This window comes from Lactuca saligna, chromosome 2 (assembly GCF_052625555.1).
Source record: "Lactuca saligna cultivar CGN05327 chromosome 2, ASM5262555v1, whole genome shotgun sequence".
NCBI lineage: Eukaryota > Viridiplantae > Streptophyta > Magnoliopsida > Asterales > Asteraceae > Lactuca > Lactuca saligna.
Window position 1 is genome coordinate 156,907,093 of NC_136418.1, and position 71,738 is coordinate 156,978,830.

At 37.5% G+C, this 71,738-nt stretch overlaps 6 protein-coding genes across 8 annotated transcripts; 3 read left to right on the forward strand and 3 right to left on the reverse strand.

The window, feature by feature from the left end:
- The first annotated feature begins 4,694 nt into the window (after positions 1-4,694).
- Positions 4,695-6,060, forward strand: LOC145032311 (transcription factor TCP20-like). Its single transcript, XM_078981077.1, has one exon. It carries the CDS (start codon positions 4,826-4,828, stop codon positions 5,771-5,773), a length of 948 nt encoding a protein of 315 aa, XP_078837203.1. The 5' UTR covers positions 4,695-4,825; the 3' UTR covers positions 5,774-6,060.
- Positions 6,061-28,918: 22,858 nt separating this feature from the next.
- LOC145032312 (uncharacterized) lies at positions 28,919-31,617 on the forward strand. Its single transcript, XM_078981078.1, has 4 exons — positions 28,919-30,190; positions 30,271-30,520; positions 30,614-31,161; positions 31,249-31,617. The coding sequence occupies exons 1-4, from the start codon at positions 28,934-28,936 to the stop codon at positions 31,417-31,419; spliced, it is 2,226 nt and encodes a 741-aa protein (XP_078837204.1). The 5' UTR covers positions 28,919-28,933; the 3' UTR covers positions 31,420-31,617.
- Positions 31,618-32,669: 1,052 nt separating this feature from the next.
- ARP2 (actin related protein 2) lies at positions 32,670-37,026 on the forward strand. Its single transcript, XM_078981079.1, has 15 exons — positions 32,670-32,961; positions 33,276-33,386; positions 33,575-33,709; positions 33,816-33,887; positions 33,968-34,046; positions 34,187-34,236; positions 34,343-34,446; positions 35,673-35,741; positions 35,824-35,887; positions 35,963-36,031; positions 36,110-36,193; positions 36,308-36,366; positions 36,472-36,538; positions 36,635-36,718; positions 36,823-37,026. The coding sequence occupies exons 1-15, from the start codon at positions 32,920-32,922 to the stop codon at positions 36,895-36,897; spliced, it is 1,164 nt and encodes a 387-aa protein (XP_078837205.1). The 5' UTR covers positions 32,670-32,919; the 3' UTR covers positions 36,898-37,026.
- Positions 37,027-37,094: 68 nt separating this feature from the next.
- On the reverse strand, positions 37,095-38,802 carry MUB4 (membrane-anchored ubiquitin-fold protein 4 precursor). Its single transcript, XM_078981080.1, has 4 exons — positions 38,593-38,802; positions 38,280-38,494; positions 37,527-37,697; positions 37,095-37,430 (listed from the first exon to the last, which is right to left on the reverse strand). The coding sequence occupies exons 2-4, from the start codon at positions 38,407-38,409 to the stop codon at positions 37,375-37,377; spliced, it is 357 nt and encodes a 118-aa protein (XP_078837206.1). The 5' UTR covers positions 38,410-38,494; positions 38,593-38,802; the 3' UTR covers positions 37,095-37,374.
- Positions 38,803-41,055: 2,253 nt separating this feature from the next.
- LOC145032315 (uncharacterized) lies at positions 41,056-44,304 on the reverse strand. 3 transcript variants are annotated; one of them, XM_078981082.1, is made up of 9 exons: positions 43,985-44,304; positions 43,585-43,617; positions 43,035-43,163; positions 42,704-42,951; positions 42,505-42,624; positions 42,259-42,415; positions 42,040-42,173; positions 41,918-41,953; positions 41,056-41,804 (listed from the first exon to the last, which is right to left on the reverse strand). In XM_078981082.1, exons 3-9 carry the CDS (start codon positions 43,108-43,110, stop codon positions 41,178-41,180), a joined length of 1,398 nt encoding a protein of 465 aa, XP_078837208.1. In that variant the 5' UTR covers positions 43,111-43,163; positions 43,585-43,617; positions 43,985-44,304; the 3' UTR covers positions 41,056-41,177. The 3 variants fall into 3 exon arrangements, with proteins under 3 accessions (XP_078837208.1, XP_078837209.1, XP_078837207.1); XM_078981083.1 differs by lacking the exon at positions 43,585-43,617 and having other exon boundaries at positions 42,259-42,409; XM_078981081.1 differs by lacking the exon at positions 43,585-43,617 and having other exon boundaries at positions 43,985-44,303.
- Positions 44,305-48,371: 4,067 nt separating this feature from the next.
- On the reverse strand, positions 48,372-50,314 carry LOC145032317 (uncharacterized). Its single transcript, XM_078981084.1, has 4 exons — positions 50,162-50,314; positions 49,248-49,543; positions 49,008-49,151; positions 48,372-48,917 (listed from the first exon to the last, which is right to left on the reverse strand). Exons 2-4 carry the CDS (start codon positions 49,487-49,489, stop codon positions 48,554-48,556), a joined length of 750 nt encoding a protein of 249 aa, XP_078837210.1. The 5' UTR covers positions 49,490-49,543; positions 50,162-50,314; the 3' UTR covers positions 48,372-48,553.
- Between the last annotated feature and the right edge of the window lie 21,424 nt (positions 50,315-71,738).

The window sequence follows — 71,738 nt, forward strand, 5'->3', positions numbered from 1 at the left end:
TCGGGGCGGTGCAATCCTTGCTGAAGTGCCCCGTCTTGTCGCACTTATAGTAGCCCGATGACCCTAGTCTACATGACCCTTCATGTGGCTTGCCGCACTTTCCACAGTGGCTCCGGCCCTGCACGCCCTTCGACTTAGCATCAAATCCCTTGGGGTTCTTCCCCGAAACCCCGGTCACCTGTCCCTCCTCCACCTTCCTCTTCTGGAGGTGCTCCAAATCAATCTCTCTCTCCTTCGCCCTGGAAATCATAAAATCTAGGGTCGGACACGCCGAGAAACTGACATGCTCCCGGATATCAACTCTCAACATGTCGTGATAGCGGGTCCTCCCCATATCCTCATCTCCTGCATACTAGGGTACCAATAAGGCCCTCTCTCGAAACGTGATGGTAATTTCCACCACCGACTCCATAGTCTGCCTCATATCAATAAACTCTCTAGCCAGCTGTTGAAGCTCCACAGCTGGCACAAAATCCATCCTGAACCTGGTCACAAAGTGCGTTCAGGTCATATCCTCAATAGTCGAGGCCCCCAAAGAGTCACCAACTGATTCCCACCAATCCCTATCCTTATCCCTCAAACATCCAGCATCAAATCGAACCTTCAAACCCTCAGGGCAGAAGCTACAACTGTGCATACTCGATGTCTACCATCCATCTCCGGGCCACGATGAGGTCCTTCGCCCCATGGAAATCCGGCGCACCACTCCCCCTGAAGTCCTTGAAGGACAGTGTGCACGACCCTGATTGGCTAGATGCCATGTCGCTTCGAAATGCCCTAAGGCGATCCTCCATTAGCTCTATGATCCCTTCCTTGATTGACCCAAAAATAATCGGGGTCGCCTCAAGGATGCCTCTATTGATCTCGGAAGCAATGAAATCAGGTAGTCTCTTGTTAACTGGCTCGACACCTGATCCCAAACCGGATCTTGATCCTGATCCTCCTCCGTGGTGCGTAATCATTGCCATTTTGAAACAAAACACATAGTGTCAGGGTCATACAATACATCAAGGATCCTACACATTCTACAAGTTCCCTAGTTCTGCCTTATCCCTCCTTGAATCGAGTACGGATCCTATGCTTTTAGTAGTACGGGCCCATACTACCTTCCACATCTATCCGTACTTTCATCAAGGATTGCTTCGACTTCACCAAGTCCCTTCTTTTACTGTTGTATCTTTAGCTAATCGCATCCTAGGCTTACCCTAGGGTAACTCTCCAAACTACTCTCTTCCATCATCCACGTAAGAAGTCCTTGCTACCTTCACCTAACTAACTCGCGAATACCATTACATATTACTAAAACCAGATAATTCTTCGAATGAGGGGTCCTACCCTACAACAGTTAGACTCAAACGAGAGCCGCAAAATAGGGCTAGACCTAACCTTCTAAAATTATTTAGTCCTCACAATATGCAATGCAATGTATTTTTTTTACTAGTTAACCGAAGAAAGCTAGAACTCCTATTAGCACAAAGCATGCAACATTCGGGCATAGAGTAGTCCGTCCCAAATGCAACCTATTCGGGCTATCAAGCAACTCAATAAGCATATACAAAAGGCATAGCAGGCATCTCCCTAGATCCTTAGCTCTATTCTAGCATACAGTTCTCATAACCATATCATAATATAACATAAAAATGTATGGGTATCTTGGGGAAACTTACTTGAGCTCGGCCGGTCACACACATCAAACACCTTGTTCTTTCTCAAAACTTTCCTTACTTTAAATTTTAGAAAACAATTTCTAGTGAAAATCTTTCAAACCCTCGATTTGAGTCCATACATCCCCGAAGGTGTGTTTGAATCCCTCAAACCAAGACTCTGATACCAACTTGTAACATCCCAAATTTCGAGTCAAAAATTTTTGTTTTAGTTAAGTAATTATAAGACTGGTTATTGAAAACATTGCCTATAACATATCAAAACCATAAATCATCAAAACATGTATCCAAGTTAAAACATCGAATAGTAATAAAAGTTAAAGTACAATCCCATGAATCACATAATGCGGAAATCTGATGTGTGTGTGATGTGCAGCTACCGCACCAGCTCCTTCCCCTTCGATGAAGAGGTACTTGAAACAAACTAAAAGTTGTAAGCACAAAGCTTAGTAAGTTCCCCTATCATACCACATAATCACATGCTGTCTGGCATATCTGGGTGCCCGACCTACCCTGCCTGGCATATTTGGGTGCCCGACCTACCCTCCGGTATATTTCAAATGGTTACGTGGACTATTTCACCACTACTACTACCACATAAAGCATAACATAAACACATAAATCAAATATATCATAATCTATCTAGCATAGTTGGGTACTAATCTACCCCTTCAGTCCTATCGACCAATAACCGGGGACTATTTCACCCCTTACTACCATTGTCGCATAACATCATATTATACTATCATATAACAGGTAACAACAACCTAGATGAATATCACAAAGACGATCATCTAACATACAACTCCTACTGGTGGGCCAACATTTTGGCCGTAGACCCACCGTTACTGGAAGGTAACTCACCTCGTGGTACTGCGTGTCTAAACTCGTGGAAAGTGGTCTCTAACAGCTGCTCCGATGAGTTCCGGCTATCATGGTCATATTAACACTAAATCAGAATCTATAACATTACTTAGGGTAAAATGACCATTTTACCCCTAGGTCCAATTTAAGAACATCCATAAAACCCCACCATAAGGCATTAAATCCAAAGCACCCAGTGTCCATCAAGACTCCCTAAGGGTCCACCAATGGCCCAATTTTCCAAATTGGGCCCAACCTTTCAAATGGGTTTTCTTACAATTCTTAATAAGTCTTTAGCCCAAAACAAAATAATCCCAATCGGCCCAATATGGCCCAATGCGTCAGATTTCAGATTCCCAGGTCCAATTTATGTTTTACAGTGGGCTATGAGGCCTAAGAGTCAGGCCCAACATGCATACGTGTGGCGTACCTGGCACATACGCCTGGCGTACGCTGGCCTTAACTATATAAGTGGAGTTGACCCAGTACGCGCAATGCACCAGGGAGTACGCCCAATGTACTGGCCAGCTTCCTTGGGACCTCATCCATGACTTAATCCATTAAGCCTTTACGTCTAAAATGTAGATCCAAGTCCTTTAAGACCCTCTACAACATAAAGTCATGAAATTTATGTGTTTGCATGCATGGTTGAGGGTCAAACATGGTTTTGGGTCCTTTAATCAGCTTAAATACCCACTAATACTTGCATGGTTATGGCTTAACCACCAAGATCCGATTTTTATGACTCTTAGTGCCTCTAAGAGTCCAAAAGGACAACTATTATGGTCTGAAATCATTAAGATGCAAGAAGCCTAAACAATGGAGTCCAAAAGTAACCTTAGACATCCTAAAATCAAATCTAAGCATGTAATGATCAAGTTTGAAGCTTGATACCTCAAATGAGTCAGAAATGGTGCTAGTCTCAGGATCTACAAGTTCCCCTTTGAATCCTTGCTCCTTCTTCAACCTCTTATTCTTCTAAAACAACCAAAATCACACAAAGAAGCTCTCAATTGGTAAAGATACACAAAAGTGGGCTAGGGTTTCCGAGATGGCTGCTTAAGGGTGTTAAGGAGACTGGTCTATGGCCATAGTGTCCTTTATATAGGGATAAAACCCTAAGAGTTAGGGTTTTTGGACCCTGCGTGCGTACGCAGTGCGTACCCCTTTGGTACGTTGGGCGTATGCGCTTGACTTCCGTGTCCTATATCCTTGAGTACGCTGGGCATACATGGGATCAGGATCCAGTTTGGGCTTCCGTGTCCTATATCCTTGAGTACGCTGCGCGGGGTAGCTTCCCCTCACTCTTTCTCATTCTCTGATTGGACAATGATATATATTTTTTTCTTTTCTAGTTTTTATAATATTTAATTAATTATATATATACCAAAATTATAAAAATATATATTAAAATTTAAGGTTTTTAATTCTCTAAAAAAATACAATATTGGAATAAAATATATTTAAAAAGTAAAAATAAAAAATAAAGATAAGTAAAAAATAACCATTTCTTGAGTTTTGAAAAATAAAAGGAGAGAAGAAAAGTGAAAGGTGATAGGTTACACTTTTAAGATAAAAACTTAATAGTCAATTAAATCAATTTTTTTAAATAATTTGAAACAAAATAAATAAGTTATATCTACTATAATAAATGAAGGTTTTTTTGCCACATATCATTTTCTCCTTCATTTGGACACTTGGTATTTTATAGAATTTTTAAATTTTCTATTTTTCATTTATCATTTTATTGTATTTTTCATTTTATTAAATTAAAATTTCATATTTAATGTGTAATTTAATATATATGTAAAGTTTTTATTAGAAAGTGTTTATATATGTAATGTATTCAATACATTAAAGTTTCAATAATTTTAATAATTCAATTTTTTTTTTATTTTTCTTAAAAATTCAAACTTTTCAAATTGTTAAAATTTCATATATTTTTTTAATTAAACCCATGTAATACATGGGTTTCATACCTAATATATATAAATATAAATTTAAAAAATCAATACAAAATTAAAAATTAACTTATATATAATATGAATAAATATTAAATAGAATTACTCTAAATTTGATATCAGTACTAGCATTGATTTATCCTACATGAAATTACAATACTGCCCTTCAGTTTAAGAACATTTACACTTCTGTCTTTGTTTTATTTGGCCAAAAACAGCGAAACCCACACACATCAAGAGCATTCAGGTCTCATTCTTCAATCAAACCTTCTCAAAGTGTTGGCCATCATTTATTAATAATATCTATCTATTAAACAACACCCAACACAGTTTTTGATGGATCCCAAGGGCTCACAGCATCATCATCATCCTCATCATCATCCTCAGCAGCCACACCAAGTTTCCAGTTTTTTGACTCTCCCACAACCCACCACCACCACCACCATGGCTGATCAAAACAACAAGTCTTGTTCAGAAATCAAAGATTTACAAATCGTAGTCGCGGAAAAAGAAAAAGAAGACGGTGGAGCCAAAAAACAACCACAATTATCAGTCAAACGAAGCTCCAACAAAGACCGGCACACCAAAGTTGAAGGTCGTGGTCGTCGGATAAGGATGCCTGCACTTTGTGCGGCGAGGATTTTTCAACTCACAAGAGAATTAGGTCACAAATCTGATGGAGAAACCATTCAGTGGTTGTTACAGCAGGCGGAGCCGTCGATCATCGCCGCCACCGGTACCGGAACCATCCCTGCTTCCGCGATGGGAGCAGCAGGTGCAGCTTCACTCGGAGCTTCCATTTCAGTCGGATTGCAACACAAAATTGATGAAAATAGTAGGACCAATTGGCCATTAGTTGGTGGGAATTTGGGGGTAGGTAGACCCACAAACCACATGGCTACATCTCCGGCTCTATGGCCCGCCATACCCACATCCGGATTTGGGTTTCATTCTTCTTCATCGTCATCTGGTCCATCTGCTAACAATCTCGGCAACGAAAGCTCCAATTATTTACAAAAAATTGCATTTTCAGGGTTTGACTTGCCCACTTCCAATTTGGGTCCGATGAGTTTTTCTTCGATTTTAGGCAATCATCATCATCAACCGCAGCTTCCGGGGTTAGAACTCGGCCTCTCGCAAGATGCTCATATTGGGGTTCTAAATCAACAAGCTTTGAACCAGATTTACCATATGAGTCAAGCTAGAATGCACCAGCAGCAGCACCACCACCAACAACAACAGTCTTCAAAGGACGATAATTCTCAAGGTTCAGAGGGTCAGTAGAACTTTCAGATCAAGCTATTATAATGAAAAATGAAACCCAAATCTTTTAGCTCTGTTGGATCATGGAGTTTCTGTGTTGTATTGTATAATTTGCCTAAAAAAGAAAAGAGAGTAAAAGAGACTGATAAAGATGTTTCAGAGCTTCATCAGTATCAAAAAAAAAAAACAGTTGTATATTAGCAGGTGCTTTTGGGGTTTCCCCTCTCTGACACCATCTTTTTTCTTTCTGTAAATCATATAGCTTTGTTTTTCCATTTAAATACATTTTTCTTGATATCGTATATACATATATTGGTGTGGACGATACGCCATGTTGGTTTTGCAGGGCGAATCAATCAAGGCCTTTCTTGTTTAGTTTCAGATGTGTGTTTTACTCTAGTAGCAGCATGCAATACTGCCCCTTATTAATATATATATGTGTGTTTTGAGGAAACTTCTTAAAGGAGTATGTTGCTTTCTTTCTACTCTTTGATGTTCAACTCATTAACTAAAATGATTAGTTGGAGTTACAAATTAGTTGTTTGCGTGTCGGTGTGAATAGCTATGTTGTATTTCGGAAGTCGGATGTGTTTCCGTGTCATGTCTTTAGAAACTCGTTTTCTGAAAACTGTTATTCTTTCAGCAACCCATAAGTTAATTAGTAAAACTTCCACTTATACGAGAGTACACTATGGGCCCACATGATTGCCAACATGAAAGTCCGGTTCAACAAGTCGCCTAATCTATATTCTTTTCTTTCATTATGTTTATTTATCCTTTTGATGATAAAAAAGTCGACAGAAGGCTATATTGAAACGAAAAGTTTTTTAGAGTACAAATGACTATTTCCGTAAACATATCATCCGAAACAAACTTGTTGGTTTGTTGTAAGATCTTAAGAGTATGGGTTCTGGTAACCAGATTTGAATCATGACTAGGGGCTGAAACGATTAAGTCTTCGGTTTAGTCTAGGCATGTGAGTCATCAAGAGCTTTTCAGGTTCGAGTTATTACGTTTGAAGTTTGAAGTTGATGTATTTAATTTTTCTACGATCATAAATAAATTCAACGGACACTCAATTTATTTGGCAATAATAATGGTCTATAGTATGGAAATAAAGAGAGTCACGGGTGGTCCCTTATTCTATCTAGACTACATAATACATCGCACATTTAACCCAATAATCCTAACGTCATGTCATTGAGAGTCTCTTTCCATCAATTCTCAATTTCATATTGGTTTATGTACGAAGGCATAAATTTTTGTGACTATCGTATTTAATAGTTTGACGAAATCAAAGTAAAACATAATTTTGGAAATCTAGCGTTTTCAGGCATGTATTTCAAAGATATCTAGTTTGCCCCGTTGGGAGATAGTGATTGGCTTTTAGGTCTTACTATATTAACTTGTTTATTTAATTGATGTAGCGGGCGAATATTTCAAAAGAATAATCAATTGTTCTTAAGTGCCGTTAGTCTAGCGGTACCAAGGAGTTAAAAACCTGTGTCTTTCTCTAAAGGTTTTGAGGGTTCAAATACCATTATGGATAACAAAGTAGTCCAGGAGTAAGATTTAGTAAGTATCTATCAACCGTTCCAAAAAAAATGATAAATTGTATGTTTTCTTTCTATAGAACATTATTTTAAAAAAATGGTTGGGTTACAAATATTTCATAGCTCACAAAATATCACCACGATTCATTAAATTGTTGGTAATGCCTATGAAAAGAGTTGCCAACATTGTTGTTTTGAAGCGTTTTTTATAGTTATGTGACCCGCACGTTGATCTCATTTCGCTTCGATTTCGCATGGAGATTACCAAACTATTCGTTGGCTTGAGGACATGCCAACTCATTCACATGGAGGAAGCGATATTATTCTTTTTGAGGTTCGTTCTTTAAGGACATCCAATTTTGACTTACTCTATTACCCTTTAGGTTTGGTGGTCTGGAGCTATACACATCGGTAGAGGTTTTCTCATATGTTTTTGTGGCCTCACAGGTAAGTCTGACAATCGCGTTGTGTTCGGGTTGGCAAGTCAAAATACACAAATCCAAACATGACCCATTTAACTATACATGTTAGGGATGAGCATTTTGATCAGACCGGACCAGTTCCAGAGAATATTGAGGGCCATTGACCGAACCAGACAAGGCTTATCGGGTCTAGTTTTTCCAGTTCTTGGACCGGTACAAGTTTACATGCGTACGGTACAACTCGTTAAAAAACTTTTTTATGTTTGATACAACTCGTTAAAACGGTTATGTTGTTGGGTTTGACACATTACAACTCGCTAAAATGAATATATTTTTGGGTTTGATACGATACAACGCATAAAAATAAATATGTTTTTGTTTCTTGTACCCGTTTGATCGGTCAAACTTTGATTATTTATATCATTTGTTTGAACTTTGAATCAAACAAGTTAATGACCCATTTCGAGAAACATTGGTTTGTTGACCAATTTCTTGGATGTATGTCAACGTCTAAGACTTCATTGATAAAAAGATTTACTAAAGGTTTTGATGTAGCCAAAACAATCCTTATTTTTGTCTTGAATTTTTCAAACAATGTCACCATATTCATTACCAATGTTTTAAAACCCGGGTCGGCCCGTCCGGTTCAACCGGTTGGACCGTGACCCGGGGTAGAAGGCGTGTCAATTGAGAACGATTTTTTGTAAAAAATACGGACCAGATCGAACCGATCAGGTTTCCCCTAAACCGCGATCGAACCGGTTAAAACCGGATTGACCCGTTTTAATAGGGCTTTGATACAAGTAGCGAACCCCAAAACTATGTTTTTGTTTTGTTTTGTGTACTCTATGTAGTTGTTTATTGTGTTTAGATTGATTTATACCACGTTTTCATATGTTTTTCAATGTTTAAACATTATAGACATCAAATTATTGGTTTTATATGTCTATACATTATGCTCGAAAGTAAAAATATATGAAAATAGAAAAAGTCCATAAACTGGGTTGACCCGGCGGTTTAACCGGTTGACCTATGAACCGGTCATCACACCGGGTCAATTAAAAACCCGGTTTTTAAAACATTGTTCGTTACTATTTTGAAGTCATAATTTTTCGGTACTCTACCGAGATCCCTTTCATATAATTTATCTATTAAAGATACATAAAATTCAGAATTGTAGTCTAAAAAATAGCAAAAATATTTCAGCTTTGATATTTTAACTTTAAAAAATAGCAATTTAGTGAAAATAACAACAAAAATGATAAAATTATAATCTAAACTCATCTACAAACTTTAAATTACATGTTGGAAAAAGCCGCATGCCAATCCAACTTAAAACGAATGTGGTATGCTTGTTTAAAGATTTTCATAGAATATAAAAGTTTAAAATAATAGTTGAAAAACTTAAATATTCTGGCTTTGATATCCTAACTTTGAAATATTTTAATTCATTGAATATAACACAAAAAACTACAAATTATAGTTTAAATTAATCTAAAAACTCCTAAATTACACGTTGGAAAAACCTCATGTCAATCCAACTTAAAACGAATGATATATGCTTGTTTAAAGATTTTTACAGAATACAAAAGTTTAAAATAATAACTGAAAAAGTTGAAATATTTCAGATTTGATATCTCAACTTTGAATGATTGTAATTCATTAAATTTAACACCAAAAATGACAAATTATAGTCTAAACTCATCTACAAACTTTAAATTAGACGTTGGAAAAAACTACACACCAGTCTGACTTAAAACGAATGAGATATTTTTGTTTAAAGATTTGATAAAATTTCTTTTTTAAATTAGGTCCAAAACTGGTTTTTACCCAAAATCGGTCGGGCCGAACTAGTAACAAAACCGGACCGGTATTGATCAATTCTTAGAACTGGGAACCAGCTCGGGGCTCCAAAAAAAGGTCCAGGTTTAGGTTCGATCCGGTCCATGGGTCCTAATGCTCATCCCTAATACGGGTCACATGTTGGCGGGTTTGGAACATAACCCTTATGAAACATCCCAAGAATACGGTCCAAAATTTCGTTTTTAAAATCATTTAAGAAAACCATAATTCATTAAACATCATAATAAATATCATAAATCATGTATCCCAAATCATCATAACAAAATACTGTATAACCATAATCTACCAGTTCATAAACATACTCAGATAATACTAAGAAATGGGCCCTACCCATAATTAGATACTAATCAATAATCATAAACAAGTCTAAGATACGGGCCCAGCCCACACTTAGCTACTAAACATAAATAATTCTAAGAGACGAGCCTAACCCACACTTAGCTACTCTACACGGGCCGGTATTGGTGCCTTTGACCCGAACCTACTGAAGGAAACTCACCTCTCAAGCTGACTGCTGAAATCTCGTGTCAGGAATCTATAATGGCTCCTCCAATGACTCCCCGGCTATCATTATCACAATAATCACTTATTCAAAATCTGATAATCCTTATAAGGGTAAAATGACTATTTTACCCCTCGTCAGAGCCAACATTCTAGTCAAAGTCAACATTCCGGGTTGACCCAACTCGCCGAGTTGACCTATAAACTCGCTGAGTTCTATAACTCAAAAATCCTGAAATCACGATCCAACTCGCCGAGTCATCCCCCCTGACTCATCGAGTTCTATCTGGTACAAAATCAAGACAACATGACTCAAGTCATCGAGTTCCTCTATGGATTCAACGAGTTCTTTAGTCTGTATGGGCCTTCTTAAAGGTTTAAGCCCTTACTCTTCAGTTCTAAGCTTCTTATTCCTCATGCACCCTGTAATTGTCCTTTTAAGGGTAAAGTTTCCAACTTTACCTATTAATATCCCTTCTTCATGGGTTTAGCTCAAACCCTAGCTCTCTTGGACATAGATCTTGGTCCAAAAGCCATAATACTCCAAACTAAAACATACTAACATAGATCTAGGCCTTAGACATCATTTTAACACGTAAAGCTCCTAACTTTCCTTCCATGCATGAACTTTTGGGCTTAAAAGGCTAAAATAACACCTTAGAGCTTGCATGGGGGCTCCAATGGCATAAAGTTTACACCTTTATGCCTTAACAACCCTTAATGATTCCAGATCTGAAGGGATCCTTGCTTGGGACATCCATATCCCAAGGGTCAAGCTTCTTGGACCCAAAACCCAATAAAGTGAAAATAAGAAGATCTAAGAAACTACTAGACAAGTTAGAGGCTTGATTACTAGAAAATGATGAGGATGGAAAGAAGTCTCTGGATCTACTATCTTCTCCATGAATCCTCTAGATCCTTCTTCTCCCACAAGCTTCAAGAACACAAAAAGATCACTAAAAAAATGGCTCACAAGCTCACACAAAGATCTAGGGTTTCGTGGATTAGGGTTTGGGACTTGGAGGCTGGAAATGAGGGCATAAAGTGGGGATTAAGATGCTTAAATAGGGTGCAAAGTCCTGAAATTAGGGTTTCACTATGGCATGCCTACTCACCAAGTTGAGGGCTCTCAACTCGCCGAGTAGGTGACTTAAAATCCCGCGGCCAGTCTCGTTTCTACTCGATGAGTCTGGGGCTCCCAACTCGTCAAGTAGCTCTTCAAAAATGTATAAATTATAATTAAATGTGTACTGGGAATCAGGCGTTACAATTCTCCCCCACTTGACTTAGACTTTGTCCTCGAAGTTTGCCGCGTTTGGAAACAACTTCGGGTAGTGCTCCCTTATCTCCTCATCGGGCTCCCAAGTCCATTCTGAACCCTTACGGTGTTGCCACTGCACCTTCACCAGCTCAACCCACTTTTTCCCCAGTTCCTTCGTCTTCTTTTCGAGAATAGCACTGGTCTCTCGATGTAATTCAGGCTGTCATCAACCTAAATATCCTCTAGAGGCACAACCGTTGAGTCATCCACTAAGCACTTCCATAACTGAGAAACATGGAAAGTGTTGTCGATTTGGTTGAGCTCTGCTGGAAGATCCAAATAGTAAGCAACCTGGCCCACCCGGGCCAAAACCCTCAATGGATTGATGTATCTGGGGCCCAACTTTCCCCGCTTCCTGAACTGGATGACACCTTTCCAAGGTGACACCTTCAGGTGGATCATGTCGCCCACCTGAAACTCCAAGTCTAAACGCCGCTGGTCGGCATAGCTCTTTTGCCGACTCTGAGCAGTCTGGATCCTACTCCGGACCTGTTGGATCCTCTCTATAGTCTTGAGTACTACCTCAATACTCCCCATGACTCTCTGACCGACCTCTCCCCAAAAAATTGGGGTCCTACAATTCCTATCATAGAGCATCTCGAAAGGGAGGTTGGTCTATGATGGCGTGGTAACTGTTGTTATACAATAATTCTGCTAATGGAAGATACATATCCCAACTGCCACTGAAATACAAGACACTTGCGCATAGCATATCCTCGAGAGTCTATCTCATTCTCTCACTCTATCCGTCCATCTGAGGGTGGAAAGCGCTACTGAAGTGGAGATGAGTACCCATCTTGTCGTGAAACCGCTTCCAAAAACATGAAGTGAAACGGACATCTCGGTCTGACACCACCGAGAAAGGCAGCCCATGTCGTGCCACTATCTCATTCATGTAATTCTCGGCTAGCTTCTCAGCCGATATACTCTCCAGGATCGAGATAAAATGAGCACTCTTGGTCAACCGATCCATGATGACCCATATCGAATCTATTCTACGTACAATCCTGGGAAGCTTGGTGATGAAATCCATGGTGATATCCTCCATTTCCATACGGGAATATCTAATGGCTTCATTTTTCCGTGGAGTCATTGGTACTCAGCCTTGACCTTCCTACAGGTCAAGCACTTCTCCACATACCATGCTACGTCCCACTTCATGCAGGGCCACCAATAATCAGGGCGACGATCCCTATACATCTTCGTCGCACCGGGATGGATGAAAAACCTCGACTTATGGGCCTCATCCATCAGAACCTGTTGTACTCTACCCAAGTACGGAACCCAGACCCTCCTATGCAGGGTCATCAACCCACAACTGTCATAATCAAATGAGGCCATTTGGCCTATGATCCACTTGCTCTTCCGGCGCACCTCCTTCAGGTCCTCAACCTGTGCCTCTCTGATCTGCTCCAGTAATGGAGTAATCATTGTTATCCTCAGACAGATGTCTTGAATCGGAGCCGCTACCACCTTGCGGCTCAGGGAATCGACCACCACATTGGCCTTGCCCGGGTGGTAAAGGATCTCACAGTCGTAGTCTTTAACCACATCTAACCATCGACACTGCCTCATGTTCAGATTTGGATGATCCATGAGGTACCTCAAACTCTTGTGGTCCATGTAAATGGTACAAAGGACCCCATATTGGTAATGCCGCCAAATATTGAGGGCGAAAACCACAACCCCCAGCTCTAAATCATGTGTCAGATAGTTCGCCTCGTAAGGCTTCACCTGCCTCGATGTGTAAGTTATCACGTGACCTCGTTGCATCAAAACCGCACCCATACCCGTGATCGAAGTGTCACAGTAAACCACGAAATCGTCGACTCCCTATGGCAAGGTCATAATTGGTGCCTCGCATAACCGTTGTCTGAGATTCTTGAAGGCTGCCTGCTGCTCAGGCCCCCAATGGAATGTCACCGACTTCTTGGTCAGTTGGGTCAAAGGAACAATGATCTTGGAGAAGTCCTGAATGAATCTTTGGTAATATCCCGCTAGACCAACGAAACTCCAAATCTTGTTTTGAGACCTCGGAATCTCCCACTGCATCACGACCTTAATCTTGGTCGGATCGACCATAATACCCTTATGGTCGACAAGGTGCCCTAGAAATTTCACTTCACACAACCAGAACTCACACTTGGAGAGCTTTGCGAAGAGTCTCTCCCTCCTCATTGTCTTTGTCACCTCCCTCAGGTGCTTTCCATGCTGCTCCTGAGTCTTGGAATAAACCCAGATGTCATCGATGAAAACTTTCATAGACCAATCCAGCATTTGTCTTCACATCTAGTTCATGAGATCCATGAATGCGGAAGGATAATTGTTGAGCTCAAACGGAATCACCACGAACTCATAGTGACCATAGCGAGTCCTAAAAGTTGCCTTCTGAACATCGTCGTCTCTGACTCGCATGTGGTGATAATCCGATCGTAGATCAATCTTGGAGAACCAAGAAGCTCCATGTAGCTGGTCAAACAAATCATCAATCCTCGGGAGAGGATAACGGTTCTTCACCGTTACCTTATTTAGCTCCGGGTATTCTATACACATACAGTGTGACCCGTCCTTCTTTTTCACAAACAGTATCGGTGCTCCCTATGGCAAACTGCTCGGTATGATAAATCCCCTGTCTAGCAGCTCCTACAGTTGCGTAGATAACTCCTGTATCCTGGAAGGAGCCAACTGATATGGTGCCTTGGATATCAAAGCCGCACCAGGGACTAGGTCAATCCTAAACTCAACCTGCCTCTCCGAAGGTATCCCAGGTAAATCCTCCAGGAATACATTCGGGTACTCTCGCATTATTGGTACGTCATCGACTGTCGCCTTACCCTTATCCTGGGTATCCGTGACATAGGCGACATAACCCGGGCAACCTTGTTGGGAGTAGCGCCTCGCTCTCACTGCTAAACATAGGGTCAATCCACCCTATGGCCTCTCACCCTGGATCACTAACCCTCCCCCACTAGGAGTCCGAACTCTTACTAGCTGTTGCTTGTAGTCGATCACTGCCTCATTGGGGCTCAACCAGTCCATACCCATTATAACCTTGTTCCCTCGCAGGGGAATAAAGACTAGATCCATAAAAAAACTTCTCATCAAATAAGTGAAGTGTACATCCTCGGTGAACCCTCGCAACCCTGACAGTCCTATCATCTGCTATCTCCATATCAAGTGGGCAATCCAACTCCCTAGGAGCTCCTACGAATCGCTTGTTCAACGCATGTGACACAAACGATCGGCTAGCACCCGAATCAAATAGTACCAAGGTTGATATACCGTTCACTAAGAACGATCCTATAACAAAACACATAAACATAAGTAATAATCAGTATAAATAAAGAGATAAGAAGAAGATACATACTCGTCACCACGTTGGGAGCTAATCTTGCCTCCTCTGTTGTCAACTGAAAGTCCCTTCTCTTTGCAACAGGTGGCTCACACCGGCCCTGACGGTCATCCGTAATCCTCAATGTAGCAGGAGCGGGTGTTGCCACCACCCTGTTGCTGCTAAACTCGGGTACTGGGATCGCTTGTGTCCCATATGATTGCATTGGAAGAAAATCAAGTCTGATATTGTGGTGGTGGTGGTGGTAGCCGTACAATCTCTTCTCAAATGTCCAGTTCGGCCGCACTTAAAGCAGCCTGAACTACCCGCCCTACATACCCCATCATGTGTCCTGCCGCACTTGCCATAGTGCCCTCTCGGCCCTGCTGGCCCTTCCCTCGGGAATCTACCTTGGGCTTATTGCCCACACCCCCTGACTAAATCCCCTCTAGTTTCCTATTCCTCTCCATCTCTAAATCCATCTCTCTCTCTCTCTCTCTCTCTCTCTCTCTCTCGCTCTAGCAATCATATCTTCCAACGTCTTGCAGCTGGATCGACTCACAAACTAGCGGATATCACTCTGCAACATCTCAAGATATTGGGCCTTCTTCATCTCCTCGTACGTCACATACTGCAGAACGAGAAGGTCCTTCTCCCTAAACATAGATGTGATCTCAGTCACCATCTCAGTCGTCTGCTGGAGATCTTGGAACCCCCTAGCAAGCTGTTATACCTTTATCACATGTGCAAACTCGGATCTAAACCTAGCCGAGAAATCATTCCATGTCATAGTGTCATGGGCAGCATTACCCACAACATGCCCAACCTCCTCCCACCAGTCACATGCTCTGTCCTTCAGAAGACAGGACTCAAGTCGGACATTGTCCCCCTCAGGACATCTGTGGGTGTGGAATGCGGTGGCGACGTCAGCTAACCATCTAGTGCTCACAGTGGGGTCCCGAGCCCCATGGTAATCAGGAACTCCACAAGGCCTGAACTCCCTGAATGTTAGTGTGCGTGACCCCATCATGGCCGCCACCTCGGTGCGGAAGGCACTCAGTCTCTCATACAAAAGCTCCAAAATACCCTCATTGATCGTGCCGAAGATCACAGGAGTCTGATCAAGAATACTGTGCGTGATCTCAGAGGATATGAACTCCCTCGTCTGGTCATCTAGCTGCCCAGCTCCAAAGCCTGAGCCTGATTCCTCATTGGTGTCGGAACTGCTGACTAGTCTAGTGCGTAATACCACCATTCTATAAACACATCATAACCAACATCAGAATACTAATCATATCTCGAGGGATCACATATACTACAATTTCCTTGGATTCATCTCTGCCTTCCATGATTCGAGTACGGATCCTCTACTTTCAGTAATACGGGTCCATACTACCTTCCAAATCTATCCGTACTTTCATCAAGAACTGCCTTGACTTCACCAAGTCCATTATACTACTACTGCTTCACACGCTAATCTTAACCTAGGATTGCCCTATGGTAATCGTCATCCCACTCTCCGCCATCAGCTGCATACGAAGTCCCTGCTATCTCCCTCTAACTAGCTCGCGAATACCATTACATATTAGTAAGACTAGATAATTCTTCAAATGAGAAGTCTTACCCTATAACAGTTGGACTCAGATGAGAGATGCGAAATAGAGCTAGACATAACCTTCTGAAATTATTTAGTCCTCACAATATGTAACTTAGTGTATTTGTTTACTAGTTAGTTAGAGATGAATAGAACTCCTAAAAGCACAAAGCAAGCAACATTTGAGCATTGAGTACACGTAATCAAGCATATGCAAATCAAGCCATCATATCACTGACTAATCTATACTAGCATGCAGTTCATAAGCTCATACACATACAACAGGCACATAAGGTATCCTTCCTAGATCCTTATCCCTAATCTAGCATGCAATTATAAAAACATATCATAACATAAACTTGTATGGGTAATTTAGGAGTACTTACTTGAGCTGGCTGATTGCATGCACCACACCCTTTTCTCTTTTCAAATTTCTTTTATAAAAATGATTTTTCCTTTGAAATTTTTTTATACCAACTCCTTAATTTGAGTTCAAACACACTCGAGAGTGTTCCCAAATCCCTCAAACCAAGGCTCTAATACCAACTTGAAACTTCCCAAGAATACGGTCCAAAATTTTGTTTTTATAATCATTTAAGAAAACCATAATTCATTAAACATCATAATAAATATCATAAATCATGTATCTAAAATAATCATAACAAAATACTGTACCAATTCATGTGTCAAAATGTAGGAATAATTAGGTGATATAGTTGAAGTAGGTAATGAAGTGGGATTGGGTGAAGGAAATGGTGGTAAGGAAGTAGAAGTGTCGATGAGTGTAGTTTCGATTGTAGATGACAAAATAAGGGAAACATGAACTAATGAAGTTGTAACAGAAGTGTTACCTGAAGCTTCGGAAGTCGACATCCCATCACCCTTGTTGACATTTGTATCCATATTAGATATGTTCACATGGATGCCTGAAGCTCGAACCTCCTCCGAAACAGATTCAACCATCATAACTTTGGGTGGTATGACTACAGTATGCTCAGGGATGGAAGTAGTGAAAGTATCACCCAAATTAGTGGTTGTGTCTATATTATATACTTTCACAGATCCACCAAGACTTCCAGTCGCCTCGAAAGTCAAGTTGACTGGAGATTCCCTTTGAGGTGATTCGAAGCCAATATATGTACTGTGAATAGGAGATTAACCACTACCTTCTTTGAAATCCGTCTTCTATACAACTTCATCCAAAGGATCTTCCAACTGCTTCTTCTTCTTCTTCTTCTTCTTCTTCTTGATCTTCTTTACCATGACATGTTCTCTTCATTTTTTTGAAGCATGAGAAACAGGAGTATGAATTTCTCTAATGATAACCCCCTTTGATTTAGTTGAGGTTTTTTATTTTCTTTACTTTCGAAATAGAACCATCCTTTGGTGAAGAAATAGGTTCCTCAGAAACTTCATCAACAACGTGTCTTTCTGGTGAGTGGCGAGCACTATGTGCAGGCTGCTTAGTTCATTTAAAAACTACTTTTTTCAGAGGAGCCACTTCCTTTTCATGACCTTTATCAGTATTCAAAATAGGATATGGTACAGTCTTCATAACCGCCTTCTTAGCAACCTCAGGAACTGACTTAGGTTGAACAACCTTCCTGGATTACTTTGAACCTTTAAAACGTTTTGAAATACCTTCAATTCCTTTGGGCAACAATACCCCTATTTTCACATCAAGGTTGATTGTTGATTGATAATCAATAAGAACTGGATTACACGGATCCACCTTTCGAAGCATTGCATCAGGAATTCGTGCCAAATATGGAAACAAATCAGGATCATTTTTAACTGTTTTAGGATGTTGATAGAGTATAAACTCTTTTTTCGGAACATCAGTTGGGACAAGAATTCCTTCTTTCTCATATACCTCCTATAGAATCGAACTCTAATACCTAGAACAAGAAACATCATTTGCAACATTGGTGTATGAGATACCAGTGCCAAACTCCTCCCATAAATGTGTAACATAATCCACGTTTAAATCATAGTATAACCCATCGATCAAGGCATATATCTCCAATTTGGCTTTGTCGAGACCAACACTTCGACCTGTGATACAACGGAGAAAAATCCCAAATAGAAAATTCCAGATATAAGGTAAAGAAGAATTCTTGAACTGACTAATTCTAGTGAGCGGGGGTTGATGACCCATCTCATCGAACATATGTGTCACCTGGTCATTTTTCAAAATCTGTGAAAAGTGTTTCCTCGTGAGCTTATACTTATTTTCATTCGTAAGTTGAAAAGTCACGAATTTGGAGGTTTAATTGAACACATCAGTAGAACTGGCCAAGGATAACCAAGTCATAGGTACGGAAAAATAAGAATTCATGACCGTTGAGAGCACTGAGTGATTAAAAGCTACGATCAACTTTTGTAACTCTACTGGTTACTTGGAAACGTCTGGTTGAACTCGATAAATGGAACTCTAAATCTTCAACAGGGGTTGAGATGTAGCTTCATCAGTATTTTATGATGGATCAACATGACTAGTTGGTGCCGCCATTATTAGGGTTTTGGAGAATTATGTGAAGAGATAAGTATAAGGAAATCAGATTTTTGGGAAAATATTCAATCATGATACGTAAAGTTTTGATTTAAGACCCCCAAATCCTTTTTATAATTAGTACATAATTTGAATTTGAACCGACCATCAATGAAAGTCTACCACATGTATCCTAGGAAAGTGGATCAATTTCCATAAAAGTCGCCACGTCTGAAGAGTAATGAGCACTTTTTCCTGGAAAACCATAAATTAACCAAACTGTCACATCCATCGATCGTTTTGTTTACCCCAAAATGATAAGAACCATCACCTAACCTTCCTTTCAAGGCAGGGCTCGTTCGCTTTTGGGATGAGAAAAGAAATCATAGCCAGACTTTCAAAATCTAGGTTTGGGTTGGTAGCACCCATGACCTCGAGGATTTCTGTGCAGATATTTGTCAAAGAAATAGTGGGAACCAAGGTAAAAAATGTGCATATTGTGACATCAAATAAACATTCGATGTAAAAACAGATGGATCCTTGGGAAAAATCTCTTCATTCAATATCAAGAGAGATAGCGAAGTGCTTGTGTGGTATCCCGTGAAATACAATCGAATACTCATAAAGGAGTATCGAATGGCTTCTTTTACTTAGGCTTCGAAGGTAGGCTAAATTTTGTTCATAATCATAACTTAACCTAAGTGTGAGCTAAATGATCAAAATTACATGTATGACTAGTGTAGTCAGGGACAAGCTAAGCCGAGATAAATTTGTAAATGAAAAAGATACAAACTGATATTCAGACGAAAATCATATTTCGAATATATATATATATATATATATATATATATATATATATATATATATATATATATATATATATATATATATATAAGTGTTGGATCCTGTTGGGCAAAAATGTCTTGGGTAAAGAACATTTTATCAAGATCACTTATAATGAAAGGAATACGATTTTGAATATCGAAGGAAGGAATTGAAAAAAATGTTTCGTGAAAATCTTGAACTAAAAGTTCACCGTCAATTCCTTTATTAGTTGGGAATGTTGGGTTTCACCATCATCACAGACTTATGACTTAGGATCGTGAACACAAATTTGTGCAGTATCTACGTTCTGATTGGTTTTTACCAGATATGTCGAGGATACATAAGTGAAGTGTGTGAATCGTGAAGAACTAAGTTGATGAAAAAGATTGGTTAAGAAACATAGTGTACCTCTACGAATGATATGGACAAAGTAGAAATCTCTTAACTCAAAATGAAAAGTGAAAGGTAGCTCGGCAACTAATGTGAATATAACCTGATTGGGAAGGAACCCTCATAGTGAGTGATCCATTAAGGTTTCGAAACACATTGAGTCTGTGAGGCTTAAGTCGACATACAACAACATGCTTCTACGGACACCTAACAGTGCAAATATTTGAAATAATACTTGTCCCCCAGTCACAAAGCAATAACCACCAAAATATGTCGATTGAAAACCACACAAAAAACCATTAAACACACAAAACAAAAAAATATTTTTGGATTTTTTTAAATGAAAAGACAAAAATAAGAAAATCTTGTTGGAATTTTTGGTTTTGAAGTTTAAAGACAAAAAAAAGTATTTTTGGAGGTTTGTTGTTTTTGAAAATTAAAGACAAAAGAAATAAAATCTTTTTGGTATTTTTGGTTTATAAAAACAATATGAAAAACAATAAAATGTTACTAGACTTTCGAAGAGAAGAGTATTGACATCTAGACAACAAGTCTTCTCAGACAACAAAGTAAGATCTGGACCATTCAGAGAGTTTTCAAAATCGAAGGGGGTCGAATGCTAAATAGTGAACAGTAACTTTTGATCCTTCATCGATATTTTGACTCCTCGTTAGTTCACTATGAAGACAAGATTGGAACATCGGTTGCATCGAGCATTCCTAATCCAGACAAGATCCTTAGAAAATATTTCTCATCCAAAGGATTTGTAAATATATCAGCAAGTTGATCTGTCGTCTTCACAAAGTGAACCACTATATTTCCATCCTCGACATAATCCTTAATGAAAAGATATCGAAGTGCGATATGCTTAGTCTCCAAATGTGATACCGGATTATGGCAGATGTGTATTTCACTTTATGAATCGCAATTTCAGGTTGACTGCATAATCATGAAGTTGACTTTGTATCTTATGACCTGAGAAGTGCAAGCTGCAGCCGCAACATATTCTGCTTTTGCTGTTGAAATTGAAACACATGTTTGTTTCTTCGATTACCAACTAACAAGCTTCCCATCCAAAAGTTGGCATCCACCAGTAGTGCCTTTTCTATCGAGTTAACACCTACCAAGATCTGCATCTGAAAACGTCTAAACGAAGAAACCGATCTTTGGAGAGTACTATAATCCCAACAACTCGGTTCCTTTGAGATATCGAAAGATATTAAATGCAGTTGTTAAATGAGGTTCTTTGGGATTTGATTGATACTTGACATAATTAGAAACAACGAACATTATATCAGGTCTACTAGCAGTTAAGTATAGTAACGAACCGATCGTGCTCCTGTACAACGTAATATCAACAACAAGCTTATTCAACGAAGATCCTAAGCGTGTGCTAATATCCATTGGTACTTTCAATTTCAAACTATTTATCATGCCAAACGTCTCATATAAAGAAGTTATGTTTCTTCTCGAAGTTTCACGATTAAACCGAAACGACTCAATGTAATGTAAAAAAGTGAATTTTAGATATGTTACTTATTAGCCTAAGAAATCTAAGCAAAAGTCATAGTAGTCACAAAACCGGGACGTGCATATAGAGAACGTCTAAATCCAAATTCAATTGAGGAAGTTATGATTGTTACCGGTTTCAGCGTAACAATGTGCAACACAGAAATCGAATTTGAGATTGGTTGATTGTTAGGAAAAACAATCTAAATGAGAGTAGAATATATCGTTAATAGGAGTCCATCAATATAAAGACAGTCAAGAAAGGATGTCGGACAAGAGAGTTGTGTGTTTCTAACGGGCTTTAACAGTTCTAAGTCTGTTAAAAATATAACTTTAAAAATAAAGTCAAAATTAGCCGATAAAGTCTAGATGAAAGTTGTAGATCTCGTTGATAGCTATGCGTGATATAAATCCCATAAACCGGAGATCATATGGAGAAGTTATGGATTTCTTATTCTAAAGTGAATGGTCCGACTTGATCACATTGCATCCCCTAGATTTTTTTTGCACGATGTATTTATGACTTTACTCTGATGTTTTGAGAATATATTATACTCTAATTATCTTTTGAATGTTGAATGATATGTTTTGGTTGTTGGAAAAATGAAAATTTTACCTTGTATTTTTGGGACATTACACCCGCTTATGTGTAGGTTGCTACGATTATTGTAAATTATACCAAATTCGATACATTTTAGCCTGAAATCGTGCCACTTCGAACTAATTTGGTCGAGATTTCAACTTTCACTTCTCATTAAACCATAGAACATGCTTCAAACTTTTTTACCCAAAAACAATTATTGGTTTTACTATCTCCTTTTATTGGATCTCGGGAAGCCAATACCCACGCTTGTGCTAACTTCTCTTCTTCCTCTATTGTCCATTACACCTTATCAGTTGGGTTGGTTCGAACGAGCTTTTTTTTTTTCCTTTTTTTGGTTGGGGTGGTGGTAAATGTTGTGTTTCCGCTACAAAATCTGATGAATTAGGGGGTAAAAATGGGGTTGTAAAGGTTATGGTTGGAAATGTTATTGGTATATGAAATTGAATTGAAATTGTTGTTGATAAGGTGGAAATGCTTGATATTGTTGTTGAAAAGGTTGAGTTTGTTGGATAGGGGAACCACTTTGGAGCAAATTCATAAAACCACTTTGATGTGATTATATTTTTCGGATATTAATGAAGAGTTGTATCTAACGTAAAAGCATTATCGGACTTGTGGTTTTGATAGTTTGGTGGGATATTTTGATTGAGATCCATGATATTTGGATTGTAAACAAAATTGTATAGGTAAATAGAGAAAAAGAAGAATTGTGTAAAGAACTAGATTATGTATTGCAGTATTTATAAGTAAATGTTTGTTTTTAAAGAAAACAATAATAATTTTTTTCAAAAAAATTGTCGCTCAACGGCTTGTCAAATATTCAAGAGAGTAAATTGCACTTATTGGTTGTTGCCATACGTTGAATGGACCACAAATGTAACGTCTGTGTTTCTAGGCTTGTCATTTTTAGCAATGTAATAGTCTAGGTTAACCTTTGTAACCCGTTTTGAAATAATAGAAGTGTATTATTTGAGTATTATGTGTTTTGTGCTTAATTGCTTAATTATGTGGTTTGATTAATTAAGAATAAAAATAAGCGTCAAAATTTAAGTGTAAAATAAACTTGATATCTTTAGATAATGTTGTAGTAGTTGAAACAAGGTTTCCGAAGATATAAAGAATGCCGAAATCCGAGTTATAACGAGGAAGTTATGACCTGTGGAAGTTTCGCGACAGAGCCAGCAACGCTGATTAACGTAAAAAGTGAAATTTACGTTAGAGCGATATTTAGCCTTAGTGATCTAAACAAGAATCGAAGATCTCGTTGTTAGTATCAAAACGATAAAAAGTTAGGCGAGAACGGACGTCAAACGAAGAAGTTATGAATTTATAACGAAAATTTCTGTCCCAACCTATTAAAAATAAATAATAAAAATAAAGTCAAAATTAGCCGACGGAGTCTAAACGAAAGTTGTAGATCGTAGCCGCACCTTCGCGTGGATATAAAGAACGTTGAAAACGGAGTTCGTATGAAGGAGATATGAATTTTCGAAGTTTATTAAATAATTAATAATTAAATTTAATTATTAAATCCGGCCTTATCCGAAGATGAGTCACCGGACTTATCCGGAGTACGCCCAGCGTACTCGAGTACGCCCCGCGTACAGCGAAGATGTCGACATTCGCACTCGAGGACTTCGGATGACGCATGCGCTTACGATTTCGGAGCAGTACGCCCCGCGTACGAGGAGGTTCCAGCCTCCTATAAATAGGATGCGAGGCTGCCGAGTTTCTTTGCTATTTTTCTCCATTCTCTCTCCCGTTTTGCCTCGATTTGCGTGCCAGAAATACCCCGAAGCCCCGGTATCATTCCCGAGTCCCGAAGCAAGTCCCGAGATCCCGAAGATCCCGAGAAGTGCGGTTTCCGAGCCGAAGCTCTGCCCGCGAGAAGTTTGATTTTTGTAGAGATCTTCCAGATCTGCTGAGGATTACTACTTCTACGAGCCGTAGTGCTGTCCGATCATCTTCTGATCAAGTGAGTGTATACTACCTTTCATAAACGCAATAATAATACAAGTATGGTTTGAGTGTATTAAGTATATTGTTGTTTATACGTGTAAGTGCGTTGTTACTTTCTCCTAACGTATAATTATAAAGTATTTTATACGAGATACGTGTTATGTGTATATTTTGTTGTTATGTGTGTGAATGTATATTCACTTTCTTCTATCTTACAGATATGATTATTTCTATAGGAAACACGTGTGATGTGTGTGTGCCTCATCTATTATATGGAAAATGTATTGATCAAGCATGCTATACAGGTTTTGAAAATATGTATAAAAATGTATGCTTTTATCTACTAATATATTGGGTAGAACATGGGTAGATAGTTGGTGTGTAATAAACAGATGAGAGGCCTCGTTGTTGTTTTGATCCAGTCATCTAGTGGAATTTAGATGACGACCACGGACTTTTCTAGACAGTCTAGTGGAACGCTAGCAGGCTCATAACCTGTAGGTGTTAATGAACTTGGGTGTTCATTCGCTGTATTCCATCCCCCTCATGGTTGCCTTATTTGACTTATATTGCTGAGGAACCCCCGCAACATGTGTTGTCACCCCGATGAAAATATTCTTAGATTAGGTCCCTTGTGTTAGTTATTTTAGGGACATAAAGTGAGAATAACGGGAATGGGTAACTGGGTTATTGTTGGTTGATAATAATTAATTTAATTATTTATTGTGGGTTGAAAACCCTATATGCTCATCAGGCTCCCAAGCCTGACCCACTCAGTTTTATTTGTATTACAGGAAGTGGCGCAAGGGCATAAGATGGATGAACCATCAAGTTGTTTTGTTTACAAGTCTGTATATGTATATATTTGTTGAATGACTTGTAATGTTATCGTTTATGCTTATTGGTCTGTATCGGAACATGACACCCCGAGTTTTGATTATATAATGAAAAATACATTTCTTTTATGAAATGCTTTGGTAAACATTGTTTTATCATGTTTTGTTTTTGGGAACAAATTCCGCAACTCTTTCAAATCAAAAAGATTTACTCTGAATTTATTTTAAAAGCATAAATGAAAATTGGTCTTTTCTGGTCGAGATTTTGGGGATGTCACAACAAATCACTATGACCACGGGCCATCACAGACACCTTGGGTTGGTATTCATGTTTGTGGTTAGTGGCCACGTAGATTAGAGATGAAAGTTGGTCCAAACCCGGATCGAATGGACCCAGACCCGGAAAACCCGGAACCAGTTAACGGGATTTTATAGAACCGAAAACCGGACCGGTATATAGGAACCGGTTCGGTTCGGTTCCGGGTGTCTAGAACTAGAAAACCCGGAAACATCAAAGTGGGTAGGTTGGAACCGGATAAAGTGGGTTTAGAACCGGAAACCCCGAAAAAACTAGAAATTTTTGATAATTGATTACTACTTAGTGGGTTGAACTTTGAAAATTTTCATATTGATATCCCGACTTTGGGGAACTATAACTCGTTGAATATGAAACCAAAATTGACAAAATTATAGTCTAATATCATGTACTAACTCTAGACTACATTCTGGAAAAAACCGCATGTCAATCAGACTTTAAACGAATGAGATATGTATGTGTTAACATTTTCACAAAATACAAAGTACAAAAACAAATAGCTGAAAATTTGAAAATTTTCAGTTTTGATATCCCAACTTCGGGGGACTTTAAATCATTGAATATTAAACCAAAAGTGACAAATTTATAGCCTATACTCATGTACAAACTCTAAACTACAAGCTGGAAAAAACCACATGTCAATCAAACTTCAAACGAATTAGATATGCATGTTCTAATACTTTCACATAATTAAAAAAAAAAAAAAAAAAAAAAAAAAAAAAAAAAAAAGTGAAAACCTAAAAACTTTCAGCTTTGATATCTCGACTTTGGGTCACTGTAAGTCAATGAGCACAAAACTAAAAATGGAAAATTTATAGTCTAAAATCATGTACAAACTCTAAACTACATGTTGGAAAAAACCCGCATGTTAATCGGAGTTGAAACGAATGAGATATGTGTATTTTAAACGTTTCACAAAAACCAGTTCCGACCCTAAAAGTGGTTCCGGTTCCTAACACCGGTTCCGGTTTTGTTAGACCCAGTTTACCCGGACCCGATGGACCCAAACCCGGATTACCTGGAACCCGAATAATGCCAATTTTTAAACCTGGAACCGGTTTTATATATTGTGGTTCTAACAGTTTCGGTTCCGGTCCGATTTTCCAGTGCAACTTTGAAGAGCATACCGGTTGTTCTAATATCAAAAGTGAAAACCAAATCAGAATCTCCAAATTAGGTTTCAGCTCGATTAGATAATCGGCCTTTTATTAGGTTGAAACCAAATCATACATACTTATAAAGCTAGCATTTTTCCTTGAACCTCATGCATTTAAAACCCCCATAAAATTTGCAAACACCTCATGCATTTAAAACCCCCTATTTTAATGAATACCACTCAAAGGTCTCTTAATAATGATTAACAATTCAAAGATTTTATAACTTATATAATATATTTAATAAACAATTAATGGATACTCTACTATAAAAAGGTCAATCTTTTTTAGTAGACACACAAATACAAATCACATACAAATTTATAAAGAAAACAAGTTTAAAGTTTTTTGTGTTGGTTTGAGGGATTTGAACAATTTTTCGAGCCATGTTATTATGTTGAAGTTTTTAATTTGTAAGTTTGTTATATACTAATTCTTCTTTGTATTTTATTGATTTAAGTATTCTTTTAAGAATATCATTGTATGTTGTGGTTGAAATTTTAATGTAAATTAGATTCATGTTATTGATCATATGTTATGGAAGGTGATATATATAATATTTAATTAACTATTGTATACATGTTTGTATGTTCATGTTGCTTCAAAACAATAATTAATTAAAAATAATGGATATGTCATATTATCCATGTAAGCATTTTTTTTAAAAAATGCAAATTGTCTATCTTATTATTTTATATTTTAGTATATGTTTAACATTTTAATTATAATAATAAGTGTTTCTTAAAAGTTCTTTCACTTATTAATAATAACAAGTGGTTTTAAAATTAATAAGCAATAATTATAAATAATAAAATCAAATTACATGGATATATCATATTATCCATGCATGTCTCTTTTGAAATGCAAATTGTCTATTTTATCACTTTATTATTTAGTGTATGTTTCACATTTTAATAATAATATTAAGTGTTTCTTACAAGTCTTCTTTAACTTATTATTAATAGTAACTTAGTAAATGGTTTAAAATTAATGAATAACAATTTTAAATGATAATAACATCAAATTATAAATTACATTTAGCTATAAATAAGTTGTATTTTAAATCAGCATTATTATTGAAATTATAAAATGATCGCATAAGTAAAAATATATTTAATCAATAATAATAATAATTGCTAAAAATAATACTAAATAGATAATTATATTTAGAATAAACTTCAAAAATGGTCCCTGTGGTTTCCAGAAATATCAAGTTTAGTCCCTAAGTTCAAAAAACCTCACAGATGGTCCCTGTGGTTTCAAAACTTTTAACAAATGGTCCCTCCGGCTCACTCCGTTAGCATTTCACCGTTAACTCATTTTTTAATAAAATATTGTAGGGGTAATTTCGTCATTTCAGTTGTAACCTCCTCTCTTTAATATGAAATGATTACTTGCTTGCACATCACTACCCGTCCCTCTCCCAAGAAGATAACCAGTTACAGGTTTAGTCATCGGGCTCATTCCCATCGAAGAAGCAAGAACAGAAATTGGGATTTAGGGTTTTAAGCTGCAGAAATTGCAATGGTGCTATCAATATGGTGTTTTCGAGAAAAATTTGTAACCATGGAGGACTTAGGAAAAACATACGGTACAATACTACAACAAAACTTGTTTTTTCTTGGTCTATTGTGTTGACGTAAGGAAATCATTGATTTTACTCTTTCTTTTTTTTGTGTTTACAGAAGGTTATGAGAACTATTTCACGTTGAAGATACACTACAGTGGTGTCTTCACCAAAGCACCTGGAAGGAAATACGTTGATGGTGTTGTAGCATATGTAGATTATGTTGACACTGATTTATTTTCAGTTCATGATCTTGACGACATGGTTCGAGAACTAGGGTACAAAACTGAGCAAACCCTTTACTACCATTTCTGTATCCCTGAATACCCTTTGGACTATGGCTTAATGCCTTTAGGTAATGATCAAGATGTACTTAAAATGGTATCATATGTCCCTAAACACAGACTTATTAGGGTGTATATTGAAACTGGTCAGACAAGGGTAGGTAGTTATTACAAGTCTCCTTCTAAAGTTGTTATTGAAGAGTTGGAGCCTGACAGTGTGTCACCTGAAATGAATAGAAAGAAACCTTGTAGGAGAGAAGCAGGCTCATGTAGTAGAAAGCTTGATCTAAACAAGTATATGAACCCTGATTATGAGCAGTCACAAGTGTTAGATGTTGATGAAGGCCATGATTACTCAAAGAGTATTGTACCATTTATAAGGTCACAAGGTAAAGAAAGTCATGTCATTCAAAAGGAAGTGGTGAATCATGAAATTGAAACTCAAGAAGAAGTGATCACTAGTGCAGTTGAAACTGAAGAACAATTGGGAACTTACCATGTACAGGAACCAAGCTGCCAAGCTGATAATGGAGCTAATACTACAACAGTTGATGACTATGAACCATTTGTAGAGGATTACTCACTTTATGCTGATTATGATGTTGAGTTTAATGTTCAAACTTCATTTGAAAAACAACCAGAAGTGGATTATCTAGAGGGTATGGTGAGTGATGATAGTGGAGATGCTTTCTACTATGAGAGTGGCCATGGTTCTGAGGATAGTGGAGATGATTCTGATGACAGTGAATACAATGTGGATGAGTCTAACATACAATTTGATGTAGATGTAGACATGAGTGAATTCCATAATGCTGTTGATGTAGATGAACATGGAATCTTGAACAATCATTCAAAAGATGATGGGATTGGAGTGGTTGACTTTGATAATGAGTTGGAAGTTATTGCCACTGATGATTATCAATTTGCAGGATTTCATGAAGATGATAGGAAGAGACTGCTAAAAGAGTTGAGTAAGTCAAGTACATGCTCACATGGAGAGGTTCATGTTAAACCATTTCAGATTGGTCAGGTCTTCAAAACCAAGGTTGATGTTAAAAACTACATGAACTCACATGCTGTAGCAACAAGGAGGTCTTTATACCTAGCCAAAAATGACAAAATCCGGATTAGGGTGAAATGTAAAGGTGTTGTAAGTAAGCCTTCTACAGGAGTTGATAGTGGTGGGCCCTCAACCAGAAGTAGGGCAAAGTGCAAGGGTAAAGATGTAATTGCCAATAAAGGTACATGTCCATGGGCAGTCCAAATATCGAGGGCTAATGAAAATCAGGATTGGTTGGTGAAAACGGTACAGGATGAGCATAAATGTTTGCAAACAAGGGCGGTTAAAGCTTGCACTTCCAGATACGTAGCAAACTTAATTGTTCAACAAATACAGAGTAACCCTAAAATTCCAGTGAAAGCTTTACACGAAGAGTTGTGCAAGAAATTGGAGGTAGGAATGTCATTGCAAAAGGTCGCTAGGGCAAAGTCAATGGCTGAGCGTATCATTAGTGGGGACTACCAAGTACAGTATGGATTTTTGAGGGATTATGTGTTGGAGCTACTCAACACTAATCCTGGTACAACAGTTAGGATTGATGTGTATCCAGAAACCTCCCTGTCTGTTACCACAAGAACTTTTAGAAGAATATATGTCTGTTTAGGTGCATTGAAGTTAGGATTCAAATCTGGATTAAGAGATTTTCTAGGTCTGGATGGTACTTTCATGAAGGGCCCTTACCCTGGGCAAGTGTTAACTGCTGTAGGGTTGGACTCAAACAATGGCATATACCCTGTAGCATATGCAGTGGTAGAGACAGAATCAACAAGTAGCTGGACCTGGTTCTTGGAACTGTTAGGAGAAGATCTGGATCTGGGACCAAATTCAAACTTTACCTTCATTTCAGATAGACAAAAGGTGTGTACCACCTAACTTTTTTATTACCTTTACTAAATACATTTGGTTAACTAATGTTGATTACATTGACTTTTGTTTAGGGAATAATACCAGCAATGGAGAAAGTATTCCCTAGTGCAGAACACAGGTTCTGTTTGAGGCATATCCAGGAAAACATGAAGAAGCAATGGAAAGGAAAAGACTTAAGTGACCAGCTTTGGGAGTGTGGTAGAGCAACAACAGTCAATCATTTTAACAGAGCAATGGATGAGTTGAAGAAGATCAATGCAGAGGCTCATGCTTGGGTGTCTAAGATCCCAGCAAACACTTGGGCTAAATCTCACTTTAGTGGTAAGTTTCTAGAAATTTATTGAGAATTGTTAATCTTCCCTTTTGTGTGTTTACTATATGTGTAATTGTCTTCTGTTAATATATATTATTCAGGAAGGGCACATACTGATTGTTTGTTGAATAACCTTTGTGAGGTATTCAATTCAAAGCTAGATGAAGGTAGGGATAAACCTATTATCACTTGCTTAGAGTATATTAGAGAGTATCTCATGAAGAGGTTATGTGTGGTGCAAAAGGAAATAGATAAGTGTGAAGGACTTCTAACCCCTACTGCAACTACACTGTTTGAAAAGATTAAGGCTGATGCATCAAAGTATGTGGCTAAATACAATGGGGCAGGGAAGTACCAAGTGGCAAGCACATGGCAAGACCAATATGTGGTAAATTTGAATGATCATAGTTGCAGTTGTAGGTTTTGGGAGATTACAGGTTTCCCATGTAGACATGCTGTTTGTGCTATATGGGACAAAATTGAAAATGGTGAAAATGCCCCACATGTTGATGAATGGGTCCATCCTTGCTATAGGTTATCAACATGGAAAGCCATGTATTTCAACAAAATTGATCCATTGAATGGACGTACAATGTGGCCTAAAAGTGACTGCCCATTCACTTTACTTCCACCAAAACATAAGACACAGGTTTGTATTTAAAGTACACAAAATATATAGTATACATGTGAACATGGAATGAATTCAATTTTAACTATAGTATATCAACATGTGTAGGTTGGGAGGCCTAAGAAGAAGAGAAGAAGGGGTGTTGATGAGCCAAACAGCCAAGCTGGTAGATTGAGCAGGAAATATTTGGCAGTCACTTGTTCAAAGTGTCATAACAAAGGGCACAATTCCAGAACATGTAAAGGGCAGGGAGGCAGTGGTGAAGTTGGAGGAGGCTGAAAATTGACTTTTTAGTGGTTATTAGGATGTTGGTGTTGTAGGTATTTAGAAACTTATGTAATGTGTACTTGTTTGAAGATGTGTTAAGAACTTGAAAACTTTGCATGTAATGGTGTGTATGCACTTTTTGGATCATGGTTGTGTTAAGAACTTTATAACTTTGAATGTAATGGTGTGTATGCACTTTTTGGTGATGAATTAATATGTTTTGTGTACTACCCCTCACTTCACATATCAATTAATAACAATGTACATTTCAATTGCAAATGAAAACCATCTTCAAGATGCAATTACAATACACTTAACAATTACATTTCAAAAACATTCAAGAAATTGAACAATGAACTATAACAAACTACATTCCATTACCATTACCATTACCACTGTATTACACATTAATCTGATACATAAACCAAATACAACACCACCAATTCCAAAACCACCTACATAAACTGAAAGCAAAAAAACCCCTATCCGATTAAAAAAAAAAAAAAAACCTGCAATGGTTACAAACCAAAAACCAAAACTCCATTACCATCCAAACCTTCAGAAGATATTTAGAGATTAAAATAATACCAAAAAAAAACACCCATGAACAAAACAACATCAGCTGGTAGTTCCACAATTGTGCAGTTACAATGGCGACCCTCTCCTCCAATCGATTCTTTGATCTTATCAAACCTGGAATCACCACCAATGCCCTAGCACACATAGGGGGATCAGACCATCGAATGAAACCACATCTTTTACAGTTCCAAAATTGCCTTCCAGGGTTACGATCCGTCCATGAAGTGATCTTCGTTGCTTCATTCCCACATCTGCAAGTCACCATCTTTGAATCAGAAGCGATTGGATGTCGTGAAGGGTGCAACTGTCGAGCAACAGTGGAAAGGAGGAGAGATGATCGACTGATGAAGCTAAAGGATTTGCCCAAAAATCGGACATGCAATTTCTTTTAAAGAGAGGAGGTTACAACTGAAATGACGAAATTACCCCTGCAATATTTTATTAAAAAATGAGTTAACGGTGAAATGCTAACGGAGTGAGCCGGAGGGACCATTTGTTAAAAGTTTTGAAACCACAGGGACCATCTGTGAGGTTTTTTGAACTTAGGGACTAAACTTAATATTTCTGGAAACCACAGGGACCATTTTTGAAGTTTTGTCTTATATTTAATTCTATAAATTATATTTTTAATTTTCATTACACTACACGTTATTTCGTCTAGTATTAAATATTACTGGATCCAGAATTCTAAACAAATGTTGGATAAAGTGGTAGATCCGGTTGGCGAGTTGGGCGGGTTTTCGTTCTACAGCAGCGACTTACCTCGTAGCCTCAGTTTATACGCAAAGTAAAGCAAAGCAGATTAGCAACAAACACAAATGATGATTTAACTCTTCAAGCTTTCCATCTTAATTCCTAATCCAGACAAAAGAAGGGATCCATCGTCATCGCCGTTGCTGTCTCCGTTGATCATTTTATCTCAGGTGAGGTTAAATGGACAGCAAGAAGGTCATCGTTTGCGACAATGGCACTGGGGTAAGCTAATCGTCTCGTTAATTAACCATTTTTTAGTGATCTCGATCTATTCGTTGGAATCCTCTGCTTATCTTCAAAGTCAATTGTTGAAACATTGCGTCCTTGATCTGTTTTCTTATATTTTTGGTACCTTTTTATTCAGACCGGAACATTTCAAGCATCAAGATGTTTCCGGTTTTTAATGATTCGATAAACAATTTTGACATGAATTGCAACTGTATCACTAAATTTATGCACTATCTTGTCTCGAAACAAGTAAAGATGGATGGAATGTCAATTTTTGTGATTTTATGACTGCTGAATTTAAAATGCAGTATGTCAAGTGTGGTTTTGCTGGTGAGAATTTTCCGACATCGGTATTTCCTTGTGTGGTGGGTAGGCCGATGTTGAGATACGAAGAAACACTCCTGGAACAAGAGTTGAAGGTGAATATACTCCTTTTTTTTCTTCTCAATGAACACTTGTGTATAAAGGTCTGATGATTATATAAGTGCTTTGATTCATTTGATCAGTGCTAGCCCTTGTTTCACTGGTATTTATCTATTTGTACGTTGTAGCATATCAAGTGATCATTAATAACATCAATGCTTCCTTTATCCATGGTTCATAACAGGATATTGTTGTTGGTGAAACCTGTTTGAACTTGAGACATCAACTAGATATATCTTATCCTGTCAACAATGGCATTGTGCAAAAGTGGGATGATATGGGTCATGTTTGGGATCATGCCTTCTATAATGAGCTCAAGGTGAGTGTCTGCTGCTGCCTTTTGATATGTTGTTTGAGAACTTGATGAGTTAACAGATAGCACCTGCTGCTTGTTATAAAAAGTCCTCCATATTTCCTTCTTGCAGGTGGATCCATCAGAATGTAACATTTTGCTCACAGATCCGCCTCTCAATCCTTCAAAAAACAGGGAAAAGATGGTATGTGCAAACAATATACCCGTAAAAATGATTTTCGATTTGCAGTATGCAAACTTGATTGTGGATTAACCTTGATTTAGGTGGAGACTATGTTTGAGAAGTACAATTTTGCTGGTGTCTTCATCCAAATACAAGCTGTTTTAACATTGTATGCTCAAGGTGCTTATAGGGTAAAGGTTTATAAGACTTCAATTTTGCTGGTGTCTTCATCCAAATACAAGCTGTTATAACAACTTTGCAAAGAATTCAAGAACTAACTTTGATTTTATTTACCTAATCTTGATTTGATGTCAAAACAGGTTTACTTACTGGACTAGTCATCGACTCTGGTGATGGTGTCACTCATGTGGTAAGCAGTTGAATAACTATTAGTCTATTACTATTTAATATTTACTACTACTTAGTGCCTCTAACATATAGTAACCCTAATTTCTAACATTATCATGTTTCTTCAGGTTCCTGTTGTAGATGGCTACTCATTTCCTCATCTTACTAAACGAATGAATGTTGCTGGACGCCATATAACAACATATCTTGTTGATTTACTGCTTAGGAGAGGGTGAGTAGTTTCTAGAAGGTGCTATTTTTATAGTAATAGTTAGGGTAAATGGCATAAAAAACACTATTTTTACACAGAAATTCGATTTTGACACCGTGTTATTTTTTGTGTCAATTTTGATACTGTGTTTTCCAATTTGTTACAATTCTGACCATTTGACCGGTTAACCATGTTACATGCTGACGTGGCATGATGACATGTCAGTTTTGATGAGGTGGCATGCTGACATTATATGATGACATGTCAAAACTGGATTTTTTTCTCACAAAAAACACTAAGTTTTCATTTTTTTTTTTTTTGATTTTGACACTAAGTTTAATTTTTTCTTTCAACTTTTACACTATGTTTTTTTGTTCCAAATCGAACATCATTTTTTCCAATTTTGTTCAATGTTGACAATTTTCTATTTGAAACCGTATAAATATTTTTTAATACATTTAAACCGTATAAATATGTTTTTTTTTTCATTTAAAAACCATAGTTTTGTATAAATACATTTTTTTACACTCAAACCATATTTTTATATATAAATATGTATTAGTTATATAAAAATTGTATTTTATATTAAATATGCAACTTTAAAATGTGTTTGGAGGTTTGGAGGCGTGTAATCTATCAAAACTCAGATATCAAGTTTGCAACCCATCAAATTTTTACATTTTATTAGAAGCTTATGGTTAGTTTGATTCTCATTATATAACTAATGCTTTGAATGTAAGAAAAAAACATTTTGTATTTAAATAAAAATGTGGTTTTTAAACGGAAAAAATATGTTTATACGGTTTAAAATGTAATAAAAAAATATATTTATACGGTTTCAAATGGAAAATAGACAAAATTGAACAAAATTTGATAAATGATGTTCGATTGGAACAAAAAAAAACATAGTGTCAAAATTGAAATAAAAAATTAAACTTAGTGTCAAAATCGAAAAAAAGTAAAAATTTAGTGTTTTTTGTGGAAAAAAATCAATTTTGACACGTCAGTATATCATGTCAGCATGTCACGTCATCATGCCACGTCAGTATATAACCTGGTTAACCGGTCAAATTGTCAGAATTGTAACAAATTGGAAAATACAGTGTCAAAATTGACATGAAAAATAACACGATGTCAAAATCGATTTTCTATGTAAAAAGAGTGTTTTTTGTGCCATATACCCTAATAGTTATTATGATTGTACTACATGTGGTACTGAGACTTGAAAATTAATTTATCATATGAAGTTATGCAATGAATAAGAGTGCTGATTTTGAAACTGTTAGAGATATCAAAGAGAAGCTCTGCTATGTTAGGTACATTCATGAACCCACATTTTATTTGAACTTACAATGCGTTTTTTTTTTTTTTTTTTTGATAAGTTTTGGTTTGTTGCAGTTATGATTACAAAAGGGAGTATCAACTGGGACTTGAGACCACCATTCTTGTTAAGAATTATACTGTAAGTTACCATAGTTTATAATATAAAGGAAGTAAGGTCGTTAATTGTTGTTGAGAATGTTATAAAATGCATCAGCTGCCAGATGGAAGGGTTATCAAAGTTGGTACTGAACGCTTTCAGGCCCCAGAAGCTCTTTTTACTCCGGTATATTTTTGTGTTTAGTTTCTGAATTAATTAATAATTGCATTTGTATAAATGTTAATGTTAAGCTGGTTCTTACAGGAACTCATAGATGTTGAAGGTGATGGAATTGCTGACATGGTATTCCACTGTATTCAGGAAATGGATATTGACAACCGTATGATGGTAACAATTTTAAACCACCTATCAGTATTATTATTATTATTATTATTATTATTATTATTATTATTATATAGTTTGAACAGATGGCGAAATTATGTGTGATTGTATGTTTTGCAGCTTTACCAGCATATAGTTTTGAGTGGAGGGAGCACAATGTATCCAGGATTACCTAGTCGGTAATACATCATCATCATCATCCTTGGTGTGGTTTGACCAATTGGTCAACATATTTTGCATTTTCTTTAGAATTCATGATTACTAGTTATATTATATATATACAGACTAGAGAAAGAAATCTTGGATCGTTATCTTGAAGTTGTGTTGAAGGGCAATAAAGTCGGATTGAAGGTACTATTTATTGTTGGATCATATAATATAATATAATACACATTATTTGTGTGAGTGATTGATTGATTGATTAATTAATTATTTTTGTAATATCAGAAATTGCGTCTGCGTATTGAAGATCCACCACGCAGGAAGCATATGGTGTACCTTGGGGGTGCAGTACTTGCTGGAATCATGAAGGTGCTCGCTTTTTCATTCATTATGGATTTGCCTGAATTTTGATTGATTAGATTAGATAAGTACTCAAGTGTAAAAAAATTATATATATATGTGGATTTTTGCAGGATGCACCTGAATTTTGGATTAGTAGGCAAGATTATCTGGAGGAGGGAATTCATTGCCTAAGCAAGTGTGGGTAGAGCCATGATTTTAAGCAGCAATGCTAGTGTTTTAGAAATTTGTATGTTAGCTAAAAACGTGAGCGCAATTGGGATTTTACTGTTTCAAGTTTTGAGTAAAAAGCAATTCCAAAACATACATTAACAGAATGTCAATTCCACAACTAAATATCTTTTTAATAGACAACAAATACAGTATATATTGTTGCAATGTAGAATTTAATAGAGGAAAAGAAGCCAATGAGGATTACTTGTATTCACTGAAGCCGAAGCCACAAATGTACAGCAAATTAAAGCAACAAATTTTACATAAAACACACACACTCACTACACATGATAACAACAATAAAGGATTTTATATGTTTACACCAACCAGACTTTCCATTATATGGTATGGCATTATTTTCCCCAGACCAGACCACCCGATTGATTCCACAGAGCCCCAAACAATGGCCCCCACCATGTAAATCTCAACCAACAAACAAACTCAATAGCTTCTTACAATATGGTACACGCGCAGACGTTTGTCTTTGGAGTCTCATCCATCTTTTTTTCTGTTCAGAATCATAAAAGCCTATTCATTTCAGAAAATACACTCTACCAGAATCACTTATTTGTTAACATATTGATGAGGAAAGAGAAGGAGTCACCTGTTTTTGCTTTGGTTAAAGACATCTGTACAACAGCATGCATTGTAATTACCCCTTTTGGAAGCTCCCCAAAAGGTGTTCTGCACTGCCCAACAGTTTTGTTGTTTTCCAAAATTTTCCCCGCATTTATTAATTTTATGTCATTTGCTGATTTGGGTCCGCCTTTCTTATCTGGACGCATTCAACAAACATAATCTTCAGAAAGATATGATTCAACAAACATACGTCAAAAAAAGATGCAATTTATCATCAACCATTCATTCATTTTGATCTAACGTGTTTCTCATAGGCCATGAGTATAACATATGGAGAAAAGGTTGAAGGAGATCTGAAATGCCCAGAAAGGCAAAAACTAAGAGTTTTCCCTTTGCCCTTTGTCTAATCTTTAACCAGCTATGTCACTGGGATATAAGCTCAAGCTCTCTAGGATTTCATTTATCTGGTCGGAAATTGCAAAAACCACAAACTCAAAACTCCATCACAGTTGGATTACAGTACTCCATGTTTCATCATTCTTTTCTTTGTGTGGATCATACATCTTTCATCTTTTCCTTAAACCAGAGATCATTTAGCTTAAAACATAAAGACTGAAGAACAGCTATTGACATGAATTTATAAAGGCAATTCACAGTCGTCATGGAGTCACACTAACTAATCTACAAAATACATGAATCTCAAAATCGAAAGGCATAATCTATAGAGCAGAAAAAAAAAAAAGCATGTACAGACAAAAGAGACCGAAATCTGCCTAACCTTTGGGCCATTCGGCAACAATTCTCTCCTTGAGCATGGCAACTGTGGAAGCTGGAGAGTATCGAAATGGACCAATATCCGATCCATCAAGCAACCGAAACTTGAGCTCTAAAACATCTTCCTCCGGCATTTGGAACAGCCTACGATATCACACCTTATATGAAGCCCTAGGATCACACCTTTTCCACAAATCACTAATATATATTATCAAAAACCTGCACAAAGTCATACCACAACAATTATTAATATCAACAACCGGGAATCAAGAGAAGATGGTGAAAACTAAAGCCGTGGATCATTGGTTTAAAATCACCTTTGAATTGTAGTGAAAGAATCGATCAGCAGCTGTATGTGAACTGTGAATTGCGGGAGATGAGTAAATGGTATGAAGTATGGACTATGAAGGGAGGTGGAAATTGAAGAAGATGAGGAACCCTAGACCCGATCTCGAGGCGCTCTGCTAATGAATGCGAAACCCCATTTCTTTTCCTTTCAACTTTCGCTGTGCTTTTTATTGTACTGGTCTGGTCAGCAAGTCAGTTTGAATACGGTGATTTGTTTTTTTATAAAACCAAATTTAACATCATCTACCCACTTTCTTTTAATTTTATTAATAAGTATTTATATTTATTACGACATTATTATTGATAATTAAAAAAGTATATCTTATTTTTGGTTTAAGCATTAAATTATTAGTTTAACTACAAAATTTAATATGAGAAAACTATTATTTCAAATTTGTTTCTTTCTTAACATTATCTTTTAAAGGCTTTTATTCTTATTTCATATGTTTATACAAAAGTATTTATTGTATAATTAGAATATGCCAAATATTTAAATTATAAACTCATACAACCTATGATTTTTTTTCTGTAAAATCATTTTATTGCATTTGATTATTTAATTAATTATAAATATTTATATAAATAATAGTTTACAAAATGTATATAAAAGAAATGAGCGGTGGGAAAGTGAGATTTCGGTGGTGTGGCGTATTTTTGTACCAATTACCAAAAGGGCGTGGTTTGAAAAGGTATTATTGTTACCAAAATACAAAACATGGTAAAAGCCTAAAAGGGAATTTCATTTGGAGGTTGGGCCCACATTCTTTGATGAAAAAAAAGAAAAATATAAAACAAATAAACCCACTTTTTATAGCATGTGACGATCTTAAGTGGCTTGCTTATCATAAATATTACATTTTTCTGTCTGAAATTAGTATTTTACATTTTGCTCGCCTGAAATTAGTGGTTTGCTTGCCGGAATCCATTGTAAGTTTAAAGCATATGCAAATAACAAATCTACATCAACAATTTTCTTGGCCAGAAATTTCCATTTGAGAAACTTGTTCTTACGTGCTAAGACCTTCCACAACGGTTATTGCAAAACTAATTTGCAATGCCACATCACAAAAATCAAATGTCATGTGTATTTTGTCGTTTATAGTTTGCAAGACTTGCAAACATTAAATGTACCAATATTTTAATCAAAAAAACTTTATTTCCAATTAATTTCTCTTTTCAAAAATTGATTTCTTTTTCCAATTAATTTCTCTTTTCAAAAATTGATAAAGTTATGGCGAGTTGGCATTCATTTGCAAGATGGTATCCCTTGCACTGATGGAAATGCTCTAAGGCTGAATGATCCTAAGTCGAAACAGACGAGTCAAATATGGCTAACTGGAGTTAGGAGGTGGTAAATATTACATGATTTTGTTGAATTTATAAAATAGTAATTGTAGCGAGTCATTTCTTTTTTTAGGGTACGTATATTATTTGGAGGTTTTTCTGTTGTATCGTACCAGAAATTGCTTTTATTGATCCTACCTGACTAGATCATTTTAACGAATTTTAATTTTTTTTAGTAAATTACTAAGTCCCTAATGGAGAGCAATTATGGATCACTCACATAATCAACCGTGACTGTTTTCATCCTTTTAATTGGTATTGATATCATAAGTTGTCTCATATATATATATATATATATATATATATATATATATATATATATATATATATATATATATATATATATATATATATATAAACTCATGGTTAATTTTTATTTTAAGATATGATATTTACTAGGTTATAATTCGTGGAAATTCAGGTCGACAACAAATCTATTTATATAATAAGATAAATAGTTATTTAATTATACAATTGTCAAAAATATATATATAATATTTGATGTATATTGGTATATTTATAACATTATGTAAAAATAATATTTATAGTGGCTACAAAAATTAAATATTATTATTTAATTCAATCATTAATAAACAAATTATAAAATATAGCAGCGATACACATACACAAAATAGAATATTATATTTCAACTAAAAAAACAAAGATTATTTTTATTGTAACTAAACATAGTTAATGTAATGTAATTTAATAGAACGATCATATCTATCAAGGTAAATGCGATAATCTATCCTTGATTTTTTGTGATATATTAAAATTTTAACATAATTACGTCATATTGACTTAAAAAGAATTTGAAAATCACATTGTGATATGATGTATCTTTACAATTTGAATGTGCTACATCAAAATAAAAATGGACTTGAAACGTATTCTTTTCATACCAGCAATTTGTAATTTTATTTAGTACAAACAATTAATTTTCAACATGAATCAGCGTTTCTGGCCATCGTTCTAGAAGGCCCCGTTGACTTCTCGGCGTTCCAACAACAAGTTAACAAGAATCACAGCAAATCTAGCTTCATACATTTAATAAAAACTAAAAAAACAAAAACTCCATACACAAACACTCAAATACAACCGATTCAACTATCAATTAAAATAAATTCAACTCTCATAGTTAAATTAAAAATTAACGACATCTCTAAATAATGTGCAAAAAACTCTCAATTTCATCTACAAACTTATAGCTCTACTGCCTAGACATAGGTGCCATTGACATGGCTGATTGTTGGCTATAAAAACCACCTTCCATTTGATAATTCTGGTAACCATCTGGAACAATTCCCGGCGTATACAAAGAAACACCATTCACTGGCGGCCCAGCCATCGGTTGTGGTGGTGGCGGTTGGTTCATGCTATGGCCATATGTTACTGTCCCAACCGACACCATGTACACCGGAGCTGGATACGGCTGCATTGGCGGCATTGGCGGTGGAGGTGGCGGAGATGATGGTGGAGGCGGTTGTTGGTCTGGATACTGAAAGGGCGGAGCTGGTGGTTCGCCGTTATTTATCTTGGTTCTCTTCTGCAAAGGGTAGTCATTTGAGGGTGAATTTCCAATAACGCCCTCGGAAGCCAGGGACGAGAGGACGTAAGTCAGCATCTCGGCGGATGATGTTGATGCCGTGAGCTTTGCCGCCACTGCAGCGGCGGCAGATTTGGTGTCCTCAGATTGGTCGGTGAAAGGTGGTTGTTGTGTGTACATCACCGGAGCAGACTGTTCTCCGGTCACCGGAACAGGTGGCGGTTGTCTGCCATTAGGGTTGAGCAATTGCCTACAATAATTATCAGCCTTTTCTGCTTGTGTATGTGCAGCCTGAAAACACAAGAACAATCATTTTTGTTAGCAAGTAGCTCTTTTTTTTTTTTTTTTAAATAATACTTCAGTACCCAAATTAGTGAAAATAGTAATATACTGATGTAACCTACCTGAAGCTGACTTCGGACTTTGTCCAGCTTCATTTCCTGATAATAAAACCATGGAAGGTTTCATTTATATGAAGAAAAAAATGTGAATATGTAACAGCAATTTTATTAGGATACCAACAAACCTGATCTTGAAGAGCTTCCCTCAAATAAGACACAAGATTTGTTCTTGATGATTCAATAGCAGTAAGTTGCTCAATACAATCCCTCAATGTAGCATGCTGTCCTTTAAGTTCATCTGTGACACCTGTCCCATTTACTTTGAAAAGAAAAAAGAAAAAGGGTAAATATTTCAGAAATATACTACTATATAAGATGAAAATCAGAGATGAAAAAAAAAATACCGGATCTAATATCCCCACCAATTTCCTTTTCCACTTTTTCAACACAAGTAATGGCATTTTTGCATTTGCTGAAGAGTGAATCTTCATTGACCTGACTATCATATATAACTTGATACCCTGAAACTATCTTGTCCACTGCATTGCCAGCTGGCTGTTTCTGATTAAAAAATATAGTAACAAGTAAGAGATAGCAAACATTAACACAATTCAATACAGGAACATGTAAAAGATAATTAAATAAAGTACCAATTTTAACCCTGAATGCTTCCCATTCTTATTACTAGTTTCCATATGCCTTTTGACAAGCTCTTCCTTAAGAACTTGCCCTCGTGAACCAAAAACCTTTCTTTCATCCAAAATAGTGACCTGAAAAATTAAAAAAAGAATTATAATATAATTTTCTTGATTAGAAGCATGGAGAATGGGGAGAAGAGAAGAAGCATACGAGGCGTAAAGCAGAATTTCTCCCAAATTCATCCCCATTGTCGATGACATCACGGAGTGCATCTGGAAGAACCTTCCAGAATTCACCAACAAATTCAGAGCCTTTTCGCCTGCTGTTTTGTAAAATATCATTTGCAAGATATAGAAAAGCCAGGCGTTGATCACGTGGAGAGCTATGGAATTGTCTTGCCCATGTTTCCACAACTTGTTTTGCCTTGTTCATATGAAATATACACCAATGTGACAGAGCTATATATATTGTTAGGGATAAAAAAAAGGTAATTAATTGTTAATAGTTTTGAAAGTTAAACAAACATATTTCAGTAGGATACTCTCAATGCTTTGCTGTGAATTGTTGAGCTTAGTCAGCTTCTCCACCAAAATTTGTGGATTAAACGCGCTACCCATTGTGTCTAACAAATGTAGTACTACCTCCAATGACAACACCTCTTAAAGACAACCTTCACAACAAAAATTCCAACACGAAAATTAACAAAAGAACACTTCTGAATGCAATAGCAATCGCTAGCTTTCACTAATTCTCATGGTAAAAAAGGAAAGGAACTTGCTTATATAGATGGTGATAAATCATAAATATATGGGCATTGGTGTGTGGAGACAGAGAATGAAAGAAATCTTGCAACAATTACTAACTGGTAGATGAAATTTTTCTTGGGTGTTTGTAATTATGTTATCCAATTACCAATACTTTTATATATAGTTATATACTAGTAACTGGTGCATGAAAATTGTAACAGTTGACAAGGCACATTGTTTAATGAAAGTGTGACTATTAGTCTATAAGTCAAATGTATAACACAAGAATCAAGATTGATCTTGTGTAATGGTAGCATCATAAATTACAAACGAGTAACAAAATACCTAACAACTGCAATGTGGACAAAGGAATTATGGCTGAAACAGAACAGAAAGAAGTATTAATCGCTCGAGTTATGGTATTCGGCTACCCAATTTAGATCCATTATTTATCAGGTCATGTAAATTATCTGAAGCTAAAGTAGAACAAAACAGTTAAGTTAAATGCATAACAACTAAGATCAGTCAAGGAGACCAAAGTAGAACAAACGGATAACTAGGATAAAGGCTTCAGTAAATGTCCGTACAAAGTACAAACTATAGCGTTGGATAGTTTTTAGCAAAGGAATCAAAAGCATATGAGATTTTCCGGGCAAGGTAAACCGAATAAATTAAAAACAGAATAACAAAAACAGTAAAAAGAATTGCATACTGGAATGCTGAATATATGACAAGGAATAGTAACCTGATTAAAGAAGACAAATAAGCGGCGGAGCGTGAAGTTTCTCCATAAACGAATAAATTGGAGGGAAATTTTTAGGGATTTGAGGGATACGGAGGAGAAATTAGGTAAACTGAATGAATGATATTTTTGGAAAGGATTTTTGTTGTTATGAGAAATAAAAGAAGGGTGTAGATGCCGCCGAGGCGCCGACTGACAAGGGTTTGAAAAAAGTGTTTGGGAGTTTGGGACCGCTTCCGAAACCAGCTAATAACATCGTACGGGAAGAGAAAAATGTGGTTGTTGAGGGAGATAACCTCCGACGTGCGTTTGAAACCGTCACATGGTTGGGTATTTGGGATTTTGCTTATTTTAACTCCATAATCGTTTTTTTTTTTTTTTATCAAATTGCTTAGGTTTTGAAAAAAATAAAAAATAATAATGATTTTATAGGGTAAGATATTTTTGAAATTTACACGTTTAGTTCCTATTATTATTATTTTTTTTTGTAAAATAAACTCTTATACTTTATTTTTTGTAACAATGCAATCTTTGTGACCGATTATACCCAGTATAGTGGTCATATACGAATTTTCTTTTAAGGAAAATGACTTGATAGGGTAAGATACTTTTTGAAATGTATACATTTAGTCCTAATTCTTTTTTTTTTAAAATAAACCCTTATACTTTATTAATATGTACACATTATGACATTAGGTCCTTTTCACCGGATTCTTCAGGTTTTGCTGATGTGGAAGCACACGTGACACTAAATATCAATTAATTAGCTTAGTCAGCGGAGGTGGGTGATCCTCCAACAACAAGAAAAGGGCGGCAACCCTTCTCTTTCTCGTCTCTCTTCCTTCCGATCGAACAACAACAACCAAACACCCTTTACCTATTGTGTTTCTCCGATCTGTCTCTCTTTGCCTTCATCTTTGAGATATGTTGCCAGAAAAAGAAGAAATAATCGACGAGGAGCTACCAGAGCAGCTCCTCGCAGCCAACTACCGTCTCTACTTCCTCCTGTCTCCCCCTTCGACCTTGTTGTTTTTGCCATCATTCATCCTTGCTACCAGTGATGTGTAGGAATACACAAAGGAGTTGTCGGAGATCAGGGTTATACCTCTTTTTCATGATGAATAAAAGTTGGAAAAATCTTGTTGTGGATATGTGGATGCCACATGGGTATTTCATTTCAACAAAATAAAAGAAAGAGAAAATGACTTGATATGGTAAGATACTTTTTGAAATGTACACATTTAGTCCTTATTCTTATTATTATTTTTTTTTTCTAAATAAACCCTTCCACGTCAGCAAAATCTGTAGAATCCGGTGAAAATGACCTAATGTGTACATATTAATAAAATATAAGGGTTCATTTTACAAGAAAAAAAGAATAAGGACTAAATGTGTACATTTCAAAAAATATCTTACCCTATCAAGTCATTATCAAAAAAAAAAAAAAGGTTTCTAAAAAAAATATTTGGATTAAAAGATATAGATTGATAAACTTTTCTTTTTAATGCTTAAATTAGTTTATAAATATTTTATATGAATGTGTCATAAACATTTTCAAAGACATTTATGTATTCTCAAACACCTTTTAAATATTATTTACGTTTGAAAAATAATAAGTCATAAACACCTTCAAAAGCAATCTACATACACCCATCTAATTTTGTATAAATACTTTTGGATTAATGTTAGTCACTTTCAAAAAAAAGTAACCTCGATTTTTTTGTTCTTTTGGAAAACGACGAAGAGTCTATAAAGGGTTGTTTCGTAGTCCCCATTCATGTTGAAACTTGTTTATGAGTCGGTGGACATCCACTTAATGGAAATTTGGAATGTACATCGAGATTCCACACTTATTTGGTAAAGTAAACAGTAACATGAGATCTAACGATGTTGAGATTTTGCGGGTTAGTTTTTGCTTCATTTACCTGTTTGTGTGTTTTTATGGATTATTAACCAACAAACATATTCTGAAACTCAAAGAACATGTCCAAGATGTGAATAACATGATCAGAATATAGTGTTAATTTGTATTAAAACCTTAGAAAACTACGTTATTTGGAACAACAGATCTAATATACTTCTAAACTACCTCTAATTTCACTTATGTCCAACCAAAATTTGAACAATCGACCTCAATGAGAAAGGTAACACTTGATACCACTAGGCTAAAAGTCTTTTGGTTCGTTAGAAACTACTATTTATCATTAGTTACCCTCTACCAACTTAGAAAACTGATATATTGCGTTGTTCATTGGGTTTAATCGTCCTTTTAGTCATTTGAAATGAACTATCGTATTTCGAAATACAAAGAGCGGTCCGGAATGTGAAGACCATCCCAGTTTGGAATGAATATAACAGTCTGGAATGTTGTTCCATCCAACATTTATTTTTGAAATTAGATAACTTGTTTGATATTGAGCACGATGGTCGTTTCAATACTTCTCATACTTTGTCACCTAAACTTGTCATTGGTGTCAATATTCTTGGCAAGCTAAAGCACCTATTCACATCCAATAATATCTCCCAATAATATCTCCCAACAAATATGCTTTGATAGGTGGCTCAAAATTCTCGAGTGTGTGGAAAGGGATCATATGCTAATGCATTATATTTTTTGCAAAGTTATCACAAACCCATGAAAGAATGTAGAGGAAATATTTTTTATGAGACCAGAGAGAATAAACGGACCTTTGAGATAAGTCTTAGAATGGTCTGATCTTTTTTCAGACCACACTTTTTTCGATTAACTATTTTATGACCGGTCTAAGTCTTTGTCGATCCGGCCTCACGGTCTTTGCATGTGCATTTTTCAATTCAGTTTCAAAGTTTTTTCAGTTCGGTTTGATATCTTCATATTTGATATTTCGGTTTCAAGTTTTTCTTTTAACAAGTATGTTATTAACAATAAAATGATATATTAAGATTTACTAAATATGATATACTAAAGTTTAATAAAAGAAAAATAAGGAAAAAAGTTGGGTTATGTATGGGTAAAAAATGTGCAATTAACAAAAAAAATTGATATATACATAAACTTTGGCTTCCGGTCTTTTTGAGATCAGTCTACGATAGGTGTCGGCTGATCTTAGACCAATCTAGTATTTTTTTTTACCAATCTCGGAACGGTCCATTTTATTTTTCGGTGAGGTCTCATTGTAAACCGATTCGCTATTGGGTTTTTTTGGGAATGGTCCAAGATCTCGAGGGTGCAAGCCTCCAATTACACGACATTGTGGGCTTAAGTACTAAATGTTGGGTCTTGTTTGTCTAAGGCTATCATTAAGTATAATATAAGGGGAAAAAGCTTAAACATCAAACATGAAAGATAATTTTATGTTTTTGTTTTTTTATAACAGTTGTGAAAGATAAAAAAATCGATTAATAAACAATCTTAGTTGATTTATGGTATACTACAAGAAAACCATTAGGGGCATAAATTTCATAGGTAGGAAGTACAAAATAAATGAATTAGATTATTTAAAAACTAATGTTTGATACATGTATTGAGCTTGAAACATTCTGCAAACCCAAGCAACTTTATCTCAAGTTTTTATCAATTTTTAGTTTTTACTTTTACCTACCAAATGTTATCCTAATGCTTTACCAAAAGATGTATAAAGTATAAGAGAGGTTAAATATCTTCCTATTAAATGTTTCTATTTATCCTCCTACTGACAAGATCATCAAAAGTGTCAAAATCAAAGGATGAGATGAGAAAATAGAATTAGTGCTTTACACATGATGATCATTGAATTGGTAGGAGGATGAAGTAGGAGTAAGTAGAAAACAATTTAATTTTCCAAGTATAAACATGTTATTGAAACCATAAATATGTATATACTACCAAACATGCTTCCATTACATTTATTTAGCCACCATTTTTGGTTCATATAAAACTTCTAAAGCAACAATATACTTACCAATGTTATGCAATCTCACAGTAGCTTAACATTTAGGGCTTTAGGCACTTTTCTATGTTATCCTAACAAAGCTATACCATAAAATCAACTATACATTTTGACCCTCAACACTAGCTTTTAACACCAAACTGATGTAGACTAGGGTTTAATTATAGAAATATAGACTAAAATAAATAAAAAATGCAAAGGGTTCTTGGCTTTCGAGAGGTCAAGTCTCTCCCAAGTAATCTCTCCCTCAACTAATTCTGTTCCAAAGATACCTAACAGGCACTAACCCCTACTTATACTCTATCAAACCGACATAACATGTAAAATGACCTAAAATCCCTTATCCAGACATTGACCCATTTGAATTTCTTTATTTGACATTGACTAGTTTATTATCCATTTTATTGCATATCTAATCCATATATGAGGTATAACACAAACTCAACATGCTTGATCTTTTAATTAACTAAATTTTGCTACCATCAATCAAATATATCAAATTCATTAAAAGAAAATCAAAGAGCAGTTGCAGAACAACATAGACAAAGCAAAAGAAAACCAACCAAACAAACAAACAGATCTAAAAGGGGATAAAATCTCAGATCATGTTACTAAACAAAACCTATTATACTTTAACATAAAATATAAAGAAAACAACATGATGTTAATCACTTGAAGACCCATCATCATCATTTTCATGGAGTGTAACCACTTTCTCTATAAACCTTTTCCTCACTCCTTCAAGAACAGCTTCTCTAGAAGCTTCACCATTGAGCCCATCATTAAGAACAGGATCTGATTGGCACAAAATCATAGCAACACCTTCTGGAGTGCATCTCCTACCAAAAGTATGCAACCCAACATAATTTGCCTTCACTGCACCATTATTGTACACCAGCACAGTGGGAAGATTACAATCCGGATAATTAGGAATGCAATCAGTTGATATAATCTTGACAAATTTGGTAGCTGAATACATTGTTGCCAGTTCTTCCACACACTGCATTAGAACTCCACACTCTGGGTACCTATTCAATCATAACTTCCCATTAACAACCATATAATCAAAATCAATTGCTAGACAATAACAAAAAGGATAGTAGTTAATTAGTGATTACCCATCTTTGTAGAGAATAACAACCACCCACACATCAGATGGAGCTTGTGATACCTCACGCACAAAATCGGATCCTGAAATGGGAATGACTGACCCAAACTTTGCAACTTTCACTGTTTGCTTCATCTCTGCTAACCTCTTTCTCCTTCAAAAACAGAAAGGAATATGAAACCATGAGAATCTCACATGGAAGTTTAATGTCCCCATGAAATGAGATTAGGATTGTGGGAATTGAAAGCACCTGTATTCTTCGAGGAAACGATTGTCATCAAGATCATCTTCTAAATCTTCAAGTTCTTCTTCTGTCTTGTTATCGATCCAAGATTTGGTTTTAGGTTTGGAATCTTCATCTTCTGCAGGAGTGAAAGGATCAGGTTTGAAGGCAGGGGGTTTGGGAGGTAAGTTCCCGAGTTTTCTTTGAATATCATCCCATTGAGTTGATGCTCCTTCAACATCTTTGTAGACAAAGTGATAGTCTGCCATTGTATTGATCTTTGTCTTGTTAAGATCAGCTTTATCACTTGGCTCCTAAGATCTCTGCAAGCATAACGAATAATGTGTACTAAGACTTCAGATATTGCTAGAATATGTCCAAACAGCTAGTGTACATGGATAAACCATCTCAGGAGATGCACAAATTTCACTTGATTGATTGCTTCAGAATTCATGTCATTGATTCCCATTATACAGACGTCTATACCAATAAATTGCAAAATTTTTGCTTGATTGCTACATGTTAACAGTTTACTTCCTTGCTTATGTCACAATTACCACCAGCAAAGGGATTAAGGGAGACTACCTTCATAAATCATACCCAAGATTCGCAATACTAAAACAGAATAGACTGCTCTGATAATCAAAGGAACAAATTCAAACATAGTAATTACAAAAAATCATATGAATGTTGCATCGAATGCAATCGCAGCAGGGGACAGAATATAACCTTCATAAAATTACAGAGTATAGGCCCTGGATAATCAAATAGCCCAAATTCGACGTATTGAATAAACGCAAATGTCATGTTGTTATTTATGTGGCGAAATTGACATTCAATTACAAATACAGGAAGTACGAACAGTAAGTACGGACGGGAGAAGATGAATCAGGTTGATAGAAGGAAATGAAATATAAACCAGATGCGAAGAACCAACTCACCACAGATGCGATTGTGAGAGAACGAAGTCGGAGTTTGTCTAAACCAACCGCCAAGAACCCGAATCAATACTCAAGGTCCGATGCGATTTTGAGAGATGCAGATGCCTGCAACCCAAATCAAAACTAGAGAGTGCAGATGCGATTTTGAGAGCAATGAGATTCAGATTGGGGACGGATGTGATTTTAATATGTTTTAATCAAAACTACCTCGTTTTGTCTATTTTCTTCTACCGACTACCGTTCATAAAAATAATAATTATATTCTTCTACATGTATTTCTTATTTCTTAAAAGATCAACTATATAATAAAACAATATCTAGTTTGTTCTATATCAAATTTTGATGAGTTTTTGATATTTGTTATTTTATGGTATTTTAAAATAAATAATATCTACATATTAATTTTTGGATTTTTTTTTAATTTTAAAATTTAAAAACCACATTATATATATATATATATATATATATATATATATATATATATATATATATATATATATATAAATGTAAAGTATTAAATATAATAAATACAATTAATAATTTTCTTCATTCCTTATTTTAAAAAAATACTTAATTGTTTATATTTTGATATTTAATCTTTTTCTTAATCAACTCGTATATTATACGGATTTTACATCTAGTAACTAGATATATGAAAAAATTGTCTGTATAAAATAGACATGGTATAATTTACATTAGGATTAAGTTTAATTATATATAAAAAGTGTAGTAGTAGTGTGTAATTATAAATACTAAAAAACAATTTTTTTACGATCAGATATAGTTATACTTTAATTTACATCTACAAAATACATTCTAAATTGTTGATAAACAAAACAATCACAAAATACATTCTAAATTGTTAGGTCATTATTCCAATCAAAGCAGTTACGGACTTACGATACTAGAAGTCCAAAATATTATGGTTAAGGTATAAATCAATCACTAAACTAAAATTCAATTAATCAACATGATATTTTTTGGATTAAGATACATATAAAAGTGAAGGACGATCTTGTATTTAATCTTTTGGGTGGGTTGGGTATTTAATCTTTTGGGTGGGTTGGGTAGGAAAAAAATTAGGTTAAAAAATTAATTATACATTAATTTAATTCCACATGAGCATAGAAGCTAACATCTCAACAATATATTTTTCACAGATCCTCAAATAATCATACTCGTAAATTTATATGAGAAAATTACAAAAATAGTCACTTTTGCTAATCACTTTGCAGAAAATAATAATTAAAAATAAAATTACAATTTTAGCCACTAAAATCACAGATGGATTAGGGTTATCTACGATTTTCCTTCCATACCTGCAAATGTACAAGCTTGTAAATTGTGGACGTGCATCGAGTGTTGTACATTCGTAGATGGAAATTGTCCACCTGTGAACGTGAGTGGCCATCTGCGATTGTGAGGCTATAAAAACCATTTCTTTTTGGAACACTCATTTTTTCTAGTTATTTGTTGAGGAAAACTCTCTCAAATAGTTGTCTAAGTGTAGTCAAATCCACATCCTTCAAATAGATTACAAACATAATTATTTTCGATTATATATGCTTCATTACTAAATTAAAATAGATTGCAAACATAATTATTTATGATTACATAGGTTTCATTATTAAATTAAAATAAGTTGCAAACATAATTATTTATGATTACATATGTAACACCCTGTTTATTTATTAGATAAATAAATTAACTAACGAACAAATGGTAACCCTAAAATAAATAATTATATATCAACGGATGGTCTCGAAGATCTAATTGTCACAGTTTTAGAAGTCAGTGGATTAAAAGTGTGAGTTCCGAACTCAGTTTGTAAATATTTATGAAGATAAGGGCTTTGTGGTAATTATTTGGAATTAATTTAAAAGGAAATAAGGTGGAAGGGCTGATTATGTCATAATTAAGATATTTAGCGTTGTTTGGTAAATTTTGTACCTAAGGTGTAAATGATTTTAATGCTGAGGGTTTAAATGGTAATTATCGGATTTAATTTGAAGAATAATTCCAAAGCCAGGGTAGAAAGGATAAATATTGGTATCAAGTTGGAAAGGCTTGGTGGGGGAGGGACTAAACTTGTTAAAAAAATGAAAGTTTGATGTAGAGCACGGGACTTGAACCCGTTGATCTTCCCTCCCATTTTAAGGTAACAACTCCCATACCCTAACCCTAACTCGTCTTCTCTTTAGCCATCACCATCCATTCGGAGTTTACCCAGCCGCCATCTTCAACCCTCTTACTTCCTCCGCCGTTGCCAGCCTTATGCCTCTACCACCGGTGTTGCTAAGTTGTTGTTGAAGACGTGAACCGCCACCCCCTTCATACTCGTGTTCCGACGGCCTCTTGAGGATATGACGACGAATAAGATCGATATTGCGACCGTTGTTACTGCTCTGAGTTATCACTCTCCTTTTACTTATTCTGCCACCGTTCATAGTCGCGTAAGGCAGCTGTCGGCGCTGTTCCGGTTTTCTTTTTTCTCCTGTTTCCTCTCTGCAACAAGAAATCGGCATCCACTGCCTGCCGCCTCGGAGGTTGATGAGCTCGTGGTGTTTTCGTTTTTACCGGAGCACAGTGACGAGTTCAAGGCTTGTATTCCGACAGGGGGCACTGTGTGGGTTATTTCATGAATGGGAACATGTTTCAGATCATGTTTGCGTGTGGATGCCTCACTTGAAATCAAGAGAACCGCTGCCACCACCTCACGGTGGCGGCTGTCACCATAATCTGTTGTTGTGCCACCATGTGTGTGTGTGTCTTGGTGTGTGTGTGTTCTTTGCTATAGTGAGAGGGTGTTGTGTGGATGTCTAGTTAGATGGAAAAGCCACTACCACCACCATGCACCATTATGTGTGTGTGTGTGTTTTAGTGGTTATGTGTGTTTATTTGAAATTCAGCTTTGTAAAGTGTAATTAGAATTGGAATAATGAAAAGAAAACCATAACTACCACCGTGAGGTGGTGGCTGCCGCTTCCTGCCGCCACTGGTCGTCGTATCGGGTGGCGGTGTGCTTTGATTGTGTTTTGACTTGTTTGGATGGTTGGACAATGGGACTGAGAAACCCTAATGGGCCCAATGAGGCTTAATGGCTTAATAAACCTTAATGGGCTCAATAAAGCTTAATGAACCTAAAAGCCCAAATAGATGACTATTGGGCCTAATGAAACCTTAATGAGTCTAATGAACCTTAATTAATCAAAAGACATATCAATTGGGCCTATTGGGCTAAGATGGGGTTGGAAACCCTAATTAGGGATTAGAAAACCCTAATATTGGATTTATGGACTTGGACTTATTGGGACCCACTTCTGGGCCATTAGAATGGAATTGTGTGATTAAGCCCAATCACACCATATGACTTGTTTAGAAGAATGGTAGGTCGGTCGTAAAGTGAAATAGTCCTCGTATCTCGGTCGTAAGGACCGAAGGGTAGGTCAGGCACCCCAGATATGTCTGCCAATATGTTATGATATGTGCGGTAGTAGTAGTAGTAGGGGTGAAATAGTCCCCGAAGTTCGGTTGTTAGGACCGAAGGGTAAGTCAACACCCCATAATGATTTGACACGAGTGGGTCAGCACCCCATAATGGCTTGACATGGGTAGGTCACCACCCTAGAATGACTTGACACGGTAGGTCGGCACCCCATAATGGTCGAACCGGGTAGGTCGGGCACCCCAGAATTGCCCGACAATATGTATGTTATGTGATTTTATGGTATGTGGTATGATGAGGGAACTCACTAAGCTTTGTGCTTACGATTTTCAGTTTTGGTTTCAAGTACTCGTTTTTAAAGGAAAGGAGTCGGCTCGATCGCAACGCATCACACTATGGTTTTCCGCACATGAGATCTTTGGGTTACACTCTGATATTGTTTTATGATAACATGTTTTGATTACTTCTACTTTGGTTTTGTCATGACATGATAGTATGGATGATTTATTATAATGTTGGTTTATAATAACGTAATTAAAAAAATGAAATTTTTGGCCTGTAATTTTGGGATGTTAGAACATAGGTTTCATTACTAAATTCAAATAGATTACAAACATAAAATTTTTGGATTACATAGGTATCATTTATTTGTAATTTCTTCGAGAGAGTTTCCCCCAACAAGAAACTAGAAAAAATAAGTGTTAAAAAAAGGTTTTTATAGCCTCACATTTGCAGATAGCCACTCACGTTCGCAGGTGGAACTTTCCATCTGCGACACTTTAAAAGCTTGTACATTCTCAAGTATGGAAGAGAAATCGCAAATAGTCCTAATCCATCTCTGACCTTAGTGGCTAACTTGCAATTTTTGTTTTTTTTTTGGGGGGGTATTTTCTGCAATGTGATTAGCAAAAGTGACTATTTTTGTAACTTTCTCTCTCTCTCTCTCTCTCTCTCTCTCTCTCTCTCTCTCTCTCTATATATATATATATATATATATATATATATATATATATATATATATATATATATATATATATATATATAAAGGACTTGAAACCCTTAACTACTTGGGCAACGAAACATTTGCAACAAGTCTTGATACCAACAAATATTATTACAAAAACATAACTAAAATTTGTTAAAATAATAAGTCACTCACTTGCATGCTTGAATGGGAAGTACCCGATATCATCTAAAACAATGGACATCGAAGTATCATGTTATATTTATGCTCATAATTATTTGAAAATGCATAAAAAGAGTAATTCTATAATATGAATATAATTGTAATGATAAAATCAAACAAGAAAAACAATCATTCAATAGTTGTAGGTCTGCATTTTAATAATTATGAAGGGACATAACAACAATCTGTACCATTTTCTTCAAACATATATGAACCTGCTCACCGTGATATAAATTACAATCAAAACCAATAAGTATAAATCTATAAAAAAAACAATTAAAGATATGCAAAATAAACATCACAAAAATTCCAATCAATTAGTGTGTAACATGGAAATCATAGAAAATAACACAAAAGTACAATCACATAGATTATATCATATTGGTTATAAAAAAAAACTAAAATGACATGGTACATAAGACAACTTTTAATGCATTTATAAAAGAAAAATAAGGACTACTAAAGAATAGTTTTAAGACTAAACACTATTTGCTACAAATGGTTTTAAAAATCTCCTTCCCACCGCATCAACTATGATTTGATATCGTAAAATAATTTTTAGACAAACATTAAGGTACAAATTTCTTTTAATAACAATTTTCAGATTACCAAGAGAGAGCCATCTCTGAAAACATATATACATTTAATTTCACGACCATGCACTATATATTAAAAAAAAACAAACAACAAAAAGAAATGGGATAATGACTTGTAAGGATAACGAACTTTCGACTTTGTTCACATTTAGTCACTAAACTTTTTCGTTATCTATTTGACACTGAACTATTGAAACTGTACACATTTTACTGTAACATCCCAAAAATCACGACTAAAATTTTCTTTTAAAAACATTACTGTAACCATATTCATAAAAACCGTTTCATAAATCATAACATAATTTCGTAGCATTAATTCGAAATACAAATTTATTATCAGAGTAAAACATCCCAGGCTAGCTGACTATGGTGTGTACACTGCAATCTTTCCGAGCTCATCCTTTGAAAACTGAGTACCTGAAACCAAAAACTGAAACTGTAAGCACAAAGCTTAGTGAGCTCCCCCAAACTACCACATAACATACAATAACATATAAAGCACATATTGGGCCTTGCCCACTGCATCGGACCGAAGTCCGGACTAACTGGGGCCTTGCCCCCTGCATCGGACCGAAGTCCGGAAACTGACTGGGACCTTGTCCCCTGCATCGGACCGAAGTCTGACTAACTGGGGCCTTACCCCCTGCATCAGACCGAAGTCCGGAAACTGACTGGGACCTTGTCCCCTGCATCGGACCGAAGTCCGGACTAACTGGGGCCTTGTCCCCTGCATCGGGCCGAATTTCGGAAACTGACTGAACATAGCATAGCATAACATATCAACTAGCATGAACACATATACTGCATATTGCATCGGGTCGTAGCCCGGATCACATAACACATAACACATAACACATAAATCCTATCTGAGCCACGAAGGCATCAAACATACTAACTACTGCATCAGACCGAGGTCCGGAAACTACTGCTAACTGAACGGGCCGACATTGTGGCCTTAGACTCGTTCCTACTGGAAGGAAACTCACCTGAACTGCTGAATTCTGCTGGTAACCCTCGGACTGCTAACCAACCACCGTCTAAAACATTGCTCCTCTAACTCTCCGAGCTACCAATAACAAAGAAACACTTAGCCTAACAGACCTCTAAAAGTCAACTAACTCAACTCCAATCAAGGTCAAAGTCCTGGCCAAAGTCAACCTTCCATGTTGACCCTACTCGCCGAGTTCACTGATTTCCGAGTTCTGACCTGTCCAACTCACTGAGTCCCCACTTAACTCGCTAAACTGAGCCTTGACTCGAAGGGTTTGGGGTTTCGCGACTTGACTCGCCGAGTCCAAGAGCAGACTCGCCGAGTCCAAGGCAATCTTCAACAGACTCGCCGAGTTGTTCATCCAACTCGCCGAGTTCGCCTCCATCTTCATACTACTCGCCGAGTCCACTCAAAGGACTCGCCGAGTCTATTCAGTCCTTAATCCATGTGATAGCTTCATTTTAATTACTTCTTTTTATAGTTTATTTTAGCATATTTCATTCATAATTTAGATAATTTCCATGCATATTTTCCTTTTTGTTATTTTATGACTATTTCGGGTACTCTCGAATCTTGTGAGCATAATTGCAGGTTTTCGGGTCTAGCGGAGCGGGAGTGTTCGGGACATATAGGAGGCGATGAGATTTGGTAGACAAAAATGATGTTGGGCTTGATGGGTAGTGGCGATGATGCATGGAGTGATCTTGATGATTATTTGAAGACTTGGAGAGAAATAAACTTTAAATTTGCAAGATGCGGGGGAATATTCAAGCGTACGTAAATTATTAATCGGGCGAATTCACGAGCTTTGGAGGATTTGGAGAGGTCAAATTGGGCTTAAAATGAAGAAAAACTTGAAGAAAATGGGCTAGGAGGTGATTGGATTCGATCTGGGCCAAGTGGGCTAAGCTATGGAGGCCCAAAACCTCAAAGATGCTACATCCAGGGACCACCCGCGCAACCCACCCGCGCAAGAGCACGCGGGTCGCGCAACCTCCTGCAGGGGCAATTTCGGAAATTCTTCTTTTGAGCTATTTGAGGAAGGTTGGTGCCCATCTTTTGCATACTCTTGGACACCCGATTTTTGAAGATTCTCTCTGGAGTTTTGGAGACTTTTGAAGGCCAAGAACCCTTGAAGAACATCATATTTTTACCTCTTGATTCTTGCTTAATGTTTGGTACAAATTTCTCTAACTTTGTTTCTTTGGGTTTAGCCATGCTTGGCTAAGCTAATCTTGGTTGACTTTTGGTTAATCCTTTGAACTTTTGTTGAATGTTGAAGAATCCATGAACATGTTCTTGAATCTTTATGGAAATGTTTTGTGTTTTAACATCTTATCATTACTTGTATGTTTTAGTTCATGAGTTTAAATGTGTTGGTGGTGATTAGTTGGCTAATTTCTTGATTAAGTAAAGGATCCTCAAATTAGCAAGCAACAAATGATTTTTGTGTTGTTTTTGCTTCACACAATCATAAAAACATTTCCTCCAACATGGTGGTGAAAGCATTTGACCCCTCTTGGATTTGGTGACTTTTTGGTTTTTAATGCTAGTTGACTTTCACTAATTACATGCTATTTGGAATTAGTGACTTTGACTAAGGAAATTGTTATGAGCTTCTCTAGCCATTTCAACAATTAAGAAAAGTCTAGGTAATCTCAAGCTCCTTGGATTACTATAGCCAAATTAAGGATTTAAAACAAGTATTGCACCATTGAATTCTAATGATATGTTCATCAAAAGTCAAAGTGAGAAAACTTTAAGTCAACCATCTTTCCCTTATTGATTTTACATCAAATTCTTATTTTTGTTGCAATTGTCTATTTAAATCATAGTTAATTCTAGTTTGTTTCAAGTATTTCAAAACATCAAAACCCCCATTTTCAATTTATTGTCATATTCCAAGTATTTTACAAAGAGATTTTTCATAGAGTTATCAAATTGAACCAGTCTCCGTGGATTCGATCCCTTTACCACTATACACTATTTTAGTGTGTAATAATTAGGGTTATTATTTGTGTTGGCCTCGACAACCACCACCATGCAGTGGATTTTCGAGCCAAACAGGGCTTCCAACTCATAGATCCATACTCCTAGGGCCTATCCCTCACGTAAAGTGGCAAACTTTACGTGTAGATCAAGAGATCTAGGCTTAAAGCAATCCAAACTAGGGTTTAAGACAAAGAGGCTTCACTATCAACCCAAAAACAGATGCTTTATGACTTTCTAGGCCAAGATACACTCAGATCTGATGTGACAATCGTCAATCTTGAGTCAAGTCAAGTCATCAAGTCAAGCCGGTCAACTCTATTAAACCTTGTGTATTAGGGTTGGTGTTATGTTCGTATTGTATAACTTGCTATATTAATGGGAAAACATCACTAGAGAAAAGTTTTGTGTTAAAAATTTTCCTAAGCCTTAGTACTAATCGGTGAATTAAACTGATGAAAACCATGTTGCATACTCATCGGGAATGTGTAAGATCCTTAAACAAGGCTTAACAGGGTTTACGAACCATGCATTGCGGTGCCGGACACTCACAACTGTCCCACATGGATCCTCTCTCAATCGTTTTCACTCTATCTCTGTCTATGTCAAATCTCTCCTAAATCTCTCCAAGTATGTGAAATCTCTCTCAAATATCTCTCTGTATGAGAAATCTCTCCAAGAATGTCAAATCTCTCCCAAATCTCTCTAAGTAGGTGAAATCTCTCTCAAATATCTCTCTATATGAGAAATCTCTCCAAGAATGTTAAATCTCTCCCAAATCCCTCCAAGTATGTGAAAACTCTCTCAAATATCTCTCTATATGAGAAATCTCTCCAAGAATGTTAAATCTCTCCCAAATCTCTCCACGTATGTGAAATCTCTCTCAAATATCTCTCTGTATGAGAAATCTCTCCAAGAATGTCAAATCTCTCCCAAATCCCTCCAAGTATGTGAAAACTCTTGCAAATATCTCTTTGTATGAGAAATCTCTCCAAGAATGTCAAATCTCTCCCAAATCTCTCCAAGTGTGAGAAATCTCTCCCAAATCTCTCTCAAAAGTTTCGCGTAACTTTTTGGAATCATTCGGGTCATTCCGGCCCTTAACCGGGTCAAAAACGGCTTAAAACGGGGCGAAAACGAGAAAAATAGGCTTTAGGAACCGAAACCGGAATGAGAGGCTTCTTAGGACCAGAGACCGAGCCTCTGGTGGCTAAGAGAACAGAGGCCGAGCCTCTGGTGGCTAAGAGAACAGAGGCCGAGCCTCTGGCGGCTAAGAGAACCGAGACCGAACTCGCCCAGGAGGAACCGAAACCGAGAGCAAGAAGCAGGAACCGAAGGAACTGTTCACAACCGAGCGGTCGGTCCCTCTCGGTCCCTCTCGGTCCGTCCCACTCTCTGTTCGCGCCGCACTCTCGGTCCGCCTCCGCCTCTCTGCTCACTCTCTGCTCCGCCTCTCACTCTCTGCTCCGCCTCTCACTCTCTGCTCTCTTCTCACTCTCTGCCTCGCGCGCTCCTCTGTCCCCTCCCACCTCTCGGTTTCTTCCCTCCTTCTCCTCTCCTCTCGGCTCCTTCCCTTCTCTCTTCTTCTTCTCTCGGTTCCGCCTCCCTCTCTCTCTCGGTTCAGCATAAGAGGGCCGAACCTCGGCCAGGCTTCGCATTTTTGTCATTTTCAGCCCATTTTTGATATTTTTAACATTTTAAGCCCGTTTTTCGTGATTTTAAAGCGGGATTTTCTCCAGAAATTTTATTTTAACATAATAAACCCTAAATATTCATAATTTAAACATATTTTTATAAAAATCATTAATTAAATAATAAAGATTTAATGGGGGATTTATTTAAGGTAGAGTGTTGACTTTGCCTTAACTTATGACACAAGCAACCACCCCACACCCACTCTATGACCAGCCATACCTCCCCACCTTACCTATGTCACTTCAATGTTCCCTTACACTCAAATTTCACTCACTCCCACGTTTTTGAGCTGGAACAAACAACCACACTCCTCATTTTCTCTCATTTCTCTCATTCCACTAAGTAACAAACACCACTTTTTCTCTCAAACTCTTCTACACAAATTTTCGAGATCCAAGGCTGATTTCAAGTGTTCTTCCACACTTAGTAAGTAAAAATTCATCCTCCCTATTACTATTTCACTTCATTCTACTCAAATCTTTGGTTGCTTACACAAACTCCCTAACTATGATGTTAGATTCTCGAAAACCTTCAAGGCATCTCCAAGTGTTCTTGAATTAAACACTTCCATTCTTCAACAATCATCTACTGAAATCACTCAAGGTGAGTTCATACCCCTACATTTTCATGATTTCTCAAGTTTTCAGGGGGTGAATACAAGTTAAAACACTAAGAACCTATCAAAAATTTTCTAACAGCCTTCATCAGAAAAGTTCAACTCCATTCACGGACTGTTTTGGGCATCTTAAATATTTTTGTTTTCAAAACTGTACAAGGTGCAAATAGTTCAAGTTTTTAGCTTTAAAATGGCTACTTGCACATCTCCATACGATTTTTCTACAATTTATGGTGATTTTTACAAAACTGCCTATCATTTCAAACAACAATCCGGACCAGTCTGTGATTATGGACTTTTTCAACCAAGTTAGAGGTCATATTAATTTGTGATAAAAATTATGAGCAAACTAGACACATTTTGTGAACTCTCAGAATTTACGGATCTAATTTTCGACTTCGTATGATTTTTCTATGATTTTTCCAAAACCGGGCAGAATTGCTAAATTTTGCCAACAGCATGTAAATATCATAACATTTTGTATTATGTTGAGCAAAGTGTATAATCATAAGTTTTAGTATTTGTATGTGTTTCCTTATTAGATTATCATTATGAACTGAAACTAAGACATTCATATTAAATATTAAATATTATTCATTCATTTTGGAACACGTATTATTAGACTATAAAAAGTATAGTTTGATAAATTCACAATACTAATACATTTCCATAAAAGAATTCATACATATTACATACATTTTAGATAAACTATAATAGGTATAGTTTATGATACATCACTCAACGCACTCGTACAAAAAGGGTACATCCATACAAGAAAGATTTATATTCACACGCATTTCACGTAAACTTGTTAACCTATGTTGTGAGACTCTCTCTCTCTCCCCGTACGTCCGAGTGCGGGATATAATTCCTGGTAGTTATAATCAGAATCTCCTTGAGGGAGAACGTGATACTTGTATATAGATCTATATTGGGTTTGACACCCCACACCTTGCTGCTAGCTACAGTGGGACCTGCAGGTCTACGGGTGACAAATGTCATTTCATTTTCGCGACGCCTGAGAAACGTTGTGGCAGGTTCACATAGTCACAGTATGATTATAGCGACTCACTTAGGGGGATAACAATTCATGAAGTTTACGGGGTTTCATAAAACCGAAGTAGGTTTTAGGTTGATAAAAGAAATTTTACTTTCCATAACATTTTAAACTCACAACATTGTTACTAAGAAACGATGATTTCTCATACACTCTAGTCTTTGGTTATAAGGCTACATTTCTCGGATTTCAAGGGAAATACCGGATTTTTCTGAAACAAACGCGACATTTACATGTGAAATACTCCTACTAAGTTTATTAATAAAAGCTTATGAACTCACCAACCTTTGTGTTGACACTTTTCAAACAACTTGTATTCACAGGAAAACACTAATCAGGTTATCAAGTGCTTTTGAGGATGGGACGTTAAGGCGTCAAACTTTTCATATTTTAGCAACATATTGTAATTGATTTTGAAACATGTAATTCATACAAGTGATGTAACTTTTTCAATTATATATATGTTGGTTGTGTTTGCTTAAATTACTATTAAAATTGTGGTTATGATGCTATACATGAAGTCCTCCACCCCCGGACGTTTCCGCCATCCTCGGTTTGGGGGTGTGACAGATTGGTATCAGAGCATGGTTTATAGTGAATTAAGTATGTCAACCACATAAGATATGCAAACTATAAACACATTTGGGACTAAAAGTCTCTGATTCTTAAAGTGATTTAAAGAGTTGTACTTTTAGAAAACAAATAATTTCTTGTTTAAAAGTATACTTGCATGCATTCTATATTAGCATGGTGTCATAACTTAGGAGAACATAAATTGAAAGAGGAGGAGTCAAACATTATTAATACGCCTTAGCATGTGTAATCAGTTCTGGGAAGGATATAGCCTGATCAACTATATCCGTCCAAGAAGTAACTTACGCACACTAAGGAATAGTCGTAATGAGCGACAAATCTGAAAACCTAATAACACTCCATAAAGAACACGCTAAGAACCAAATATAAACATTTAAAAATACTATAGGAGTATTTGTACGTTTCTATAACGCCAAATTATTATTTTCCGATACGTACTTCTTAACCCCGTTTCTCGTGCAGACGACATGGCAGGATTTCACATACCCGGGGACCCCTACTTTCCCAATCAGGGAAACGCGGGATGGATCGAAGAGGAACCCGAGGAGGATCCCGAAGAGGATCCCGAGGAGGAGCCCGAGGAGGAAGACGAACAAGAGGAAGAAGAGGAAGACGACCAGGAAGAAGAGGAAGACGACCAAGAAGAAGAGGAAGACGACCAAGAAGAAGAGGAAGAAGAGGAAGACGAGGAAGAAGAAGAAGGTGATGAGGTAGTCATGGTTGGGAACGAAGCGGAGGAACCACCAGAAGTATTCAACCCTCCCTACATCGCGAGGGTACCCGCGCACCGTTTTGGTTACAACGGACCTGAACCCCCTTGGGTAACAATGATCGAAAGATGGAGCCGACAACAACGCCAACGGTCACCATATGGCTACCAACGAGGTTACTATGATCTCACTCATGGTGGACCGGCTGATAGGGCTCTCCCCGTCACGATACAACGAATGGCAAGAATGGATGATCGTGGTAGGACAACGACAGATCAGGTCCGGGAGTTAAGTGCCATTGTACAGTCTACTACGGATCGCACCAGAAACCTGGAACGAGACTCCCACCACCGAGACCAACTCATTCGAGACCTTCTCGCGGCTCATGCAGAAACAAGAGAGTATCGGGAAAGATACATGGCACTCGAAGAGAGAATGGTTGCAGCCGAACGCAAATTGGCGGAACTACAGGGCGCATCGACATCATCGCAGCCTCCGTCAAAGAAGGGTCGCAGTGATTAGAGCTCGTTGCTATTCTCCCGTCTAGGTAGTAGAATTTTATGAGTACGCGTTGGTGCTACTCCTTGTATGTAGGTCGACCCTGCGACTATGTGATTACACTATTCAAAGGGGTTTTGTAATGCCAAAAACTACCTTTTGTAACGATGTAATGTAGACCCTTATGAGGTCAAACTTTTCTCTCTAAGCGTTATGTACTAAAAGTTATCAATGAAATTTGGCATGTATTTTATTTATTGAATGTTGGGCACTATACATCATAACCTGATCACACAAACAATTACGAGTAATAAAGTTATGATAAAATACAAGAGGGATGAAACCAGTAACACTCAACTCGTTATCACTATTGAAGTCTTACCGACTAGTCATTTTTTTTTTATGACAGAACCATGCCACCAAGGAAAAGACCAAGGCCTTCCAGCAACCCAGTGCCGCCTCCACCAGCACCTCCGCAGTTTGATCCTGCAATGTTCCAGGCTGCAGTAACGGCAGTCGTGGCGGCAGCAATGTCGCAAATGGGAACCCATGGTTCCGGCGGTTCTGGATCCGGAGCTACAAATTCCATTCATGGGGACAGTACGGGGCGTACGAGGGAGTGCTCTTACAAAGACTTCACGAATGGCAAACCCGATCCTTTCAATGGAAGCGGGGGCGTTATCACACTGGTTCAATGGTTCGAAAGGACCGAGGCAATTTTTGAAATCTGCGCTTGTCCTGAAGCGAGCAAGGTCAAGTTTGCGGCATTCACTTTCACTGGAAAAGCACTTACTTGGTGGAATGGCCGAGTTAAGTCACTTACTCCTGCAGTAGCTAACGCGATCAGCTGGGAGGATTTGAAAGCTCTAATGTTAAAGGAATACTGCCCGAGGGGCGAAATACAAAAACTTGAAGAAGAACTTTGGAACCTCAGGATGACAGGCACTGATCTTGAAACTTATACCGCCCGTTTCAACGACCTAGCACTCCTCTGTCCAACAATGGTCACTCCAGAAGAGAAGAAGGTGGAACGATATCTCTGGGGCCTATCATCCCAGATTCAAGATAGTGTCTTGGCCTCGAAACCCACTACCTTTGAGAGTGCCAAGGAATTGGCACAACAACTTATAGATCACAGGGCTAGCCGTGGTACCGTGATAACCACCACCGACCGAACAAAAGGAGGGAACAACAAGAGGAAGTTCTGGGGAAATAAAAGGAAACAACCAATTCAGGACCCCGCCAAAAAGCAACCGATTGTTGCTGTTCGCGCCGCCACTACTGTTGCCGCTCCAGCACCACCGAAACAGTATACAGGAACTCTTCCCAAGTGCAACAAGTGTAACTACCACCATAACGGTGCTTGTCGCGAGTTACACTGCAATAACTGTAACAAAAAGGGGCACACTGCACGATTCTGTAGAGCGACTACCCAACCCGCCACACGAGTCGCTACGACCGCCAACACTGGAGCAAGCCAAGCCTGCTATGGGTGTGGTGAAACGGGACACTTCAGGAGGAACTGCCCCAAGGCACGAGCCCCTAATGCTGGGGGTGTAGGGAGAGTCCTAACTTTAGGGCAGGGAGAAGCAGTCAAGGATCCCTCTGTGGTTACTGGTACGTTCCTCCTCAATAACTCTTATGCATGCGTACTTTTCGATAGTGGGGCAGAAAGGAGTTTCATAAGTCACCAATTCAAACATATACTTAAGCAAAATTCTCAACCACTAGAAGATTCTTACATCGTAGAAATGGCAAATGGAAAGGTTGAGCGCGCTAATGATATTTACATAGGGTGTACTCTCACTCTAGACAACCATTTGTTCAAAATCGACCTTATGCCGGTCACCATAAAAAGCTTCGATATAATCATTGGTATGGATTGGTTAAGCCTTCATCGTGCCGACATTCTATGTTACGAAAGGGCCGTCCACCTCAATCTGCCGAATGGCAACGTTCTCACCGTTTATGGTAATAAACCTAGTGCGAACCTGCAAATCATCTCTTGTGTTAAAACCCAAAAGTACCTCCGAAAGCAATACCAGGTTTTCTTAGCCCACATCGTAGACAAGAAACAGGAGGTGAAGGACATCAAAGAAATTCCAGAAGTATGCAACTTCCCTGATGTTTTCCCAGACGATCTGCCTGGTGTACCACTCGCACGACAAGTCGAATTTCGGATCGACTTAATCCCAGGAGCTACCCCCGTCGCCAGGGCTCCCTATCGCTTAGCACCGGCAGAAATGCAAGAACTATCCAGCCAATTGAATGAACTATTGAGCAAAGGGTTCATCAGGCCAAGCTTCTCACCTTGGGGAGCACCAGTCTTATTTGTAAAGAAGAAGGATGGGTCTTTTCGCATGTGCATAGACTATCGAGAACTAAACAAACTCACTATCAAGAACCGTTATCCCCTACCCCGAATCGATGACCTCTTCGACCAGCTCCAAGGAGCCAGCTACTTTTCAAAAATCGACCTGAGGTCGGGCTATCATCAACTGCGAGTTCAAGAAGAGGATATCCCCAAGACGGCATTCAGAACTCGCTATGGGCACTATGAGTTTGTAGTGATGCCATTCGGGTTAACTAACGCGCCCGCGGTGTTCATGGATTTGATGAATCGAGTGTGTCGACCCTTCTTGGATAAATTCGTCATCGTATTCATCGACGATATCCTGGTCTATTCGAGGAGCGAAGAAGAGCACAGACATCACCTACGACTAGTTCTGGAGGTTTTAAGGACCGAGAAGCTTTACGCTAAATTCTCAAAGTGTGAATTTTGGCTCCGAGAAGTAGGATTCCTTGGCCACGTAGTAAGCAAAGAAGGAATACATGTGGACCCCTCGAAGATCAAAGCAATCGAAGATTGGTCAACACCTACAACGCCGACAGAAATCCGACAGTTTTTAGGACTCGCAGGCTACTATCGAAGATTCATACAAAACTTCTCCAAAATCGCTAAGCCTCTCACCACCTTGACTCAGAAAGGGGTGGTGTTCGAATGGGAAGATAAACAAGAAGCCGCCTTCCAGACACTAAAGCAAGCCCTATGCAGCGCACCAGTCTTGTCTCTTCCAGAAGGAACTGATGATTTTGTGGTGTATTGCGATGCTTCAAATCAAGGCCTCGGCTGTGTGCTCATGCAAAGGGGAAAAGTCATCGCTTATGCATCAAGACAACTGAAGACACATGAAGTTAATTACACAACCCACGACCTTGAATTGGGAGCTGTGGTGTTCGCCCTGAAGATTTGGAGGCACTACCTCTACGGCACCAAGTGCACCATTTTCACTGATCACAAAAGTCTTCAGCACATTCTCAATCAGAAAGAACTAAACATGCGCCAAAGAAGATGGGTGGAATTACTGAATGACTACGAATGTGAAATTCGCTACCACCCAGGCAAGGCTAATGTAGTAGCCGATGCCTTAAGCAGGAAAGAATACTCGGGTCGCCGAGTAAAATCCCTAGCCATGACCATCCACTCCCAACTGGCCACTCAGATCAAGGACGCCCAATTAGAAGCCCTGAAACCAGAAAACATGGCAAGCGAAGCACTAAGGGGGATGGATAAGAACTTGGAAGTCAGAGGGGATGGAGCTCGTTATCTCATGAATCGAATCTGGACACCGAAGTTCGGTGGGTACCGAGACGTTGTAATGGACGAGGCCCACAAGACTCGATACTCCATTCATCCGGGGTCAGATAAGATGTATCTAGACCTCAAAAGGTTATACTGGTGGCCAAACATGAAGGCTGAAATTGCTACTTATGTGAGCAAGTGCCTCACTTGCGCCAAGGTCAAGGTGGAATATCAGAAGCCATCAGGACTACTTCAACAACCAGATATACCCGAGTGGAAGTGGGAGCGAATAACCATGGACTTCGTAACCAAACTGCCTAAGACATCAGGTGGGATGGATACCATATGGGTGGTTGTGGACAGATTGACCAAGTCCGCGCACTTCCTGCCAATAAAGGAAACAGACAAGATGGAAAAGTTGACCAGGACGTACATTAAGGAGATCGTGCGACTACATGGTGTACCAACATCCATTATCTCGGATCGAGATAGTAGATTCACCTCGCGTTTCTGGCAGTCCCTACAAAAGTCTCTGGGAACCAGGTTAGACATGAGTACGGCCTACCATCCACAAACGGACGGACAAAGCGAGAGAACCATCCAGACTTTGGAAGACATGCTGAGAGCCTGTGTGATAGATTTTGGTAAGGCATGGGATACCCATCTACCGCTTATCGAATTCTCTTATAATAACAGTTATCACACTAGCATTGGAGTCGCTCCATTCGAAGCTCTCTACGGTCGCAAGTGTAGATCACCACTGTGTTGGGCCGAAGTTGGAGATACTCAGCTAGCCAGAGGGCAAGTCCCTGATAGCACCCTTACGGGGCCGGAAATCATAAGGGAAACCACAGAAAAGATCATTCAAATTCGGGAAAGACTAAAAGCGTCTCGTGATCGACAAAAGAGTTACGCGGATAAGCGACGCAAACCTTTAGAATTCCAGGTCGGAGACCGGGTACTACTAAAAGTTTCCCCCTGGAAAGGGGTGATACGTTTCGGTAAACGGGGGAAACTAAACCCAAGGTACATCGGTCCGTTCGAAATCCTTGCTAGGATTGGTCCTGTGGCGTACAAACTCCGACTACCACAAGAACTTAGTAATGTGCACCCTATCTTCCACGTGTCCAACTTAAAGAAGTGTCTGTCTGACGAGACACTCGTAGTACCGCTTGAAGAAATTGAAGTTAATGAAAATCTCCACTTTGTGGAGGAACCCGTCGAGATCATGGATCGAGAGATCAAGAGAACAAAACAAAGTCGCATTCCCATAGTGAAGGTTCGTTGGAACGCGAAACGAGGGCCTGAGTTTACCTGGGAACGTGAAGATCAAATGAAACAAAAATATCCACATCTTTTCCCAAACCCTTGAAGTCCCAGCCGAATTTAAATTTCGGGACGAAATTCCCTCTAACGGGGGGATGATGTGACAATCGTCAATCTTGAGTCAAGTCAAGTCATCAAGTCAAGCCGGTCAACTCTATTAAACCTTGTGTATTAGGGTTGGTGTTATGTTCGTATTGTATAACTTGCTATATTAATGGGAAAACATCACTAGAGAAAAGTTTTGTGTTAAAAATTTTCCTAAGCCTTAGTACTAATCGGTGAATTAAACTGATGAAAACCATGTTGCATACTCATCGGGAATGTGTAAGATCCTTAAACAAGGCTTAACAGGGTTTACGAACCATGCATTGCGGTGCCGGACACTCACAACTGTCCCACATGGATCCTCTCTCAATCGTTTTCACTCTATCTCTGTCTATGTCAAATCTCTCCTAAATCTCTCCAAGTATGTGAAATCTCTCTCAAATATCTCTCTGTATGAGAAATCTCTCCAAGAATGTCAAATCTCTCCCAAATCTCTCTAAGTAGGTGAAATCTCTCTCAAATATCTCTCTATATGAGAAATCTCTCCAAGAATGTTAAATCTCTCCCAAATCCCTCCAAGTATGTGAAAACTCTCTCAAATATCTCTCTATATGAGAAATCTCTCCAAGAATGTTAAATCTCTCCCAAATCTCTCCACGTATGTGAAATCTCTCTCAAATATCTCTCTGTATGAGAAATCTCTCCAAGAATGTCAAATCTCTCCCAAATCCCTCCAAGTATGTGAAAACTCTTGCAAATATCTCTTTGTATGAGAAATCTCTCCAAGAATGTCAAATCTCTCCCAAATCTCTCCAAGTGTGAGAAATCTCTCCCAAATCTCTCTCAAAAGTTTCCCGTAACTTTTTGGAATCATTCGGGTCATTCCGGCCCTTAACCGGGTCAAAAACGGCTTAAAACGGGGCGAAAACGAGAAAAATAGGCTTTAGGAACCGAAACCGGAATGAGAGGCTTCTTAGGACCGGAGACCGAGCCTCTGGTGGCTAAGAGAACAGAGGCCGAGCCTCTGGTGGCTAAGAGAACAGAGGCCGAGCCTCTGGCGGCTAAGAGAACCGAGACCGAACTCGCCCAGGAGGAACCGAAACCGAGAGCAAGAAGCAGGAACCGAAGGAACTGTTCACAACCGAGCGGTCGGTCCCTCTCGGTCCCTCTCGGTCCGTCCCACTCTCTGTTCGTGCCGCACTCTCGGTCCGCCTCCGCCTCTCTGCTCACTCTCTGTTCCGCCTCTCACTCTCTGCTCCGCCTCTCACTCTCTGCTCTCTTCTCACTCTCTGCCTCGCGCGCTCCTCTGTCCCCTCCCACCTCTCGGTTTCTTCCCTCCTTCTCCTCTCCTCTCGGCTCCTTCCCTTCTCTCTTCTTCTTCTCTCGGTTCCGCCTCCCTCTCTCTCTCGGTTCAGCATAAGAGGGCCGAACCTCGGCCAGGCTTCGCATTTTTGTCATTTTCAGCCCATTTTTGATATTTTTAACATTTTAAGCCCGTTTTTCGTGATTTTAAAGCGGGATTTTCTCCAGAAATTTTATTTTAACATAATAAACCCTAAATATTCATAATTTAAACATATTTTTATAAAAATCATTAATTAAATAATAAAGATTTAATGGGGGATTTATTTAAGGTAGAGTGTTGACTTTGCCTTAACTTATGACACAAGCAACCACCCCACACCCACTCTATGACCAGCCATACCTCCCCACCTTACCTATGTCACTTCAATGTTCCCTTACACTCAAATTTCACTCACTCCCACGTTTTTGAGCTGGAACAAACAACCACACTCCTCATTTTCTCTCATTTCTCTCATTCCACTAAGTAACAAACACCACTTTTTCTCTCAAACTCTTCTACACAAATTTTCGAGATCCAAGGCTGATTTCAAGTGTTCTTCCACACTTAGTAAGTAAAAATTCATCCTCCCTATTACTATTTCACTTCATTCTACTCAAATCTTTGGTTGCTTACACAAACTCCCTAACTATGATGTTAGATTCTCGAAAACCTTCAAGGCATCTCCAAGTGTTCTTGAATTAAACACTTCCATTCTTCAACAATCATCTACTGAAATCACTCAAGGTGAGTTCATACCCCTACATTTTCATGATTTCTCAAGTTTTCAGGGGGTGAATACAAGTTAAAACACTAAGAACCTATCAAAAATTTTCTAACAGCCTTCATCAGAAAAGTTCAACTCCATTCACGGACTGTTTTGGGCATCTTAAATATTTTTGTTTTCAAAACTGTACAAGGTGCAAATAGTTCAAGTTTTTAGCTTTAAAATGGCTACTTGCACATCTCCATACGATTTTTCTACAATTTATGGTGATTTTTACAAAACTGCCTATCATTTCAAACAACAATCCGGACCAGTCTGTGATTATGGACTTTTTCAACCAAGTTAGAGGTCATATTAATTTGTGATAAAAATTATGAGCAAACTAGACACATTTTGTGAACTCTCAGAATTTACGGATCTAATTTTCGACTTCGTATGATTTTTCTATGATTTTTCCAAAACCGGGCAGAATTGCTAAATTTTGCCAACAGCATGTAAATATCATAACACTTTGTATTATGTTGAGCAAAGTGTATAATCATAAGTTTTAGTATTTGTATGTGTTTCCTTGTTAGATTATCATTATGAACTGAAACTAAGACATTCATATTAAATATTAAATATTATTCATTCATTTTGGAACACGTATTATTAGACTATAAAAAGTATAGTTTGATAAATTCACAATACTAATACATTTCCATAAAAGAATTCATACATATTACATACATTTTAGATAAACTATAATAGGTATAGTTTATGATACATCACTCAACGCACTCGTACAAAAAGGGTACATCCATACAAGAAAGATTTATATTCACACGCATTTCACGTAAACTTGTTAACCTATGTTGTGAGACTCTCTCTCTCTCCCCGTACGTCCGAGTGCGGGATATAATTCCTGGTAGTTATAATCAGAATCTCCTTGAGGGAGAACGTGATACTTGTATATAGATCTATATTGGGTTTGACACCCCACACCTTGCTGCTAGCTACAGTGGGACCTGCAGGTCTACGGGTGACAAATGTCATTTCATTTTCGCGACGCCTGAGAAACGTTGTGGCAGGTTCACATAGTCACAGTATGATTATAGCGACTCACTTAGGGGGATAACAATTCATGAAGTTTACGGGGTTTCATAAAACCGAAGTAGGTTTTAGGTTGATAAAAGAA

What these genes read in the sequence shown, in the direction of transcription:
- LOC145032311 (XM_078981077.1), top strand. Translation starts at nt 4,826, where the DNA reads ATGGATCCCAAGGGCTCACAGCATCATCATCATCCTCATCATCATCCT.
- MUB4 (XM_078981080.1), bottom strand. Translation starts at nt 38,409, where the DNA reads ATGCCGGAGGAAGATGTTTTAGAGCTCAAGTTTCGGTTGCTTGATGGA. An exon ending in TGTTGCCGAATGGCCCAAAG is followed by an intron (nt 37,698 to 38,279) that starts GTTAGGCAGATT and finishes GAATGCGTCCAG; the next exon opens with ATAAGAAAGGCGGACCCAAA. An exon ending in TTTAACCAAAGCAAAAACAG is followed by an intron (nt 37,431 to 37,526) that starts GTGACTCCTTCT and finishes GATTCTGAACAG; the next exon opens with AAAAAAAGATGGATGAGACT.
- ARP2 (XM_078981079.1), top strand. Translation starts at nt 32,920, where the DNA reads ATGGACAGCAAGAAGGTCATCGTTTGCGACAATGGCACTGGG. An exon ending in TTTAACATTGTATGCTCAAG is followed by an intron (nt 34,047 to 34,186) that starts GTGCTTATAGGG and finishes ATGTCAAAACAG; the next exon opens with GTTTACTTACTGGACTAGTC. An exon ending in GAGAAGCTCTGCTATGTTAG is followed by an intron (nt 35,742 to 35,823) that starts GTACATTCATGA and finishes GGTTTGTTGCAG; the next exon opens with TTATGATTACAAAAGGGAGT.
- LOC145032315 (XM_078981082.1), bottom strand. Translation starts at nt 43,110, where the DNA reads ATGGGTAGCGCGTTTAATCCACAAATTTTGGTGGAGAAGCTGACTAAG. An exon ending in TGGTGGGGATATTAGATCCG is followed by an intron (nt 42,174 to 42,258) that starts GTATTTTTTTTT and finishes TTCTTTTCAAAG; the next exon opens with TAAATGGGACAGGTGTCACA. An exon ending in AAGTCCGAAGTCAGCTTCAG is followed by an intron (nt 41,805 to 41,917) that starts GTAGGTTACATC and finishes TTGTGTTTTCAG; the next exon opens with GCTGCACATACACAAGCAGA.
- LOC145032312 (XM_078981078.1), top strand. Translation starts at nt 28,934, where the DNA reads ATGGTGAGTGATGATAGTGGAGATGCTTTCTACTATGAGAGTGGCCAT. An exon ending in TCATTTCAGATAGACAAAAG is followed by an intron (nt 30,191 to 30,270) that starts GTGTGTACCACC and finishes ACTTTTGTTTAG; the next exon opens with GGAATAATACCAGCAATGGA. An exon ending in CACCAAAACATAAGACACAG is followed by an intron (nt 31,162 to 31,248) that starts GTTTGTATTTAA and finishes CAACATGTGTAG; the next exon opens with GTTGGGAGGCCTAAGAAGAA.
- LOC145032317 (XM_078981084.1), bottom strand. Translation starts at nt 49,489, where the DNA reads ATGGCAGACTATCACTTTGTCTACAAAGATGTTGAAGGAGCATCAACT. An exon ending in CGTTTCCTCGAAGAATACAG is followed by an intron (nt 49,152 to 49,247) that starts GTGCTTTCAATT and finishes CTGTTTTTGAAG; the next exon opens with GAGAAAGAGGTTAGCAGAGA. An exon ending in GTTATTCTCTACAAAGATGG is followed by an intron (nt 48,918 to 49,007) that starts GTAATCACTAAT and finishes ATGATTGAATAG; the next exon opens with GTACCCAGAGTGTGGAGTTC.